Source organism: Juglans microcarpa x Juglans regia, chromosome 5D (assembly GCF_004785595.1).
Source record: "Juglans microcarpa x Juglans regia isolate MS1-56 chromosome 5D, Jm3101_v1.0, whole genome shotgun sequence".
NCBI classification, from domain to species: domain Eukaryota; kingdom Viridiplantae; phylum Streptophyta; class Magnoliopsida; order Fagales; family Juglandaceae; genus Juglans; species Juglans microcarpa x Juglans regia.
The window spans coordinates 28,016,567-28,088,655 of NC_054602.1; the positions used below are offsets into that span (position 1 = coordinate 28,016,567).

The 72,089-nt window shown below is 37.4% G+C and overlaps 1 protein-coding gene, 1 non-coding gene and 2 pseudogenes across 2 annotated transcripts; 3 read left to right on the forward strand and 1 right to left on the reverse strand.

Moving 5' to 3' along the window:
• Window positions 1-14,142: 14,142 nt before the first annotated feature.
• Window positions 14,143-18,884, forward strand: LOC121264825 (tRNA 2'-phosphotransferase 1). Its single transcript, XM_041168130.1, has 8 exons — window positions 14,143-14,418; window positions 14,707-14,814; window positions 14,992-15,139; window positions 15,981-16,070; window positions 17,126-17,180; window positions 17,275-17,397; window positions 18,466-18,522; window positions 18,652-18,884. The coding sequence occupies exons 1-8, from the start codon at window positions 14,234-14,236 to the stop codon at window positions 18,774-18,776; spliced, it is 891 nt and encodes a 296-aa protein (XP_041024064.1). The 5' UTR covers window positions 14,143-14,233; the 3' UTR covers window positions 18,777-18,884.
• A 1,623-nt stretch (window positions 18,885-20,507) lies between these two features.
• Window positions 20,508-29,247, forward strand: LOC121265864 (annotated as a pseudogene).
• Window positions 29,248-38,543: 9,296 nt separating this feature from the next.
• LOC121264330 lies at window positions 38,544-47,428 on the forward strand (annotated as a pseudogene).
• Window positions 47,429-52,674: 5,246 nt separating this feature from the next.
• LOC121266673 lies at window positions 52,675-52,793 on the reverse strand. Its single transcript, XR_005940894.1, has one exon. It is a non-coding gene; the product is annotated as a U5 spliceosomal RNA (small nuclear RNA).
• Between the last annotated feature and the right edge of the window lie 19,296 nt (window positions 52,794-72,089).

The following is a 72,089-nucleotide window of genomic DNA, read 5'->3' on the forward strand; positions in this document are numbered from 1 at the left end:
ACTACCCAATATATTTGCACCTGACTCTGTCCCTCACTTCTGGCACTCACTTCCTTCAAAATTTTCAACTTTCTCTCGACTCGAGCCTCGCGTTTGTTAGAGCGAGAGGGGGGCGCATGCGACTGCGAGCTTTCATCTGAAGTTGCAGCCACAGCTTGGTACGACTGAAGCTCGAGCGAAGCCCCTCTCTCTCTCTCGATCTCTCTTCTCCTCGGCTCCTCTCAGCGCCGTCAGTCGCCTTTACCGAGCCACCACCAAGCCCAGTCACCGGCGACCTTCCCCACGCCGATCTCCCCCACGTCGATCTCCTCCCCCACAGACCTCTCTCTCTCCCCCCGCAACAAGCCGAAGCCCGTAGGCTGTTCTTATTTTTTTTTTCTTTTTCTTTTTTTTTTTTTTTTTTTTTTGTTGTCATTTTTGTACATCTTATGTGGTGATTTTGTGATTTGTGTGGTTATTTTGTGGTGATTTTGTGGCTGCGATTTTGCTGGATTGTGTTGTGAGGAAGTAGAGGGAGAAGAAGAAAACGTAAAAAATAATAGCCTGTTCTTATTTTGTTGTCATTTTTGTACATATTTTGTCGTGATTTTGTGGCCATTTTGTGGCTACGAATTTGCTGGAATTTGCTGTGAAGAAGTAGAGGGAGAAGAAGAAAACGTAAAAAATAATAGCCTGTTCTTGTTTTGTTGTCATTTTTGTACATCTTGTGTCGTGATTTTGTGGTGATTTTATGGCTATTTTGTGGCTGCGAATTTGCTGTGAGGAAGTAGAAATGGACGTGCAAGGAGAAGAAGAAAACGTAAAACAAAATTTACTATTTATACTGTTCGTTAGCGATAGGCACGTTTTAAGGATCACGTTTGCCACATCTGCCAAATTGAAGAAAAAAAATAATGTGTAACTTCAAATATTAAAATAATCTAATGCATAAGAGTGAAATTATTATTTATTCATGTTCATCATTTATTATGAAATTTAAAATATATTAAAAATTCAAATTAATTAGATATTTTTTTTCTTTTAAAAATGTTTAGTAAAATTTTATCTTTTATTTAATGATGAAAAATTAATATTTTATAAATTAAAGTTAATTTTAAGTGTATGATATAATATTTATATTTTAATTATATATTTTATGTGAGTTTAAATTAATATTTAAATTTCTACTGTTAGATTAAATTTGAAGACTTAAGATGAAGGGTTGAGATTTAAAACCTAAAAATCAATATTTTTCTTCACTTTTCTTTTCTCCCTCTCTCTCCTTTCTCACACACTTTGCCTAATTTAGTTAATTAAGAATATTATCATATTTAAATTATGTTAAAATTCTAATTATTTATATGGTTTTAATTTTTTAAAAATATTTAGTAAAATTTCATCATTTATTTAATGATGGAAGATTAGTATTTTATAAATTAAATTTGATAGTTTATGTATGATATGTTATTTATATTTTAATTATTTTAATTTTAAATTAGTTTAAATTGGTGTTTTAATAAGAGAAATTATTTATATATAAATTTTAACAAGAAAAATTATTTATTATAGTGATAGATATTACAGTCTTATAATTGTATCTCTAAATTTTAACAAGAGAAATTATTTATATAATTTTAAAGTGCAAAAAATATGTACAATATCTTTAAAAAATTTTGGTATATTTGAGATCTACTTTAAAGAATCTACTTTTTCCATAATAGTGATAAATATTTTAATGATTTTATTTTATTTTTATATATAATAATGATAAATATTATAGTGATTTTATTTTTTATTTATATATAATAGTGATAAATATTATAGTACTTTTTTTCCTCACTTTCTTTCTCTCTCCTATGGCCCGATTCTTTCCCTACGCCCCATCCTCCTTCAGCCCAGCCCGGTGCTGCCATGCGCCGGCAAGTCTCACCGCCACTATCGGTGAGTCCCCCTCACGCCGGTGACCAACCCAATCACCGTCGATTTCCCACACGCGCAGCCCTCTCTCTTCCATGCGGTAACCCAACCGAAATGGATTTTTCTCATTTCTCTCTAGTTGTGCCGCCATACGCGACCACCCAGCCTCATCGCCACCGGCGAGTCCCCCTCACTTCGACAATCAACCCAACCACCACCCATCTCCTCCACGTGCCACAACTCTCTCCCCTACGGTAACTCATTTCTCACGGCATCTCTCTCTATTCAAACCAAAAATAAAGAATAAATGAAGAATGAATAAAAAGCTTAAGTGTAAAGATATATATATATATATATATATATATAAATATAATGATAAATTTGATCTTTCTTTAATGATAGCGTCGAACCAATTTCTGAAGGCATTTATCATAAATTGAAGTAATTCTAGTGTGTTTTTTTATTCATTTATCGAATCGTTTCTATGGTTGATTCAGATCGATTCAAGATATTGTTTATTTTTCGGATTGTATTTAAAAAATGAGTTTTTTTTTTTTTTTTCTTCTTGAACATATGATATAACTAAATAAATATTAATTTTTCTTATCTTTATAAAAAGAGTGGTGCTATCTGCTGGGGCCTATAAAGGAACCATACACGGATCAGACCAATTTCTTCCCTTTCGGCCCTTGCCCCGATCAATTCCCTTCAGACGTAGAATGTACAAATATTAAGTAATCTTTTTAAAAAAAGTGAGTTAATATAAGATTCATATTGAAAAAAAAAATTAATTTTTTAATAGTATGTTTCACTCTTTTTCAAAACGATTGTATGGCACTTACGCACTCCATGACTGTATGTAGCATTACTCTATGCAAAAGGTCTATGTGGCTGTACAAAAACTTGAAAATCTGACTATCCACCGTTGGAGCCGGAGCTCCAATAAAATGGAGTTGAAGTTGATTTTTTTTTTTTTTTTTTTGTTTTTCTAGTTAGTGTCAGAGTTGGAGCTGTGTTCTGACTGATTTCACTTTGATCCAACTTCGACTATGAATTATACATATGTTATAAAATATGTATTATTTATATATTGATCATATATACTCATATAAAAAGTTTAGAATTTATATAGTTAAATTCAACAATATAATAGCATTTGTTAATTATTATAAAATAATATACGTATACTATAATATAAATAGACTAATAGTTTAGAACATTTAAACATCATAGTATTACTACAGTTTACCATACACAATCAAGTATAGAAATAAGCAAAATAGTAGTACAATAACATGTAGTATATGTCTAAGATAAAAATAAGTTAAACACCAGTATAATAACATGTAATTAAAAAAAATATAGTATAAGTTTAAGTTAAAAATAAGTCTAGTATAACAAATTAATAACGCATAATACTGTAGTATAATTATGTAATCCTTAAAGTCAATACTAGAAATTAAATTTAATGTTGAAAATAATTATAAAAATTTAAAATAAAAAACATTATGGCTAAAATAAAGCTTAAGATTAAATTTGGGGTTTAAAAATAAGGTGGTTTAGGGTTTATGAAAAAAGCCTAAAAGAGGGTTTAGGGTAGGGGGAAAAAAAACAAAGGGTTTAGAAGCCAAAAGGGACAAAACGGCATTGTTTGATCAAAAATCTCAACACAACCAAAATTCAAGTAAAACAACGCAAATTTATAGGAAAAAATGGTGCCGTTAAGATTGGTTAGAACTAAGGGTTCCTACCCCTTGTCTCGGGCCCCGACGACCTCATTAGCCACTCACTATCAATCTCAGTCTCTCAGACCTGTGGGTGCAGAGAAAAATAAAGACCTGCGGGCCGTCACTTCTCTCTCTCTCTCTCTCTCTCTCTCTCTCTCTCTCTCTCTCTCTCTCTTTCTTCTCCTGCTGTCTGGCCTTCATTTTGTAAGAGTTCTTAGTTGTAAGGCGGGAAGAAGAAGAATGTAATAGAAATAACTGCTATTGGCACATCGAAACGGTGCGTGAAAGAGCTTTAATGAAATAGCGCATAGAAGCATGACACAGGAAACAATGATTTGCACTAAATACGGCATCGTATTGAATGTATTTTTGCAATAAAATGATGTGTTGTAATAAGAATTAGCCGTAGGTATAAAAGATACTAGTAGTGTATTATGAAGTTAGTTTTTGGATGTTAAGTGTGAATTGTTTTGGAGTTTGAGATATTACTCGAAAATCTTTTCCAAGAAATGATAATAGTTTCTTGGTTTTCATCTTAAGTTCTTGAAAGGGTTCTTGATTTGTTCTTGAGTTTTCTTAATTGTTCTTAATCATAATTCTGGTTACTTGGCTAGTGGAGAAGCAGATACATAACAATTGGTATCAGAGAGGACGATCCTCTCATGGTAGAAAACATGTGTGCAACAGTTCTGAAGGCACAATAACAACAACAAGAAGGTATCTTAAGGCAGCAAGAAAGAGTTATGAAGCAATTGGAAGAACATCATCATGCTATCAATGGCATTATGGGCAGGTTAAACCAACTTACCGATATGCTTCGAACTTTAATAGAACATCAACAAGTTAATTATCTTCCCAGTGGTTCTGGTGCGAGTAGAGAAGAGAATCATGAAGGGGTTGTCTGAAAAACATAAGCAGAGTTATTTTATGAGTGTGTTAAAAGATGAGATTTGATTGCCTGTTCGAATGATCAATCCCATTATTTGAATGCTGCCTTTTGCCTTGTTAAGACTCAGGCGGAATATTTGCTCGCTTCAAGGAAGTCTTGGAGGAACGATATAGTGTATATGAATAAAAATCATTCTGAAGTTAGAGAGGACAATACTAAGATACAGAGAAGTAATGTGCCTATAAAGAAGATTATTTCATCTCAAATGGATGAGAAAAGGAGGAAGAGTCTCTGTTATCATTGTGATGAGAAGTGGAGTCCAGCTCACTTGTGTAAAAGTCCTAAGTGTACTTATTGTAAGTTGAGCATGATGATCTGCAGCAGCTTGTATTAGAAGAGAGTGAGAGGCCGTCTAGTGTTGAAGAATTGCAGGAAGATGAGGCTAGGGGTTTAGAGGTTTCTATCAATGCAATTCTAGGTTGTTCTAATAATAATGCTATGAGATTGCATGGTAGAATTGGGACATGTGCTGTGGAAATTTTGGTAGACTCGAGGAGTACACACAATTGAATCCAAGGGTCCAAGTTTTTAGTGCCTTTTCATGTGTTAACTCTAGCGGGCTGTGATATAGTCCTTAGGGTTCAATGGCTTAAAACCTTGGGCTCTACCCAGTGGGATTTTACATATATGTCTATGAGTTTCATATTCGATGGGGAAGTGGTGAGATTGCAAGGGCCGAAGTCTAGCAGTGTCGATGTGTTGATAGGCACCAGAGGATTGAAGTCTGACTTTGTGAGGAAACAACGATGGTTTTTACAGTTGATGTCTATTGATGAGAAGTTAAATGATGAGAATCCTAAAGGTGTTATGACTAAATTACTCAGTGAATACAAAGATGTCTTTGCAGAACCTGTGGGCTTACCACCGAGAAGAGCCTTTGATCTCCCAATCAACCTCAAGGAGGGCACTACTCCTATATCAGTACGACCATACATGTACCCTCATTAGCAAAAATCTGAAATAGAAAAGATAGTCCATGATTTGTTGCCGTCTGGGGCGGTGAGACCCAGCTTGAGTCTATTTTCTTCGCTTGTTTTATTAGTGAAGAAAGCTGATGGGACTTGGCATATGTGCTTAGACTATCATGCACTTAATCAAGAAACCATCAAAGACAAGTTTCCAATACCTGTCACTGATGAGTTGCTTGATGAGTTTTTTGGAGCTAGGGTGTTTTCCAAGTTGGACTTGAGGGCTGGTTACTATCCGATTCGTTTTAGAGAAGAAGATATCCAAAGAACAGCCTTTAGAACTCATGAAAGCCATTATGAGTTATTGGTTATGTCATTTGGCCTCACAAATGCCCTTGTAACTTTCCAATGGTTGATGAATGACAGTTTTAAACCTTTTTTGAGAAAATTTGTGTTAGTTTTTTTTATGATATATTAGTGTATAGTCAGAATGTGGCTAACCATCTCTTGCATGTAAGAATTGTTTTGGAGTTGTTGAAATAGCATGCTTTATATGCTAAGATGTCAAAATGTATGTTTGGTGTTGAAGAAATATAATATCTGGGTCACATCATTTCTGGAAAAGGGGTGCAAACAGATTCTTCTAAAACAACAATTATGGTGTAGTGACCTATACCTAAAACCTTGAAGTCTCTGATAGGGTTTTTAGGTTTAACAGGCTACTATAGAAAATTCATAAGGGGCTATGGGTCTATAACAGCTCCATTAACAGAATTGTTGAAGAATAGTTCTTTTCATTGGGGTGAAGAAGTTGCTACAGCTTTTGAGATGTTGAAGAAGGCTGTTAGTAATCCTCCTGTTTTGAGGTTACCAAATTTTACTAAAGCATTCACTATTGAATGTGATACTTCTGGAGTGGAGCCTGGGGTAGTATTGATGCAAAAAGCTCAGCATATTGCCTTTTACAGCAAGGCTCTAAAAGGGAAGGCTTTACTTCTCTCAACATATGTGAAAGAGCTGCTAGCTCTAGTTTCTGTAGTTCAGAGATGGAGGCCTTATTTGTTAGGGCATCCTTTCAAGATTAAAACTAATTAACAAGCCTTGAAGTTTTTGGTAAAACGGAAGATTGGAATTGAATCTCAGCACAAGTGGATATCCAAACTGATTGGATATGATTTTATTGTTGATTACAAGAGAGGGAAGGAAAATCTGGTGGCTGATGCTCTTTGTAGAAGGAATGAGGAAGAGCCAGCAACTCTTGCACTCATCTCCTTTCTAACCCCCTTGTGGATTGAAGAACTGAAGGGCAGTTATTCTTTATGTCCTAAAATTTTTGAGACTGTTTTTAAACTACAGTAGGGACAAGAAGGGCCAAAGCATTTTTCTATGCAGCAAGGCTTGTTGCTAAGGAAGGGTAGATTGATGGTCATTCATTCTTCATCAATTCAAGCTAAGATTTTGCAGTACATTTACCATAACTTACAAACAGGCCATGTGGGTTATCATAAAACTCAACAAAAGGCAAAGAATGATTTTTATTGCGAAGGTATGCACAAAGACATTATAAAATTAGTCAAAGAATGTTAAGTATGTTAGACTAGCAAGTATGAAACTATCCATCCACCTGGGTTGTTGCAACTACTGCCAATTCCTAAGTCTCCATGGTTTGACATCTCCATGGACTTTGTTGAAGGGCTGCTACTTTCTAATGGATATTCTGTGGTTTTTTCTGTTGTAGACAGATTGACCAAGTTTGCACATTTTTCCCTCTTTCTCACCCTTATACAGCTAGTAAAGTGGCTCAAGTTTTCTTTGCTGGAGTTTTTAAACTTCATGGGTTGCTTAAGTTGATAGTATCATATAGGGACCCAATTTTTACTAGTTCTTTTTTGAAGCAGTTGTTTCAATTACAGGGAATCTCTTTGGACTTTAGTTCAGCATACTACCCTCAATCTAATGGCCAAACAAAAGCACTGAATAAATGCTTGGAGAGTTATTTGAGGAGCTATAGCAGTCAGAAACCTAAGGGGTGGAGTTCATGGTTGCCCATGGCTAAGTGATGTTATAACACAACACGTTCATCTATCATAATTACCCCTTTTGAGGCTCTTTATGGGTATCACCCTCTTAAATTGCTAGCACACATTCCAGGCACCTCCATTAATGATGTAGTTGATAGTCAATTAAGATCAAGAGAAGAGCTACTGTCTTTGTTGAAGGACAACATGCATAAAGCCCAACACATGATGAAATTTTATGTTGATAGAAACAGAACTGAGAGGAGCTTCCAGGTGGGAGATTGGGTTTTCCTAAGACTCCAATCTTATAGACAAAAGACTGTGGTAATGAGGCATAATATGGAGTTGGCTCCTAGGTTCTATGGACCTTTTCAGATCGTACAGAAAATTGTTTCAGTGGCATATAAGCTCAACTTGCCCATCTCTTCGAGGATACACTTAGTTTTTTATGTATCCTATTTAAAGAAGAAGATTGGCTAGAATTTCACTCCCTTGCCAACTTTACCTCCATCAGACTTACAAGAAAAAGTTCAACCAGAACCTCAAGAGGTTTTAGACAGAAGAATGAGGAAGAGGGGGGAATGGTGCAATGATAGAAGTTTCGATCAGGTGGGTGGGTGCTCCAGTGGAGGTTAGCTCATGGGAATGCTTATGGAAATTGAGGCAACTTTACCCACACCTTGTGGGCAAGGTTCTCTGAAGGGGGAGAAGAAACTGCTATTGGCACATTGAAACTGTGCGTGGAAGAGTTTTAATGAAACGATGTGTGTAAGAGCTTTAATGAAACGCTGCATGGAAGCTTGACATGGGCAACAATGGTTTTCACTAAATACGGTGTTGTATTGAATGTATTTTTGCAATAAAATGATGCGTTGTAATGAGAATTAGCCATAGGTATAAAAGATACTTGTAGAGTATTTTGAAGTCGGTTTTTGGATGTTAAGTGTGAATTGTTTTGGAGTTTGAGAGATTACTTGAAAACCTCTTCCAAAAAATGATAATGGTTTCTTGGTTTTCATCTTAAATTTTTGAAAGGGTTCTTGATTTGTTCTTGAGTTTTCTTAATTGTTCTTGATCACAATTTTGGTTACTTGGCTGGTGGAGAAGTAGATACATAACACATTTTTCTCTCTCTTTCTCCTCCCATTGTGCTGGCGTCATAGCCCCTGCCCTTGCCCCTTGTTGTCGGCCACCACTATCCCTCATTGTCGGTTCCTTCTCCTCCAGGCATCCCCGACGTCTCCCCTCTTGGTATTTTTTCAAAATATTATATATATTTTTTTAATTTCTTAGATCTATTATACTCCAGAGCCCAAGCCAAATATCATTTGCTGATCTTTTTTGTGTATTTCCTTCCTATGCATCATTGAGATAATGTTTGTACTTCGCACTGAATCAAAGTCGGAGTTCTGATTCGAACTCTAAAAAATTCAGAGTTTGGAGTGGACTTGGATTCTAGTGGTCGGAAAGGATACAAAAATTTAGAACATAAAACATGAAATTATTTACTCTATCTATTCGAATATAAGTTATATTTATACAAAATGTTATATTATTTATCTTCTTCATAGATCGGAATGTTTGAGACAAAAATGTTGATAATTGAGTTTAGATAAGTGAATTACATGTTTATTGAAACTATTTAGATTCATATCATATTCTTATCGAAACTAGTCAATGAGTTCATATTATAAAATCTTTTTTACATAATTTTAAATGCTTAAAATGTATTATGTATATTTTTTAATTTTTCTTATTAATATTTTAATAACCCATTAAAATCTGTCATGAATTTTCGGTTCAATGAATCGGTCATGATCCGATTTGGAAGCTGATTTCAATTTTTCGAACTTTTGATTTCAATATTATTAAATTTTAAATAGTTATACTTTTTCATTATAAATTTATAATTTCTAGATTAGCTCTCAGGGATTGTTACACTGTATTTCAATTGAAGTTTTATACAAATTATTTAAGTAAAATATCAAGTAAAAATAAAAAAGACTAGTACAAGAATTCGAATTTAAACTATCAAAATAATTATGAATATATTTTATGGATAGATTAAGAGTAGAGTATATTTTATGAATATATTCATTTATTGTTCATTCGGGTCGGGTTTTTTCTTGATCCGGTCCGGAACTTGGAAAGCCGGATTACAGTTCCGGGTTTTGGTCTGTAGAAGTGTAACCGGTTTGGTCCAATCCGGTTTTGGACAAAACTTAGGATTGAACCGGTATGTACGGGTTTTGTATTTTCCAAAATCGATTAGGTACTGGTTATCCTCTTAACCCGGTACCTCCAGTTTTATTGGTTTCCGGTATGGTCTGGTCCGATTTTCTTATTTTTTTAAAATATTTGAGTGATTTTCTTTCTATTTTGGTTCTTACTTCTTATGATAAAATGTTATTAATAATTTAATATATATTTTATGTTTAAAGCATATGATCAATTAAATTTTCATTTTTAATATTAAAATTTTATTTTATAAATTTTAATAATATTATCTTGTGTATAATTATATTAATAATATATGATCAAACAAATTACAAATGTTCATATTTAAAATTAACATTTTATGTTATAATTTATAAATTATAATATGAAATTATTTCATATATGATACATAATTATATATATTATATATAAGAATTTCATATATAATTATATATTATATATAAAACTTATATATATAAAATATTTTGTATAATATATAAAATTAATTTTTATATATATATTTTTTCTATCCGATCCGGTTCAGTTCCGAAAATTATAGAATCGAAACCTGACCGGATTCTATCGATTTTTATAATTTAAGAATCGGTCTTAGACCGGATCAGTTTAAAACCGGATCAATCGATCTAGTCTGATTTTTCGGTTTAAATTTACACCCCTTTCAGTTTGGATCAAATTCGGACCAAAACCTCAATTGACCAAAAAACATGGGTCTTTTTTTAAAAAAAATATAGTTATCAAAACGACGCGGTTTTAGGTTTTGCGTCTGATGGATAAAAACTCCCCCGCCCCCCGCCACCGACTCTCTCTCTCTCGCGCTCTCTCTCTCTCCCGTTACGCTGCGGCAGCAGAAACCGTCCCTAGCCGCCATCATCGTGACCCCGTGACCCCATCGCCGTCGCCGCATCTCCGTTGCTGTCGACCTTTGCCTCTAGGGCGTTGTTCGGGTGCTCTCTCTCTCTCTCTCTCTCTCCCTCTCCATGTAACTATGTTTCTGTGCGTGAGTACAAGGTCATTGAGTATGTGAACTATTTACCGTTGAGATGGATTGTACGGTGGTGGATGGATGCTTTGACCATTTGTTTGCTGGTGGCCGTGTGCTTTTTGGAATGTTTTACGTTTGAAATGTGTTGGGAAAAGAGTTGGCTACGACTTTTATTTGGAAACTTTTTTATTTATTTTTATTTTAATTTGATAATGGTTTGGGTTGTTTATTGATTCTGTAATCTGTATTGGGTATCGACTTGTTTATGGATTCGTTGATTCTCTATTTTGCCTTTTTTAATTAATCTCTTTGGTTGTTGGGAAAATGTTTAAGGAAAAAAGCCATAGTTGATTCATGTTATTTAATTCATGAATTATGCGATTTCTGAGGTTAAGCCAAAAAATAAGAAAAATTGGAAAAAAACACAAACTTTCCTCTTCAAATTTTGAATGTAAACCTACAAACTTTGCTAAAAGAAGAGATTACTTGCCTGTTTTATGTTGTGTTCAAACTCTTTCTTTGTAGAATTTAGTAATAAATCTCTTGATATATACTAGATAGTGCATGACTGTTGTTTCACATGCAAAATCTTGCACAGATTCATGTCAACCAGCTCTATATGTATGAAAAGAATGGTTAATTCTCTCCAACTTTGAGATAGAATCAGTTCACTCTTAATTGCAGTTCCAACCAAATTAGAATAGAAAAAGTGAAAACCAGCTAGAAAGAATATTTTGCCGCTGAAATATCCTCAAAGTCCAAAAAAAAAAAAAAAAAAAGGAAAAAACAAGAGACCTGCTTCTTTGGGGAGAAGTGGATTCTTTAAACTATTTAAGGTCCACATTTAATGACTGTACACCGTGCCCTTTAAAGCCGAGGAAAAAAAACCGTGCTTGTAGACCAAAATACAGAGGGGATCAGTTGGTCCCATTTTTAGCACTTTTTCTTTCACTCTATAGTCTGCTACCATAGAAACTTGTTCATAGTTATGCAAAATCTAGAGACAGCTGCTTGTGGTCTTAATAAAAATAAATACTCACAAAGAACTTTCTGTCTGTTGGAGTTTGATTGGTAGATCTTGACTGGTTCTGCATATTAATCTTGCAGGTTAAATGTATCTATCAAATCATATGTCATGGTTTGATGCATATCTACTAGTTCGTGATGATCATGTTAGGATACAAGATTCTTGTGAAAATTAGGATGTCTAGCGCCACATATCATAACTTAATAATAATATATATTGCCCTGGCACTTAAAATATATATATATATATATATATATATATATATATTGCCCTGGTCTGAAATCCACATGCATGATCACCATGATAAATTACTCTCATGCATACCATCATTTAAGGCTTGAATATTATATATATATATATATATAATATGGTTAAAAACTTAAAGCCAAAGCTTCATAATTTCTAGCTATGACTATATATCATTCATTGGATAACTTGATCAGCTAGAGGCCTATAGCTATAGCATGTGAAACTTCAAATTAGCAAAGTCTGATCACATTATTCTTTTTATCTATACTCTCTATTCTTTTGCTCTTGAGACATTATATATTAATGTCTTTTCCGGCCTCATCGGTGGACCTACATGATGCATGAGAAATAATTCTGTCTAAAGTTGATGAAATATTACTTGATAAGGTCTCGAACTTAACATGCCATTTTTACAACTTGTATCTTGAAATTACCAAATTAGAAACAACAATATTTGATTTTAAAGTTAGTAAGAGCAAAAGAACAGGGGGCTGCATGCTTTCGAATTTTTCATTACTCTTTAGTCTTTTTCATGTTTTCTTTCTTTAATAGGGTGATCTGTAAAACAGTTTGCCAATATCTCATTAATTACAAATAACTTAACTTGTTAATTAGTTTAGATATATATATACACACACATGATTAAATTTTCTTTAGATATATTCCGAGTCTTCTTTTTATATTCACACCTGGTGTGCTGTGTTTTATTTTTTATTTTACTGTGTTTCATTACTCAATAACTGATGGAAGAAGATTTTGGGAATTGTAATGTCGGTACAACCTAGGGGGTTGGAGGTGACTCCTCGTCTATTCCAGTGGATATGGAGGAGCATGGGAGTCTTCCAACCCCTTCATCCACATATACACAACAAAAAACTAGTACACTATATTTCAAAGAGAAATCTAGGGAGCCCGTTTTGGGCTCCCGTTTATGATGCCCGGGTGACGTGGAAGGCCACTTGGCTTTTTTTTTTTTTTCCCCTCTTCTCTAGCATTTCCCCTTGCCCCCTTGCCCCCGTGCTACCCCTCCCCTCCCCTCACCCAGCCCAGCTCTCTCTCATTTTATCTATAATGGTTCCTGCCCTTGGCAGTTTTGATGGGTTTGCAATTCATCAGCCATGGCTTTTGTATACGTAAAACTTTTGCCTCAATCTCATGTTGAGAGCACTGATGCAATGCATCAGAGTGTGTGCGGTCCGAAACTTCCTTGTCTTATATTTTGACTCCAAAAACATTAAGAATCTTTCACTTTCCATCTCCCCTTCGTCTCTAATGTTTTTTCATTTTTGTATTTAACGAAATCAATAAATGCCCAGTTTGGTCACGGAGAATCATTACAGATAAAATGAGATTGAAAAGGCAAATGTTTTTCTCCCGTATTTTATAAGAAACAAAGATGGGGTTTCTGGACAGTGAGAGAGGAAGAAAACCCCACCAGGCCACATTGGGCTAATCTCAGAGAAATGTTAGGAATCACGGTGGATATACAATCAGGCCGGTCTTTGTTGCCCTCCAGCTCCATGGATGACACAGTGGAAGCAGAGACTCCATTATTATTATCTTCCTCAACTTCTCTCTACCTCTTCACCGAAAAATGGAGGGGAGATGGAGACGAAGACACGGGGGAGATGGAGAATGAACTGGGGAGGGGAGGAACGGGTCTGAAGTGGCGCAAAGTGAGAGAGAGCTGGGTGAGGGAAGGGGAGGGGTAGCACGGGGGCAAAGGGAAATGCAAGAGAAGGGGGGGGGGGGGGGGGGGGGGGGGGGGGGGGGGAAGAAAGGCCACTAGGCCTTTCCACGTCACACGGGAAGCATAAATGGGAGCCCAAAACGGGCTCCCTAGCATTTCTCTATTTCAAATGAAGTTTTATACAAATTGTTTGAGTAAAATATCAATTAAAAATAAAAAAGACTGGTACAAGAATTAGAAATTAAACTATCAAAATAATTATGAATATATTTTATGGATAGATAAAGAGTAGAGTATATTTTATGAATATATTCATAATTTCATTTTACATAATTACCTTCGTTTGGACTATGTTTTATTTGAAATAGAATTGTAAATAGTGATTAAAGATTCGCAAGTTTAATTTATAATTTTTTTCTATTCAATATTCCCATGACTCTGTGATTACATTGTTGCACTGTGGCACAGCGTATAACTTGCACCACGACCGCCACCACTCTTTTCCTTGTTGCCCACACACAAACCTCCTCCAGCATCTTCCAAGGATTCATGTGGGCTTCTCTGACCACCGCCAGCAGCATCCGATTTCTACGCTGCTGCCGTATTTTCCTGCCACCTGTACCCGTAACTCCTTTCTCTCTGCACCCTCGGAGTCCTCCTCCTGCTCTAGGTTTCATGGAAAAGGCAAATGCCACCAGCTCTAATTTCGCTTCTTTTGCCCATTCCAGTAGAAGGTGATTGTTTCCCTCAATCCCCGCCTGTTTCGTTTCCGAGAAGACCTAGAGAAAGAGAAGGAAAAATGAATTCTAGAATGGAAAACTTATTAAACAAAGTCAAGATATATTACTATTTTTGCTCTTTATTTATTTTGTATTGCTTTTAAAATGATGGATAACTAATAATCAAGTGGAAAAACCTTTACCGGCAGCCAAACTGATAATCTCAGTGTTTATATGTGTGTAATTGGTTTGCTTACGGTTTTGCTGCTATGAATTTTATTTCTTCAACTAAAAATTGGGCAGCGGTGGAAGAGGAAAGGGTATGGAGACGAGAAATGATAGAGAGAAATCAAGAGGGCTTGGGGGTGGTGGCTCTGGCAAAGATAAGATTGATGCTCTTGGAAGGCTATTGTAAGCACTACTTCTTGACCCATTGCTTGTAATGCTTGTGTTCTCATCATGCTATCTTTAAAAGACGCAGCTTTATAATTTTTCTGTAAATTTGAGGATGAAACACCGAATGCTCGTCCAAAACTAGAACTAGTCCTCCTTTCAAGGGTTTCATTGCTTTTTTCTTCTTGTGTACAGGACACGTATTTTACGCCATATGGCCTCTGAGTTGAATTTGAATTTGCGGAGTGATGGTTACGTGAAGGTTCAAGATCTTTTAAAGCTGAATATTAAGACTTTCGCTAATATTCAGTTAAAATCACACACCATTGATGATATCAGGGAGGTCTGTTTCTGAATATCATTCTCATTTTCATATGTTTCTTTTTTTTTTTACTTCGTCCTGTTAAACTTTCTGCTTCACTGTTGGCCCGGAGTACCATGATACTGAGTACTAAAGCACTTTCACTGCCTGTTCAAAATGCTAATTTCTTTCTATAACTATTATGGAAGATACCAGAACTGTTCTCTGGCTGTACTGGTGAAATATGGCTTGCAACTTGTTAGGGGCTAATTGTATGTTGAAGTGCCTTTTTCATCTAAAACTATTTTCTACTTGAATTAATGTGTGATATGTTTGCGGAAAGATAATCTTTTTCAAAACCGTAGATTATGTACACCATGACTTGGCCCTTACAATCAATGTTGAAGTGGTTGGGGTTTAGGCACTTGTGGCTACCACGGATTAATCTCACTTGATTAAGTGTGAAGTTTCTATGATGTATAGTTGATCATGGAAACGTTATCGATGCAGATTTTTAAAGGTCTATTCTTCCTTGAAACCTCGGTCTATTGACTCTTTCTCAGACATTGCCTAAACCTCATGTAGTTACGTCGGTCTAGTGCTGTTAAGGTTGCTTTATTTCAAGACCAGAATCGAACCACAAAAAATAATCCCTGTTTTGCTTGCAAAGATTACCACTACACACTTACTTTAAAATGTTACGTCCTTGTAACATGTTCAATATATAGAACAAATGATGTTAACACTTTTTATTAATCATTTTAGCATATTTCCCGTGCATTGCATACATGGTACTGGATTCTGTCTTATATCTTTTCCTTAAAATGCTAGTGCTGAAAAGTCTTCAACAAACACTTATTTCTCTGAAGATTGCATTGTTTAGGCTGTCAGAAAGGATAATAAGCAGCGTTTCAGCCTCATGGAAGAAAATGGGGAACTTTGGATACGTGCAAACCAAGGCCACACAATAACAGTGAAGTATCAGTTTTTTTCTTCAATGAAGATGTGCCCATGTTCTAATTCTATTTACCATTCTGCGAGAATCATTGTATCCGGCTGAATATAACCTCTAAATGCTCCTTTTAGAGTTTAATAACTCACTGGGATTATGTTGTCTCGAATGTCTGCTTGTGTTCCTTCAGTATGTGGTCAAAATCGTTGAATAAATGTATCACCTTTGGGAATTCTCTCTGAATGATTGAGACCTTGTATGTAAACAGATGCTAACTCCAATAGAATTCTCTTTAAAGTATGGAGATCTGTGGTACAAATTGTTTGCCATTGCTCAACTGGCATATTATGTTACGAAGCTATGATTTATTGCAAGGTTTTGATTATTTGCATTTGCTAAAATTGTGAATGGTGTTTTTTTTTTTTTTTTGGAATATGTACGTAGGTTTCTTATACACACTTTCATGTCTCAAGGAACATAAATGCTTGAATTTTTATACTTTTTATTTTGAGGGATTGGATGAGGTATGGATAGAGGAGGAGGGAGGATCTGTATGTTATTGTATGCATGGAGAAGGGCAGATAACCCTCCCAGCCCATGGCCCACCAAAAGCCCAAAAATGGGAGGATTGGAGGAGGGAGATTTAGCTCCGCCGCAAAATTTTATGAAAGTTCCACTGTCTTGAGTGAAACCATAAATAAGTGCAGACGCTAAACTATGTGTTCACTCTCACTAATTTTCTTCCTACTGAAAAAGACGAGGGGGAGGTTAACTCTCATTACTTTTCAGCCTATCCCTTCTCTATTACTTCCACGGCACCAACCGTAGTATTAAGTTGCAGCTGTTTCCCTTAAGCGGATATGTTTCTCAAAGTTTGTCTAATCGTCTACTCTTAAATCAAAATCATTTTGACTCTCTTCATAGATTGTTCGCATCACTTTTCATTTTATTGTAGTACCAGCCTATAAGTGCCTCCTAATGTTCCTTTCCCATCATTTATGATTTTGCAATCAGTTGAGTGTCAACTGATCATGCATATATTTTTTAAAATATTTCTTTTTTGGTGTAATCGGCAGACAGTTGAGTCGGAAAGCTTGTTGAAACCAATCCTTTTAGCTGAAGAAGTTCCAGGTAAATATATGTGTGATTTTAAAACAAAAGTCATAACTTTTTGCTATTTTTGTTTGCTTCACTGCCTTTTTTTTTTTTTCCTGACAATATGCAGTGTGTGTACATGGAACCTATGCGAAGAATTTGGAATTGATTCTGGAGTCTGGTCTGAAACGCATGAAAAGATTGCATGTTCACTTTTCATGTGGCTTGCCAACAGATGGGGAAGTAATAAGTGGTAATGTGTCAGTTTTAGGGATTTTTTTTTTTTTTTTTTTTTTTTAATCTAGAATTTATGATGCATGACATTGTACCCTCCAAACCCCCCAAGCCCGCCTGCAAAAATCCTATGATAAAGACTTCAATATATCTTGTGCACTCCAAGACCTTCTCCCTTTAGGTCTGATAGATGGGTCATACAATAATTTGGCCCCGAGCACCAGTCGGGGGGAAGACGAAAGATTTTTTATTTTGATATGTGCATATGGTCAATGTGAAAGTCCTTGGACCTGAAAAGTTTCATTGCATTTCATACAACAATTTTTTTTTGGTAAGTGTATTTCATACAAGAGGAAATTTCTAGAAACTACACCCCCATCCTACTCCGATCCCACCATGTTGAGGTGGCATAGCCCATCAACCTTTGAATTTAAAAAAATTATATACAGGAAGATCCAATGGTGATGTGCCACATTTTACATAGTCGGATAAAAGTGGGATAGGAGTGTGCCTTGTAGCATTACTCTACAACAAATTGGCCATTGACTAAGCCAAAATAATGTCAAAGGTTCAGGTGTTTATTTAGGTACTCACCAATTATTGGATATGCTTATCAAATGTAATTTAGGCTTGTTTTAGCAACATCATTTGTGTTCTGGATTTTTCATGCTCTTTGAGATGTGTTGCGAGCGTCTGCCAAAATAAAAGGTTGCTCTCGAATCACCGGACAGTTGTGGCCATTATGGAGCCTTATGCATCTTTTGCGGCATATGTATGTACTTGTCCACCATGTGAACTTCTCATCATCAAAGGTCTATGGCAGTGCTGCCCATTATTTATGCCACGCCCATGCATCTAATTTGCCATTCTTTTAGGACCCTTTTGGCATTAATGCCTTGTTCTACCAGGCTTCAACATTGTTGGAGCACTAATTTCGAGCAAGACCCGAGATAACTGTTTTAGGGGGTTGTGTTGGCTGTCATCTAGAACTACAGTATTTCATGATCATACAGTATCCAACAATTCATTCATCTGATTCCAATATTATGCTGACTTTGATAATTTTCCTGATTCTTAATTTTTCCAGGTATGAGACGGGATGTTAATGTGTTGATCTTCCTTGATGTCAGAAAAGCTTTGGAAGGCAAGTTTGGCAAATTTTTTTCCCCTTCCAGAAAGTGTCTTGAATTTTGTTCATCGTCATCCAAGCACCTATGATATATATATTTTCTACTCTTGTTTCTAATGTGGTGCTTTACAACTTTTATTACAGAGGGAATGAAGCTTTACATTTCAGACAACAATGTTATTTTAACTGAAGGTTTCGATGGGGTTGTGCCGGTCAAGTACTTTGAAAAGATAGAATCATGGCCAGACAGGAAACCCATCCTCTTTTGAACCTGTATCAGATTAGGAGTCTATTTTCCTTCACTCGTGTTCATTCAATGAGATATGTAGTAGTTTTCATTTGGTCAATTACTTTATCAATAAAAATCTTTGTTTGTCTAAAGGATGAGTGCAGGTTGTTGTTGGGGTATCTCTTTGTTGCTGCTTATGTTGCGTTTAAAATTGCTTGGTTATATTGGTGTGACAACGATTCAAGGATAGGACGTGGGAATCTCAACATGTTGATGCAAGAACTAATGTTGAGCAGGCTCAGTTTGATCGAATCAGGTTTAAACCAACACAAGAGTTTGGTCGAACATTCCTTTCCTGAAAGGCTCAAACTAAATATCGCTGGCTGATACATTCAAGACAAAAATCGAATGAAGGATTTAAGGTGACCCTTGTCATTTCTGCTTAAGCCAGGGTCCACCCTCTTGTGCAGTCCTTTTCTTCTTGGGGAAAGCAAAACAAACCAAATCTTTTTAAGATGATGGTTTGATAAGAGTATAAAAAAGTGGTGGGACTGATTATAACAATATGCTTGATTGTGAGGAATTTTTAGATAGAATTTAAAAAAAAAAATGATTTAATAAATAATTTTAAAATTTAGCTTACTTTTTTGTGTTGAAGAAAGACAAGCTTGTACAGCCGCCTTCTGGTGGGGCCACCACCGTGTGCCAAGGAGTGGCTAGCTTGGCCACTAGAAAAGCTTACCTGCCAGGCTGCCACACGGCGGGCCGAGCTGGCCACCTAGGGACGGTTGCTGTGTAAAATATGTTTTTTTTTTTTTTTTTTTTTTTTTTTTTTTTTTTTTTTTTGAGTTTGGAATCTTCGAGAGAATTTTGAAAAGTTTTAATATTTGGGAATGGAGTAATTTCTTACTTGAAAAATCTCAACTTTAGAGACAATTTGGGTGCTAAGCAAGGCCTACGACTGTTTAGTCAGCTCATATAGTATCAAATTTGTGTTGAGCCATAAGCTTAGGCCTTGTTTGGATAGTGAAAGTATTTCATCTCATCATTACAATTTTATCAAATTTTTACACAATTTAATTTTTTTAAATTTCAAAACAATAATAATATTAAAAAAAATAATATTCTAACAAAACTTTATTCAACTTTCATTTAAAATCATCTGATCTCATCTCACCATCTAAACGATACCTAAAAGATAAGTTCTCAGAAGATACTAAAGGCTCGTTTGTTTTCAGAGATGAGATGAGATGAGTTGAGATTAAAATTAAAAAGTTGAATAAAATATTATTAGAATATATTTTTTAATATTATTTTTGTTTTGAGATTTGAAAAAGTTGAATTATTTATTTTATTTTGTGTGGAGATTTGAGAAAGTTGTAATGATGAGGTGAGATAAGATGAGATGAGATGAGATGTTTTCTGAAAACAAACGAAGATAACTTTCTAGATCAAACTATTAAGTGAGTGATTAGATCTTAGGTTATCACAAGATGATTTGATCTACTCGCCCTACAGCGGTGGCGTGAAAGTGTAAACTTTTCTTGATCATTTTTTTTTGAAAGATTGGGTTTTTGAATTCTTATAAAAAATTAAAATGTTAACATTTTAAAATTAATTTTATCTCTATATTAAATAAATAAAGGAAAAATCTGAATGCAATCGATTTGGGGGACGAACTGGGGCACAATCCACCTGGCTCGTTAAATTAAACGGTTCGTTTTGCCTTATTTCAGCTATGAGTGAGTTTTGGGCGGGAAAAAGGATAAAAATGAAATTGGATCATGTACATGGAATCAGATAGAATTGTAGTAGTTAGTTTCTAAAGTCGGTGGTTTTCCAATATAGAAAATTTGTTTTTTTTTTTTTTAAACAAAAATTGTTCTGTGGTTCCCTTGTTATTTGTAGATACAAGGCATTTCATGAAGTTGATGGAATAGAAGTTGCTTGGAACCAGGTGAACATTGATGATGTATTGTAGTCACTAGAATAGCTGGAAAGATTATATTTAGAGGTTCATCTACTGAAATCTTTGAAACACGAAAATATTATCAAGTTCTATAATTCTTGGGTTGATGATAAGAGCAAGACATCAACCTAATAACAGAGTTATTCACTTTTGTGAGTTTGAGAAAGTGAGTTTTTTTTTTTTTTTTTGTACTGTTAGCCATATTTTCTTTCACTTTTTTTTTTTTTTTTAGATTTGTTAAGGATGTGTTTCACACTATCAATCACATGGATGACACTTGCAGCAATGAAGAGACGGCACTGGTCGCCCTGTGTAAACTCTGATGCTTAAGTCAGTAACAATATGAGAATAAGTATATAAAAATAAAAGATGAAGATGATGTTACCTTTACCGAGTTAATTATAGAAGGACATGGCGTGATGGTGATTAACTCTAATCACCAGTCTTGTGTGCTTATCTTTCGCGATCCCTTATTTAATTGGAGAAGATGTCTCCTGTTTTGTAGGAGTTATCTCACTCAGGATATTTATATTTAGTCCTGGCCTCATCCCTAATTCTTCGGGGTTATCTCATTCGTAGTTACGGTTACGAGTCCTCTATCTGTAAGGCTCTTAGCCTTAAGCCATAAACAAGTATTCCTGGTCTTATGGATGTGCTTGGCCTTAAAGATGGGCTTGAAGCCCAGAGGTCTAAACGTCCCCTCCAGGGTTCAATGATAATTTATAGCATACATGATTTCATTGTGTTCTAGATATCAAAAGAAGCATAAGAATGTTGATATGAAGGTCATCAATAATTGGGCTAGGCTGGTTCGTCAAGGTTTAAGCTATTTGCATGGCCACAATCCTCCAATTATCCACAGATATCGAAAATGTGACAACATATTTGTTAATGGTAACAATGGAAAAGTTAAAATTGGAGATCTTGGATTGACAATGGCAACTGTCTTGTAGCAGCCTACTGCCCGAAGTGTTATTGGTATGGACATCCCTTTCTCTAAAAGTGTTATGACTTTGGCCTAATTGTGTAAATTGTGGTTTGTTATCCATTTTTTCTTTTTTGCATAGGCACTCCCGAATTTATGGCTCCCAAGCTTTATGAAGAGGAACACAATGATCTTGTGGACATATATTCTTTTGGCATGTGCATCCTAGAAATGGTTACTTGTGAATATCCATATAGTGAATGCAAAAATCCAGCTCAAATATACAAGAAGGTCACCTCTGTAAGTTGGCAACTACCTGTAGTATGTCTCATTCTTGCTTTTCTTAAAAATGGTTGTTGTGATTTTTTTCCTTTTTGATATTCCTTTCCTATAGGGCATTAGGCCTGCTTCTCTCACTAAAGTGAATGACCCTCAAGTCAAGCATATTAACATGTGGGATATGTTTAGCATATTAATATATAATGGACGTAGTGTTTGTGTTGGAATCTTTTTGTTTTGTAAGATCCATTTGTATTCCTATCAATTTCCTATTGAAGGGGATAAAATATCCCAAGCCCATATGAATAGGCTCAGCCCACCAAAGGGCCCTCATTAGAGGACAAAAGTAGAGAGAGGGATAGGGGACAAGGGAGAGAAGGTGATAGGATGAAAGGACGGGAAGGTAAATGAGAAAGTAGAGAAAAGAGAAATCGTCAGACACGCAAGGGAAATGATATCAATCTTCACGACTCCCTAGGGGCATGCAAAAAGAGGGGATAGATAAAAGGAAACGACCAGACGACTCCCAAGGGACTTCGACTTCTTTTGAAATCTTGACTTTGCCATCTTGAAGGGGAGGAGATGAACTCTGGCGACGATCTCTCCATCAAAAGATAAACCTCCGATATCCATTGTATAATGAGAATGAGAGAGTATGAGAGACTGTAAATAAGCTTATTATAGTAGATATTCCCACACCATAGACGTAGGCTTTATGTCGAATCACCTAAATCTATGTGTCTTCCTCTTTTTACATTCTCAATATTTATTTTTCATTTACCGCCATGGACGTTCGTACAACCACACTGGTCCACACTAGGGGCTCCAGACCACACTAATCGAGGCCCAGATTGTCACAGCGGACCGGGAATAACTCTTTCTCTTATTCCAGCCTGTTGTGTAATTTTTGGGATCAACAAAATTAATTTTATTTCTAATTTTCTATATTAAATAAATAAAATTTCTACATGACAATCTAAGATGAAGACGAAAAACTAATGAACTAATGTTAACTCTTGATTTATTTATGCTAAAAAAACAGAACTTGGATTAAAGACATTGATATCCCCCGTGTCAGAGGCACTTCATTTCTGAATCTTCAGTGTATATTGATATGTAGGGTCAGTGTATATTTATACACTTTACAAAGGAATCAAAGTAGTAACAGGGAATCAAATAACAAAATGTAAAACTATTCTAGAGTATTCCGAGACTTAGATAAATCAGATGGTATTGTGCTAATACACCCCCTCGAGTCCAGTGGAGTATCTACAACAATGAGACTCGTTCTAAGACTAACAAATCTATCTGAAACAAGTGGTTTAGTAAATACATCAACTAACTGATCCTTGGATGAACAAAAAGAGACTTTCAGAGTATTTGCAACTAATCTATCACGTACAAAATGATAGTCGATATCCATGTGTTTGGTTCGAGAGTGATAGATTGGATTTGCTGAAAGGTACGTTGCCCCAATGTTGTCACACCACAGATTCGGGGGCTGTGATAAAAATATGCCAAGTTCTTGAAGCATAGTCAGGAGCCAAATCAACTCAACAGCTATAGAGGCAAGAGATTTGTATTCTGCTTCAGTGCTGGATCGTGCAACTGTCTTTTGTTTCTTAGAGCTCCATTGGAACAGCCTGCCCAATCAACATCTGTATAGGCTTGAAGAGTGAACTTAGATGATGATTTTAAAAAACAGTCCATAGTTTAGTGTAGACTTGAGGTACCGAATGATCCTTTTAACAGCAGACCAATGAGGTTCTTTAGGACAGTGCATAAACTGACATACTTTGTTTACAACAAAGGCTATGTCAGGTCTAGTCATGGACAAGTATTGTAATCCTCCTACAATACTTCTGAATAATGTAGGATCATTGAATTCAGAGGCATCAAATTTTGACAGCTTAAGAGAAGTTGCCATGGGAGATGACATAGGTTTGGCATGAAGCATATTGCTTCGAAGCAGTACATCAATAATATATTTTCTTTGGGATAAGAAAATACCAGAAGCAGAGTAATTTATTTCAATCCCAAGAAAATTAGACAACCTTCCAAGATCTTTGACAAGAAAAGCATTAGAAAGTTTAGATATAAGGGAGTCAATGGCTTCAGGTTTGGATGCTATAATAACCATATCATCAACATAGATCAGCAGAAAAATATGTAAGTCACCATTATTCAAAATGAACAAAGAGGGTTCTGCTCCAGAGGTAGAGAAGCCATACCCAATAAGCCATGTACTTAATTGTGCAAACCAGGCTCGGGGAGCATGTTTAAGACCATATATGGCCTTATTGAGTTTGCATACATATTGTGGAAACTTCGAATCTATGAAGCATTGTGGCTGCTGCATGAAAACTGTGTCAGTCAAAGAACCGTGTAAGAATGCATTTTGAATATTGATTTGGCACAACGACCAGCCTCGTGTAATAGCAATAGACTAAATTAAATGAATAGTAGTTGATTTAATGACTGGACTAAACGTTTCACCATAGTCTAAACTAGACTGTTGATGGTAGCCCTTGGCTACTAATCGAGCTTTCCGTCTAGCAAAAGACCCATCAGAGTCAACTTTATTTTATATACCCAACGATAGCCAACAACATTATAGAAGAGATGAGGGGGTACCAGAGTCCATGTATTCGTGTGGATTAAAGCATTAAACTCATGAGACATAGCATCATACCAATCAAGGAATTTCGAGGCAACAGAGAAGCTGGAGGGTTCATCTAGAACCATCACTATGGAGTTGAGACAGTAGCGCCGCGGGTAAGGAATCGTGCCATCGGTGCTGTGATGAGGTCGTAGAGAGTTGATGTTACTCCGAGTAATGATAGGTGATCGAGGAGGAATCAGAGAGGTGGAGAGAGGTCTGTTGGGTGTGAGATTTGGTTGAGACGAAGAAGACACAGGCAGAGACGTTGTTGGAGTTCTAGGGTTTTCTAAGAGGGGAGAGGTAGGGTTTTCTGGGGAGGCAGAGGGAGAAGTCGGCCTAGGCCAAGGATGGATGAATTGAAAAGGGGAAGAGAGACGTGGGTGGGGGCCTGGACCGTGGGAGTGTTAGTGGGCTTCAAATCTATAGAGGAATAGGGAAAAGATGTCTCATCAAAGAGAACATCCCGATAAATATAGACCCGTTTGGAAATAGGCTCAAGACATCTGTACCTTTTATGAGTTGGACTATAACCCAAAAACACAAGAAATGGATCGAAAATTTAATTTGTGTTTATTATAGAGACGAAAATTGGGCCAACATTGACACCCAAAGACTTTCAAAAAGGAGTAGTCCGGATCTTTACTATAAACCTTAAAATGTAGAGATTTGTTGTTTAGAATTTTTGAAGGGAGCAAATTAAAAAGATGAGCACATGTTTCAAAAGCTTCAACTCAGAATGAGAGAGGAAGAGAGGAATGGGCTAGTAGAGCAAGCCTAGTTTCGACAATATGTCGATGCTTACGTTCTACTAGCCCATTTTATTGATGAGCATATGGACATGAGAAACGATTATTAATGCCAAGTTTAACAAATTGTGAGGTAATGGGCTTGAATTCAGCCCCATCATCAGTTTGAAGAGTAAGCAATTTGGCATTGAAAATGCGTTCAATAAATGGTATAAAAGTAGTGAAAATATGTTAAACATTTGATTTTAATTTTAAAGGGAAGAACCACGTATAACGAGTAAAATGATCTATAAAGGAGATATAATATCGATAGCCATTGTTTGAAATTATAGGAGACGGGCCCCATAAATCAACACAAACTATCTCTAAAGGCAGAGTAGAGCTAGGCCCATGTGATACATATGGAAGCTGGTGGCTCTTCACAAAAGGGCAAGATGAGCATTTGGAAACAGTGTTTGTGAAAAATTGGCAAACAATTAGTGTTCGCGACTTTGGAAAATTTTCTAAGATGGGTGGCCAAGACATTGATGCCAGGTGGAAAGAGAAGTGTGTTCGCCCAAGTGAGTGGATGCAGAGGAAGATGACAGCAAGTTTATTGCAGGAGGAAACACGTAAAGGCCGTTACAGGTGGGTTTGGTGAGGAGGCACTTCAATGTCCGAGTTTCCTTCACACAAAAGTAGGTTCCATGAAACTCAAAGAAACAAAAATTTTGAACACAAAATTGAAGAACAGAGATAAAGTTTTTATAGATATAAGGTACATGAAGGAGATTTTGTAATTTAAAAGAAGATGAGTTAGAGATAAGAGAGGAGTCACCAGTATTCCGTCTGGGAAGGCACGATCCATCACCTACGCGCGCTATGTCAGTACTAGAGTAAGGTTCACTTGTGAGGTTGAGGTTTTGAAGATCATGGGTGAGATGGTGTGTGGCACCAGAGTCAGGATACCACGTTGGGTTAGAGTATGAGCTAGGTGTAGCAAAATTGGCAGATAAAGATTGAGGTGGTTCAAATTGGTAGGAGTGATTGAAGCGGTGACGACATTGGAGGGCGACATGGCCTTGTTTTTGGCAGACTTGGCATTTTGGGCGTTGAGTACCAGGTGTTTGAGAAAAGGTCCCAGAAGAAAGGTGACCACTTTGACCAGAAAATCTTCCTCTACTTAGACCCTGTCGTCCACCACGAGAGGATCCACGACCTCTCTGATCATTACCACCATAAGAGCTGTAGTGACCAGAGATTTCAGAAGGTGGTTTGGGTGAATGAGAGAATCGGCTTTCATGAATCAAGAGAAGTTGATAAAGTTCATTTAAGGAGATGGGATCTACTCTAGCTGTGACTGAAGTGATAAAGGGTTTGTAGGTTGGTCCAAGGCCATTGAGTAAATAAGAGACAAATTCCTTGTCTGGAAGAAGGTTTCTAGTAGCTGCAAGAGTATCAACAAGGTGATGAACCTAGCCAAAATAGTTTGTGATGGATTGGTCTCCTTTGGATAGATTGGTGAGCTGAAAGCGTACTTGGAATTCCTTTGCTTGAGACTGTGAGGCAAAAAGGGTTTGGAGGGAATTCTAGAGGGCTCGAGCAGTAGTTGCTGTGAGAACATGACCAACAATGGAATCAGAAAGGGAGGAGAAGAGGACACTGAGAACAAGCTAGTCAATCTTGTCTAGATAAGAAATTCTGGATTAGTTTTGAGTGGAGTCTCTGCAGTAGAGGGTAGGAACTGATTTGGGCAAGGGATTGTTCCATCTACAAATCCATAGAGATCTTGTCCTCTAAGGTATGCAGAAATCTGAACTTTCTAAAGGAGAAAATTCTCAGCTGTGAGTATAATGCTTACTACATGAGAGAAGGATTAGGCGTAGCCATGGATCAAGGAGACTGCTAGTCGAGGAACTCTGATACCATGCCAGAGGCACTTCATTTCTGAATATTCAGTGTATATTGATATGTAGGGTTAGTGTATATTACTACACTTTACAAAAGAATCAAAGTCGAGGCTTAGGTAAATCAGAGAGTATTGTGCTAATACCCTGCTTGCCCATGACGAAGGATGATAGATTGGACCCCAACAAAATATAATAAAAAAGATGAAAATCAATATTCTACCGACTCTTCCTTGGTACATCTGCAGGATACGAGAATTTCTTCTCTCTCTGTCTTTCTTGGTATGTTGTTATCTATCCCCTTCAGATCTTAGACAAAAAATGCATACACAAATATAGAGAGTTGCATCAATAACTGTTTGGATCTCACACTACACACTACACACTTTTTATTTTTTATTTCTTTTAAATGTCAGACCCTCATCAACGTCTCTCTCTCATCATCTCTCTCATTCTACGTCTCACTCATCAAGCTCTCTCACTCCTCAGGTCTCTCTCATCATCTCTCTCTCCTAATGCTCTCTCTCATCAAACCCCTTTCTCTCTCCTCAAGGGTTCTCTTTCATCAAGCTCTCACTCTTACCTCTCTCTCTCTCTCTCTCTCCTCAAGCGCTCTCTCACTCACTTCAAACTGTCGGTTGATTCAACGAGGAGGGAAAAACTCAAACTGTAAAATCGATTGAGACATAAGATGTGGGGTGTGGGATTTGATACAGTGGCTGATGAGAATATTTTCTACACCCAGAAGCTGGTTCTTAACGATATGCTCAAGAAAACTTCTAGGAAGAAAGAAATGCTTTTCTTCACTTGAATATTAAAAACCCGAGCCAAAAAAAAAAGAATATTAAAAACCCAATGTGCATGTCTCAATGTATTGTAATCTCATCTTAATGTGCTACATTAGAGTCATCTTCTTCGTTTGCTAAGAAATCGAGGAGAGGCTGGTTAATATTTAGGCTTTATTAGTTGGCGATATCCATTAACTTGATCTGATGCTCCATGAGTCAGCTTTGGCTTCTTTGAGCAGAGGCTTTCGTTTGATTTGGAACAAACTTTTTGCTTATGGGTTAATGTAGAGCTCATAGCCTCATACACATGGTTGCATTATGGGATTATCTGAAAAAAGATAGAAGTTGCAGTTTATGGAGGGGGATTCTGTTAAACTTACAACCTGGCAATTTGCTCATACCACTTTTTGTTTTTGTTTTTTTAGATAATTTGCTCATAGAATGTTACGGGTTGAGAATTATGGAAGATGGATGAGATTATAGATTGAGGCCAACATGAGTAAGAATTGAAGTTTGAAATGAAGTTTGCATGAATAAGAACTGAAGTCTTCGAATAAGTAGAATAGAAAGATCAAAACGCACTGTTTGGTTTAAGTGGAGCTATTTTGTATATAACTGTTTGTAGTTGTGTCGTTTAGTTGTAAGTGGAAATAAATAGGACGGTGCCGTTTCGTGGCTGTCATTTAAGTCATCAAATGGCTAAACATGAAATAAATCTGTGTAGTTTTCATAACTAATTCATGTAAATTGATTCATTCGTCTATAAAAGGTAGCCGTAAGTTGGGAAGGAGGCCAACTTCGGTATTTAGTGTGAATCAACTCTATCTCTCTATCTCTCTCTATTTCACACTATCTCTCTCTCTCTCTCTCTTTCTCTCTCTCTTTCTCTCTTTAATTCTTGGAGAATTCTTCCTATTCATCAAGGGGTCCATTACAATTGGTATCAGTTGTCAGTGATGGCGGAGGGAACAAGATCATATGCATAGATCCTTGATTCCGTGAATCAATTGCGACAATAGCAAGAACGGCAACAAAAGCAGATCGAGGATGCTATTGCGGTCCTGACTCAGCAGCAAGAAACAACAAGGTTGGAAAGGGAATCTCAAGATAGGAAGTTTGCTGAATTACTGCAGCATCTTTCGAAGCCTCATAATCTTCATTTGGAAGGTAATACACAGAATACAAGAAATGGACAAGGTTTTCATCAATCAAGAGATGGTGAAACAAATGATGGTACATGGGAGGTTTATTGCTGAAACATGGGTGACAGATCTAATATGAGGCCAATTAAGCTGGATTTTCCAAGATTTGGTGGAAAAGATCATACAGCTTGGATTTATCGAGCAAATCAGTATTTTCTGTATCATCAAGTGCCTCCTGGTCAGAGGATTTTTCTAGCTTCATTCCACATGGATGATGATGCCTTGGTGTGGTTTCAGGATGCAAGTGAGTCTGGAATCTTTCGTTCTTGGGAGGAATTCATTCAGACAGTGCAGGTTCAATTTGGTTCATCTGCCTATGATGATCCTATGGAGGCATTGACACGTTTAAAACAGGTTCATTCTATTACTTCTTATAAGACTGAATTTGAATTAGTTTCCAATCGTATTAAAGGCATTTCTGAAAGGAACAAATTAAACTGTTTTTTAAGTGGCTTAAAAGATGAAGTTAGACTGCCTGTTAGAATGTTAAATCCTTCTTCCTTGATTGATGCCTTTGGATTAGCAAAAATCCAAGAGCAATATGTTTGGAGTACAAAGTAGCCATGGAGTGGTAATTCTAATGATTCTTAGCAGTCGAATGTGGGGGCTTCTGTTTTGGGAAACCCTAAGGTACCTACTATTAAGTTGCCTTACCAGAAAATAAATGAGTCTCAGATGCAAGAGAGAAGAAAGAAAGGTTTATGCCATAAGTGCACTAAACCAAGAGTCTATGTGTTGGATGGAATGGATATGGGTGAAAGTAGTGTCAATGCAACTGAGAAAGAATTAATTGTGGAGGAGATAAATGAGGAACCTGAAGTTGCAGACCTAGCTTCCATTTCTTTCCAAGCTATGGTTGGGTCTCCAAGTACTAAAACCATGCGAGTGGTTGGACATATTAATAAAAGGAAGGTTGTGATATTAATTGACTCCGGCAGTACCCACAATTTTGTGGATACTGCACTCATGAGCAGGTGTGGGTTGGAGGTACATCAAAGGGTAGGCTAGGCAGGTCAGGGTGGCTAATGGTGAGATTTTGAATAGTAGTGCTAGAGCTATTGGGGTTGGCATTTAAATACAAGGAATCAGATTTTTTGCTGATTTTTTTTCATTGGCTCTCGGGAGGTGTGATGTAGTATTGGGAGTTAGTTGGCTTTCATCTCTTGGGCCAATACTTTGGAATTTTACAGATCTGAAAATGAAGTTTGATTATCATGGAAGGAAAGTTTGCCTTAAAGGGCTCACATCTTCTGCTATTAGTTTAGTAGATGATAAAGAAATTTCCATGATTTCTAAGGTGGGTTCTAAGGGAGTGTGGTTGCAGCTTATGCCTGTGGAAGTCATGAAGAATCAGAATGATTCTTGTCCCCAAATACAACAATTGTTAAAGAAGTTTGAAAAGGTTTTTGATGAACCTACTACCTTACCTCCTCATAGGGCTCGAGATCATCAGATTAATCTTAAGAAGGAGGCTGTTCATGTGGGTGTCAGACCATACAGATATCCTTACTTTCAAAAAACAGAAATAGAGAAGATTGTGTCTGAATTGCTCAAGTTTGGTGTGATTAGACCCAATCAATCCCCATTTTCATCTCCTGTATTATTAGTGATGAAATCTGATGGCTCTTGGAGAATGTGCATCAATTATAGGGTGCTTAATGAGGCTACTGTTAAAGATAAGTATCCAATACTAGTTGTTGATGAGTTATTGGATGAACTCTTTGGCTCAACAGTTTTTTCTAAATTAGATTTGAGATCTGGTTATCACCAGATTAGAATGAGGGATGAGGATGTACCAAAAACTGCATTCCGGACTCATGAGGGACATTATGAGTTCCTTGTCATGCCTTTTGGCCTTACAAATGCTCCTTCAACATTTCAAGCATTAATGAATGAGATTTTTAAGCCTTTTCTTAGGCAGTTTGTAATCGTGTTTTTTTATGACATTCTTGTCTATAGTAAGGATATGGCATCCCATCTAATTCATTTGACCACTGTTTTGAAGACACTTAAGGCTAATCAATTGTTTGCAAAGAGATCAAAATGTCACTTTGCTTGTTCAGAAATTGAGTACCTTGGCCATTTAATCTCAAAAGATGGTGTAAAAGCTGATCCAAGGAAGCTGGATTCAATGGTGTCCTGGCCAATTCCAAAAACTCTTAAAGCATTGAGGGGTTTCTTGGGATTAATAGGATATTACAGGAAGTTTATTTGGGGATATGGCCAAATAGCAGCACCTTTAACTCTTTTGTTGAAAAAAGATGCCTTTGAATGGTCTGAGGCAGCAAATGATGCCTTTGAGGAATTGAAGAAGGCAGTCACGAGTCCTTCTGTTTTATGCTTACCTGACTTTAATAAGCAGTTTGTGGTGGAGTGTGATGCATATGGAGTGGGAGTAGGAGCTGTCTTGATGCAAGATCAAAGGTCATTGGCTTTTCTGAGTCAAGCTCTCAAGGGTAAGAATTTGAGGCTTTCCACCTATGAGAAATAGTTGTTGGCACTTGTTATGGCTGTAAAAAAATGGAGGCCTTATCTGTTGGGGGCAGCTTTTGTTGTTAGGACTGATCACCACAGTTTAAAGTACCTCTTAGAACAGAAAGTGGGTACAGATGCTCAACAAAGGTGGATTTCTAAGCTGTTAGGTTATGAATTCACAATTGAGTACAAGAAGGAAGTTGAAAACAAAGCAGCAGATGCTTTGTCAAGGAAGGAAGGCTTAAATGACACTACATTAATGACTGTTATTTCATTTCCTACTCCAATCTGGTTGGAGGAATTGAAGCAAGCTTATGTTTCAGATCAGAAGGTACAGGAACAATTGGCAGTGTAACAAGGAGGTTATCCTCCTTCCTCTTCTGCATTTTTTGTTAAGCATGTGTTGTTATTTAAAAAAGGTAGAATTTATATGCCTGATAACCCTGAGTTGAAACCAACAATTTTGCATTTTATACATGCTAGCCCATCTGCTGGACATTCTGGTTTCCATAAATCCCTACATCGAGCTAGGCACGATTTTTATTGGCCTGGCCTTAAACGTGAAGTGAAACAGTATATAAGGAAATGTGATTTGTGTCAAAGGAATAAGGTGGAGCTTGTATACCTTGTTGGAATTTTACAGCCTCTTCCTATACCTGCAAATACATGGACAAACTTGTCCATGGATTTCATTGAAGGCTTGCCAATCTCGAGAGGGTTTTCTGTCATCATGGTTGTTGTTGACAGATTATCTAAATATGCACACTTTATGGCCTTGAAGCACCCATTCACAGCATCTAAAGTGGCAGCATTATTTTTTGACAATGTGTTTAAGTTGCATGGCATGCCTCAGAATATTGTTTTTGATAGAGGAGCAACTTTTACTAGTTCCTTTTGGAAGGAACTCTTTAAGCTACAAGGAGTGACACTTTCCTTCTCATCTGCCTACCATCCTCAGAGTGATGGTCAAACTGAGGCAATCAATAAGTGCATTGAGCATTTTTTGAGAAGTTTTTCTAGGGATAGGCCTAGGTTATGGTTTGATTGGTTGACCTTGGCTGAATGGTGGTATAATTCCACTCCTCACACTTCAACAAAGTTGACTCCTTTTGAGGTGGTGTATGGTAGACCTCTAACAAAATTGCAATCTTATATACCTGGTTTAACTGCTAATCAAACAGTTGATGAGGTTTTGAAGACTCGAGATCAGATTCTTTCTACTTTTAAGAGTAACTTGGCTACTGCTCAAGAGAGGATGAAGTTTCAAGCTGACAAGAAAAGAACTGAAAGGGAGTTTGCTGTAGGGAATTGGGTTTATTTGAGATTGCAGCCTTATAGGCAACAATCTTTGGTGGCTAGAAGAAATTTCAAGCTTTCTCCTCATTTCTTTGGACCTTTTCAAATTGTTCAAAGAGTGGGACAGGTTGCTTATAAGCTGGAATTACCACCAACCAGCTCTATTCACTCAGTTTTTCATATTTCTTGTCTTAAGAAAAGTTGGGTCAACATCACTTTCCACTGTCTTCCTTGCCCCCAGTGGATTTGCAAGGTGAATAACTCCTGAGCCTGAGGTTATTCTGCAGCGTAGAATGAGGCAAGTTCATAACAGAGCAGTAATTGATGTGTTAGTTCAATGGAAGGGGGCTAGTTTTGATGATGCAACCTGGGAGCCATATTGTTCAACGCGTGATAAATTTCCTCACCTTGTGGGCAAGGTGCTTTAATGAGGGAGAGTATGTTACGGGTTGAGAATTATGGAAGATGAACGAGATTATAGATCGAGGCCAACATGAGTAAGAATTGAAGTTTGAATTGAAGTCTACATGAATAAGAACTGAAGTCTTCGAATAAGTAAAATAGAAAGATCAAAACACACCGTTTGGTTTAAGTGGAGCTGTTTTGTATATAACTGTTTGTAGTTGTGTCGTTTATTTGTAAGTGAAAATAAATAGGATGGTGTCGTTTCGTGGCTGTCGTTTAAGTCATCAAATGGCTAAACATGAAATAAATCTATGTAGTTTTCATAACTAATTCATGTAAATTGATTCATTCGTCTATAAAACTTGTTCCACTTCATTCATAACTAATAAATCTGTGTAGTTTTCTTGGAGAATTCTTCATATTCATCAAGGGGTCCATAACATAGAACTTGTTCCACTTCACCTTTATTGGTGCAACAGAAATGCCAGCTAAGGAAATAATGAACGCTACGGAAACTACAAAGGAAGCTACAGAAACAACGGAACTTACAGAAACGGTAGCTACCATCAATTATCCCAAATCAAACCCAAGATAACCGGATGCATAAATTCTGGGATTTACATTTTGTATTTCAAATTTGAATTTCTAATTGTACTATATATAGAAACTCCTGTACGGATATCAAGGTCAATGAAAACAGAGGAAACTTTTATACCTTCCTTTTCTTAGTTTCTACATGGTATCGAGCCAATAGACCAACGTCATCTTTCTACAATTTTTTTTTCTTTCCTCTCCTCATCATGCCTGCTACTCAGTCTACTTAACTTCCTCTCTTCAATCCTACTTCATCTCTCAATATTACTAAACTCAGTTGTGCCAATTATCCCACCTGGAAGGTCACCATGCTTCCCTATCTGAAAGGCCAAAACGTTTTTGGCTACCTTGATGGTTCTCTCAAACAACCATCAAAGAAATTGTTGACGACAATGGCACCAAGACCCCGAATCCTCTCTTTGACATTTGGAAAACTCAAGATAATTTAATTCTTAGTTGTCTCAATGCTTCTCTCACTGATGAAGTTCTTGCGCAGGTTGCTCATTGCACAACTTCTCGTGAAGTGTGGCTTGCTCTCACATCCTCTTTTGCTTCTCAGTCCAGGGCTCAAATCATCCAAGTGCGGACTCAACTCTCAACAACCCGCAAAAATAACCAGACGGCAAGTGAATTTTTCTTGCATATCAAACGTCTTGCGGACACCCTTGCTATTGCTGGACAGCCCTTGAACATGGATGACATAATCACTTACTTGCTTGCTGGTTTGGGACCCGAATACGACTCTCTCGTTACTACCATCTCTGCTCGTGATGAGTCAATCACAATGGAAGAGGTCTATTCTTTGCTTCTTACTTGTGAAGCCCGAATTATACATCATTCCCAGTCCACCCCAACCACGAACATATTAGCCAATGTAGCTACACGCCAGTAGCATTCTTTCTGAAATCGTGGCCGTGGCAACTTCAGTAGAGGACGTGGCAATGGAGGCTCAAATCGTGGCCTTGGTAGAGGTAATTCTTCACCCCAAAACTCTGACTTATGGTGCCAATTATGTGACAAATTTGGCCATACTGCCTCTCGGTGTTATAAGCACTATGATCCTCACTTTCTACCTCTACCACCACGCCGGAATGCACAAGCCAACCTATGCACCAACCAACCTCAGCAGACGACTGAACAAGAGTGGCATGTTGACTCTGGAGCAACGCATCATTTGACAAACAATCTCAATAATCTCAATGTCCGTGGAGAAGAATATGTTGGCACTGATCAAATCCAAGTCGGTTATGGTTTAGGTTTGTCTATAACCCACACTGGCACCACTTATTTATCCACACCTTCAAAATCTTTTATTCTTGATAAAATTCTGGTTGTTCCCCAAAACAAAAAATCTAATCTCTGTTCAAAAATTTACTCGAGATAACAATGTTTATTTTGAGTTTCATAACAATTTTTTTCTCATCAAGGACTACTCGGGGAACGTCCTTCATAAAGGCAATAACAAAGATGGTTTGTACTGCCTTTCTCCACCACTTCAACAAGTTGTCTCTTCTGCCTTTGTTGGTGTCTGTGTCTCTATCTCTGATTGGCATCATAGACTAGGCCATGCTTCTTTTCGAACTGTTAATCATGTGTTAAATTCAAATAAAATTTCTGTTGAAGTCAATAAAAGGCACTCTGTTTGTCCTGATTGTGAGATGGCTAAAAGCCTCAATTTGCCCTTTACAAATTCTATTAATCATGCGACTCAACCTTTAGAACTCATTTTTTCTGATGTGTGGGGACCAAGTGCTGTTACCTCGACCTATAACTCTCGTTACTATGTTTGTTTCTTGGATGACTGTACGAAATTCATTTGGCTTTTCCCTCTCAAAAATAAATATGAAGTTGAACATATTTTTTTCCAATTTCAAACATATGTTGAACGGCACTTTGATGCAAAAGTTAAAGCGGTTCAAACCGATTGGGGAGGTGAATTTCGTCGACTTAATACCCATTTCAAAAATTGTGGTATTGAACATCGTATTGCTTGTCCTTATACTCATGAACAAATGGGTTCGGTTGAAAGGCGCCATTGCCAAATTGTTGAAATGGGACTTGCTTTATTAGCTCATTCAAAACTTTCTCAATCATATTGGGAAGATGCTTTTCAAATGGCTACCTACATTATTAATCGTTTGTCCACCAAAATCTTGGATAATCATTCTCAGTTTGAAAAGGCATACCACAAAAAGCCAAACTACAATTTTATGCGTGTCTTTGGTTGTGCTTGTTGGCCCAACCTACGACCCTACAATCGTCACAAAATTGATTTTCGTTCCAAAACTTGCATTTTTGTGGGCTATAGTCTCTCACATCAGGGGTACAAATGCCTTGACTTATCAACTGGAAAAATCTATGTTTCTCGGCATGTGGTCTTTGATGAATCTCTCTTTCCATATCAAAAATCAGATACTCCATCCTTCGGTTTTTCTCCGTCCGGAACAGCCTCTCTCCCACTTCACTTAAATCCCACACGTCCACACACCTTAACTCTGCCTGCAGGTGCTGAAGACTCACGACCTCACCCATTACCACCTATGTTTGATCAGCTGCCACATGCTACCCCAACGACATTACAACATTCAGATGCTGCCAATGTTCTAGACCAACATGCTGTCTCGCATTCGGTTCCTGCTGCGCTCCCACAACCAGAAATCTTGCCCAGCCAAGTGCAAGCATCTGCTCCAACTCACCGCATGATCACACGGTCTCAAACAAATAGCCTCAAGTCCAAAGTGATGTATGTTTGATACATTAAATATCCTCTTCCACAAGCACTTTTTGCCAAGGTAAATGACTCTTACATTGAGCCCAACTGTTTTACCAAAGCAAATAAACACTCACACTGAAAAAATGCCATGTTGTCTGAATTTAATGCCTTAATTCAAAATGAGACTTGGGATCTAGTTCCACCTCGACAAGAATACAATCTTGTAGAGAACAAATGGGTCTATCGTGTTAAAAAGAAGGCGGACGGTAGTATTGAATGATTCAAAGCCCGCCTTGTTGCAAAAGGCTTTCATCAACAAGAAGGTGTTGATTTTACTGAGACTTTCAGCCAGGTGGTTAAACCAACCACAATTTGCCTAGTCATCTCTCTTGCAGTCTCTAATAATTAGCCACTACGCCAATTGGATATCCAAAATGCCTTTCTTCATGCCTTTCTTCAAGAGGATGTTTATATGCAACAACCGCAAGGATTTATTCATCTGGATTATCCTCATTATGTTTGCAAATTAGAAAAGATTCTCTATGGTCTTCGGCAAGCCCCAAGAGCATGGTTCTCTCGCCTCACGGATCAATTGCAAACACTTGGCTTTAAGAGCTCAAAGGCAGATACCTCTCTCTACACCTTTCACCAAGGCAACGTTCAATTAATTATTCTCATATATGTGGATGATATAATTGTTACAGGTTCGGACACAAAGGCTATTGATCAATTAATTGGCACCTTATTAAATATTTTTCCCGTGAAAGATCTTGGGCAACTCTCCTTCTTCCTTGGTGTTGAAACCTTGAGTATTGGTGAAAGTTTATTCTTAACCCAGCACAAATACATTGGCGACTTACTACGGAAAGTAAAAATGGACCAAGTTAAACCATGTGCAAATCCCATGGCAACCAACAGAAACTAAGAAAAAGGAAGGTATAAAAGTTTCCTTTGTTTTCATTGACCTTGATATGCGTACAGGAGTTTTTATATATAGTACAATTAGAAATTCAAATTTGAAATACAAAATGTAAATCCTAGAATTTATGCATCCGGTTATCTTGGGTTTGATTTGGGATAATTGATGGTAACCACCGTTTTTGTAAGTTCCATTGTTTCCGTAGCTTCCTCTGCAGTTTCTGTAGCTTGCGTTATTTCCTTAGCTGACATTTCCGTTGCACCAATATCTCGCCGCAATCGAAAGGGCAAATCTTGCAATTGAAGATTGGCACGTAACATAATGAAGCGAGGAGAATTTAACGCTTTGGTGAGCAAGTCAGCTATCTGGTCTTTTGAGGATAGAAATGAAACTTGGAGCTTCTTTGGTAGGACTTGATCACGTACATAATGAAAATCAATTTCAATATGCTTGGTGGGCGTGAAACACCGGATTGGATGAAAGATATGTAGCACCAATATTGTCACACCACAACTTTGGACAATTGGGAAGAGAAATATGTAAGTCATGTAGAACCGATTGAATCCATTGAAGTTCCGCGGCGGTGTTGGAAAGAGATTTATACTCGGATTTGGTGCTACTTCTTGCAACGGATTGCTGTTGTTTACAACTCCATGAAATTAAATTCTTGCCATGAAAAATACATTACGCACCAACACTTCTACGATCATCGCTATCCCTTGCCCAATTGGCATTACTAAAGCCATGAAGAGCTTGATCAATGTTTCTGGAAAAGTGAAGGCCGAATGACAAAGTTCCCTTAAGATACCGAAGGATCCTCTTTACCGCCTGCCAGTGGGGTTCTTTTGGTTGATGCATGAACTTGCTTACACGATGAACATTGTAAGCAATATCGGGACATGTAAAACCAAGGTAATGCATGGCTTGTAAGGGGTTGGGAGATTCTTGAAATGGGAACACCCAAAGGGTCGAGGGGAGAGTGAGACTCTAGGCTATTCTTGAGAGCAGAGGAGAATCCTACCTTTTATCTAACCTATGCGCTATCATTTGGTTATTTTCAATCTTGAACTCATGACCTATGGGCCTTGTAATGTCGTTATTTTTTAGTTGTTTGTTTTTTGCATGGGATAAAATTTAGTAATCTATATAGAGAGCATCTACTTCCGTGTAAAAATTGGTCAAAATATACTATTTCTAACCATTAGAAAATGTTGCTTTCAATTCCTTTATGAAGGTAATTTCTCTACTGTAAATGTCTTATATGTTGCGTACATGGTGTATGTTACAGGCATTAAAGCTCTGAACAAGACCCACTTTTCAACCTCCCATCTATCTGGAGGCAGAGAAACTATTGCCTTTGTCACTGTTTTTGCCATTTATAATCCTCCCCTGAACAGTCTTGCTGATGATAGATCATCAAACTTGATTACTGTTGGGAATGCTTCATATATTAAGGTGGAGAGGTCTATGTCCACGTTGAACATCTTCATTAACTTCATTCAGGTAATTTCTGGTAAAACCTTAGCTATTTGTTTGATATGCACATATTGTAGACACTACCAAGAAACTTTACAAAATTTTCGTTCAAGCCTTGGTATTTAAATTTGTTTTTAATTCTTCTAACTATGTGTTGTATCTTCAGGTGACAATGCCCCAAAGCAACATTGTTATTCTTACCAACCTAGCATCTGACCTTCGCATGCGCAGAAATAGGGTCACCGTTCATCCAATTCAAGGTGAATATGTGCGAGACAAGTTGATGCTTCAAAGAATCAGGTCTTACATTGTAAGAACACATTGCATTTACAAGAGGTTGAAGAATTCTGCTGTTGGTCAATGGCTATGCTTCTTGAGCAATGTTCCAATATAGTTTAAAAAAATCCTGAACTTTCAACGTTTATTACCCTGTGATTGAGTGATCTATATGCTCTATGTCTCTACATCCATATTTATCGTCATTTTGTGACACCAATGAGTTTTTGCTTTCTGTCCCAATTTTATTGTAAGTTTCGTAAATTTTTCCCTCTCATTTCCACAAGGGTAGGGAGTGCTTGAGACCCAATTAAGGAAGTCCGTGTTTATATGAAACAATGCCAAATTAAAAGAGATTAATGTTTACTGTACCCAAGGTTTTAGTTATACATTCTTTTTATTCAGGCTTTTGTAGAAACAAGGCTTGAGGAGCTTTCTCATACGGAGCATGTCACTCATTACATCTTCACCGACTCAGATATAGTAGTGGTTGATGATCTAGGACAGATATTTCAGGATTATTCAAGTTTTCATCTGGCTCTCACCTTCCGGAACAACGAAGCACAACCTTTAAATTCAGGATTCATAGCAGTGAGGGGTACCGCTGATGGGATTGTGAGGTACACTAAGGAATTTTCTTTGCTTTCTTTCTTTTTTTTCCTTGTATGATGAATTTGACTGCAACTAAACAGCGAAAAATGTATAGATAGGAAGCTGAAATCTGGACCTTGATAAACAGCATGAGTCAGTTGCATAAATGATCATATCAATTAATCTGGGAAATTCTGGGGTAGGAAGGGTTCAAACAAATTTTTCTGTCAAGTGAACGAATTTCTACCTAAGATTTGGAGAGGATTTGGAGAGGATTAATGACACATCTGTTTATTATTGTGCAGCTAGTGCTCTTCATACGAGAGGACTACCTTTTGCATTTCGTGTATAGCAGCTGCAACATTACTTTGGAGATCATAGCCAGTACCACCTTCATCGTTACCATTGATGGAAATTGTTATTATTTTTTCATTTAATTGGTTTTTACCCTTCAGTGAACAACTGATTTCCTCTTTTGTTTTATTTCTCTTCATTCTTCTTCTATCGTTCTCCTTAGCTTTCTTGGAAACAGAAGGAGAAAATAAGATGTGAGGTTGGATGCAGGGCAAAGCTTTTTGTACAGGAAGTACTAGAGTTTTCAGTTCAAAGTACATGAGTGCCTCTCGAATGCTCGGAGATCAGTTAGCACTTGCATGGCTTGTAAAGTCTGACCTGATAGGAACCAAGGTGGGCCTACTCTTAAAGATCCTTTGCAAGTTCCAGATGGGCCAATTACAAGATCAAGGGCCAAGAAGATCAAGGAAGCAATGCAAGGATTGGTGCAATCTACTTAGGATGAAGCCAGCAAGAGCTCAACACTGAAGATGGGTTTGAAAGAAGAAGAACCAGCTTTGATCCACTTTATTCAAGCTGTGGAAGACATGACTTAGAGATACGGCCTATTGTTATTGGAGGCTTCTAATTTGGTTAAATGATTTATTTTATTAGTTTAGAATAAGTGGGCTTGAAGATGCTTGGCTCACATGTCTTATTTCTTATTAACTATGTTTTTGGGAAGGCCTTGTATTTTGGCCAAGGGCTTATTTAGAAAGTTACATTTTAGGAACTAGGGTTTCATCAATTTATTGTAGGGGTTACTGTAGCCGCGGGTACTGTAGCCGGTACTGTTCATCAAGGGTAATTTTGGGTAAAAGGGACTTTATTTTGGCTAGGGTTTTGATTAGGTTTGGGTTTAAAAACTCTTTATAGCCTCATTTGAGAGATCAGACAATATTGAATTTTATTTGTGAGTTGAGTTTTCTCCTCTTGTTCTTGATTGAACTCTTGAACTTATCAAAGGTAAATCACAACCTTTGTGGCATTCCTCCTTTGTAATCTGGGTTCTTGAGACGGGTTTTTCAACGGGTCTAGATTTTAATATAATTTAGGTTCTTGAAACGGGTTCTCATCGGGTCTAGATTCTCCATCCTTGACTTGATTTTTGGCTTTCTTAGGAGTTTTTAAATTGATTGTGGGTTCAAGGGAATTCATTCCCACGGGTCCATATCATTTGGTATCAGAGCCAGGTTTCCAATCAGGTCTTATTCTATCTTTTATTTCTTGCATATTTAATTCTATGGCTTCATTGTTCTAGGATTGATTACAAAAAAAAAAAAAAAAAAAATAGTGGTGGTTAGCAGATTTCTTCACTATTGTTAGGGTTGCTGAAATTCATTGTTCTAGGGTTTGTGTTGGCTAAAATCTCTTGTTCTAGGGGCTGCCGTATATCACTTGCTCAAGGGTTTTTGAGTTATTGTTAGGGTTTTCTCAACTGCTTATTCTTGATTGTGATCAAATCAGTTGGTGAAAGGAAAAGAAAAGAAAAGAAAAGAAAGGAAAAAAAAAAAAATTCCGAGATTTTTTTTCTTGGGCCTTATTATCAAAGAGGGTGATTCTAGTTGGTATCTTGTCTTATTGTTAACTATTTCATTCGTATAATTTCCTTGATTCACGTGCTATTTTTTTTTCATTCCTTTCATGTTTCTCTTGTTCTTGTTTCTTGGACCTAATTACTAGTTGTGATAAAACAAGGTTGCTTTGTCTTGATTGAGTCAATTAGTTCTTAAAGAACTGGAGTGGGAAAACTCTTGAGGTAAAAGGAAAGAGAGTGTGAGACTATTATCGAAAAAAGCCAATTAAGAGTGAAACACGAGTGGAGTGTCATTATTCGAGTGTAAACACGTGAGGGAGTGTGTGAGGTTTACTTTCTTTTTTTTGCCACTAACATTTTTTTGTGTAGCGCCTGATAATGTCTCATCGGAGTAGCGCATCACCAAGGGGGAGAGCAGATGACTCATCCTTTGTGTTGCAAGCCATGCAACAACAGTTTGAGCGGTTAAACTTGGTGTTGGGTAAAGTGAGGGATAGGATGGATCATCAAGAAGCAGCGATTAGAAATCTACAAGGTGGGAGGGACAGGAGGCGACGTGAGCATAGAGTTGAAAATCAGTATGAGAATGAAGGAGATGGTGAGGATGAGGAAGACTTAGCATCTGACGTTGGGTCGGGTAGAAATAGAAGAGTTAGGCATGAAAGAGGATTTGAGGGGAATCTAAGGGGTCGAGATGGTGTAGATAGAGACCTTGGTAGTATCAAAATGAAAATACCACATTTCCAAGGTAGAACTGACCCTGAGGTTTATCTAGAGTGGAAGAAAAAAATAGAGTTGGTGTTTGATTGCCATAATTACTCTGAGGAGAAGAAAGTGAAGTTGGCGGTAATTGAATTCACTGATTATGCTATTATTTGGTGGGATCAATTAGTGACCAATAGGAGGAGGAATTATGAGAGGCCTATAGAGACATGGGGAGAGTTGAAAGCTCTCATGAGGCGGAGATTTTTTCCTAGCCATTACTATAGAGACCTTTACCAGAAATTACAAAATCTTACACAGGGGTCTAGGAGTGTGGAGGATTACCATAAGGAGATGGAGGTGGTGATGGTTCGGGCTAATGTAGAGGAGGACCGAGAGGCCACCATGGCTAGATTTTTGAGTGGGTTAAATAGGGACATAGCCAATGTAATTGAATTGCAGCATTATGTGGAGATAGAGGACATGGTGCACATGGCTATGAAGGTGGAGAGACAGTTAAAGAGAAAAGGGACAGCAAGGTACACTTCGGTTTCTAGCACTACTTGGAAATCAAAATGGGATAGGAATGATTCAGCTGAAGCAAAGAGAAAGACCGAACCACCTAAGGGAAAAGATGAGGGAACTAGCAACAAACCCAAGGAGTTTGAGGATGTATTCCCGGAGGAAATGCCAAATGAGTTGCCACCCATTAGAGGCATTGAGCACCAGATTGATTTTGTGCCCGGGGCTGCTATTCCAAACCGACCAGCCTATAGGAGTAATCCAGAGGAGACAAAGGAGCTTCAGAGGCAAGTTGAAGATTTGATGAGCAAGGGGTACGTGAGGGAGAGCATGAGCCCTTGTGCACTACCAGTGCTACTAGTGCCAAAGAAGGATGGGACGTGGAGGATGTGCATTGATTGCAGGGCGGTCAACAATATCACGGTAAAGTATCGCCATCTCATTCCTAGATTGGATGATATGCTTGATGAATTGCATGGCTCATGTATTTTCAGTAAAATTGATCTTAAAAGTGGGTACCATCAAATTAGAATGAAAGAGGGTGATGAATGGAAAACTGCTTTTAAGACTAAGTATGAGCTTTATGAATGGTTGGTTATGCCATTTGGACTTACAAATGCGCCCAGTACTTTCATGAGATTAATGAAGCATGTCCTACGTGCATTCATAGGCAAGTTTGTGGTTGTGTACTTTGATGATATCTTAGTGTACAGCAAGAACTTAAATGAACATATTGAGCATTTAAGATATGTGTTTGATGTGTTGAGATGTGAAAAGTTGTATGCTAATTTCAAGAAATGTGCCTTTTGCATGGAAAAAGTTATTTTTCCTGGTTATGTTGTTAGTACAAAGGGTATTGAGGTGGATGAAGAGAAAGTCAAGGCTATCAAGGAGTGGCCAACGCCAAAAAGCATCACTGAGGTAAGAAGCTTTCATGGCTTAGCAAGCTTTTATCGGCGTTTTGTTAAAGACTTCAGCACCATTACTGCACCACTCACTGAGGTAATTAAAAAGAATGTTGGGTTTCATTGGGGGGCTAATCAAGAGAATGCTTTTGCCACTATTAAAGAGAGGTTGTGCTCTGCACCTGTGTTAGCATTACCTGATTTTAACAAAGCTTTTGATGAATGTGATGCTTCAGGAATAGGGATTGGAGCCGTTTTGATGCAGGATAGGCGTCCCATAGCCTTCTTCAGTGAAAAGTTAAGTGGGGCATCCCTGAAGTACCCTACTTATGACAAAGAGCTTTACGCTCTTGTTCGTGCATTAGAGACTTGGCAGCACTACCTATGGCCAAGGGAATTTGTGATCCATACCGATCATGAATCATTGAATCATCTCAAGGGTCAAGGTAAGTTGAATAAAAGGCATGCTAGATGGATGGAATACATTAAGACCTTTCCCTATGTCATCCGTTACAAGCAAGGTAAGGAGAACATTGTTGCTGATGCTCTATCCCGGAGGTATGTACTTCTTACTTCTATGAGTGCTAAAATGCTTGGGTTTGAATATGTGAAAGACATGTATGCCGATGACGTTGATTTTTCTAATGTGTATGTGGCATGTGATAAGGCGGCATTTGGTAAGTTTTACAAGCATGATGGTTATTTGTTTAAAGAAATCAAACTTTGTATGCCAAATTGTTCTATGCGTGAGTTATTGGTGCGTGAGGCACATGGTGGGGGATTAATGAGACACTTTGGTGTCAAGAAAACTTTAGACATTTTGCATGAACATTTCTTTTGGCCTAAGATGAAGAGAGATGTTAACTGTATTTGTGGAAGGTGCATTACATGTAAAAAGGCCAAATCTAAGGTTTTGCCACATGGGTTGTATACACCCTTACCCATTCCTAGTGAGCCATGGGTAGATATATCTATGGACTTTGTTTTGGGACTGCCTAGGACCAAAAGGGGTAGAGATTCTATTTTTGTGGTTGTGGATAGATTCAGTAAGATGGCACATTTCATTCCATGCCATAAAACAGATGATGCAACAAACATAGCTGACTTGTTTTTCCGGGAGATAGTGCGACTCCATGGTGTACCTAGGAGTATTGTTTCTGATAGGGATGTTAAATTCCTTAGCTACTTTTGGAAGGTGTTGTGGGGGAAATTGGGTACTAAGCTCTTATTTTCCACTACTTGTCATCCGCAAACTGATGGTCAGACTGAAGTAGTTAATAGGACTTTAACTCAGCTTTTACGCACTGTTGTTCATAAGAATTTAAAAACTTGGGAGGATTGTTTGCCATTTATAGAGTTTGCATATAATAGGACGATGCATACTACTACTTCATACTCTCCTTTTGAAATTGTTTATGGATTTAATCCACTTACTCCTTTGGATTTGATGCCTTTACCTGTTGATGACAGGAGTAGTTTGGATGGACAAAAGAAGGCGGAGTTGGTGAAGTCACTTCATGAGAGGGTATAGCTTCAAATTGTCCAAAAGAATGAAATGGTTGCTTCCCAAGCCAATAAAGGACGAAGACGTGTCATCTTTGAACCAGGAGATTGGGTTTGGGTTCACATGCTCAAAGAAAGATTCCCAGCCCATAGAAGGACTAAGTTGCATCCTCAAGGAGATGGACCTTTCCAAATTCTTGAGAAAATTAATGACAATGCATATAAAGTGGATCTTCCAGGTGAGTATAAAGTTTCTGCAACTTTCAATGTTTCTGATCTTTCTCCTTTTGATGTAGGTGAAGATTCGAGGTCGAATCCTTTTGAAGAGAGGGGGAATGATAGGAACCAAGGTGGGCCTACTCTTAAAGATCTTTTGCAAGTTCCAGATGGGCCAATTACAAGATCAAGGGCCAAGAAGATCAAGAAAGTAATGCAAGGATTGGTGCAATCCACTTGGGATGAAGCCAGCAAGAGCTCAACACTAAAGATGGGTCTGAAAGAAGAAGAACCAGCTTTAATCCACTTTATTCAAGCTGTGGAAGACATGACTTAGAGATACGGCCTATTGTTATTGGAGGCTTCTAATTTGGTTAAATGATTTATTTTATTAGTTTAGAATAAGTGGGCTTGAAGATGCTTGGCTCACATGTCTTATTTCTTATTAACTATGTTTTTGGGAAGGCCTTGTATTTTGGCCAAGGGCTTATTTAGAAAGTTACATTTTAGGAACTAGGGTTTCATCAATTTATTGTAGGGGTTACTGTAGCCGCGGGTACTGTAGCCGGTACTGTTCATCAAGGGTAATTTTGGGTAAAAGGGACTTTATTTTGGCTAGGGTTTTGATTAGGTTTGGGTTTAAAAACTCTTTATAGCCTCATTTGAGAGATCAGACAATATTGAATTTTATTTGTGAGTTGAGTTTTCTCCTCTTGTTCTTGATTGAACTCTTGAACTTATCAAAGGTAAATCACAACCTTTGTGGCATTCCTCCTTTGTAATCTGGGTTCTTGAGACGGGTTTTTCAACGGGTCTAGATTTTAATATAATCTAGGTTCTTGAAACGGGTTCTCATCGGGTCTAGATTCTCCATCCTTGACTTGATTTTTGGCTTTCTTGGGAGTTTTCAAATTGATTGTGGGTTCAAGGGAATTCATTCCCACGGGTCCATATCATGACCCTTCCTTTGACACAAGAAAATTTACCAAACAACAAGTTTTTCTAGAGAAAATTGGTGGTGTGTCTCAGTACTATTTTTACCATGTGCTATATACAATTGGACGCCACCAGAAGGTGCAGGTCAATTTCACGGCATGCCCTTGGATGTTAAGGTATATATTGTAATATAACTACCTTTGACCAAGATCACCAGCAAAATATTCATAGTTCTTAGGTTTCAGTTCCGTAACAAGAGAAGTTAAACATGATTTTATCATCTTATATCTGTCTTTTATGTCCTGGATTTAGGTTGTTCATTTTAAAGGATCAAGGAAACGCCTAATGTTCGAGTCTTGGAACTTCTTCCTTTCGTCCGCTAACTTATCAGATATGTTATGCCTCATCTTAAGTAGTGGGAGAACAAAGTATGATTTTTGAGTTAGTTTATATGATTTTTATTAGTGGAATAACCAATTTCACTCGAGTAAGAAACTGGGCTGGTGCTAGCTCTGCCATCTAGCCTTCGTCATCCATTCCTTGGCATAGATTCAGTTTTTTAGGCGGCATATGGAACTTTAAAGATATCGGAGTTCCACTATGGTTTTTGATTCGTTGGAAACAACATAGGAACCTATGCTTCTCTTCGCTTCTTCTCTTGTAATAACCTTTTTAAGTGTCTTTTCTCTAGTTTTTTTAGAGGGAGAGTGGGGTGGTGAAGGAATGTGAAGATACTATTGATTTTAGGAACACGACCTTTCTTAAATGTTATAATGTGTTCTTTATCGTAGCAGTGCCATCTGGTGCATGATTTAACTTTATTTTTTTCTTTTTGCTTAAGTTGTAGGAACTCGTTGAGTGGTATGGGTAAGGGTCTTGGTCTTCTTGACCTTCGAGTGCAAACAATTTTAGGCACCATTCATCATTTTGAGAAACTGATCATTTATCTAATTCATGTGATGTTGTAATGAACCCGGTTGTGGTTGCTATTTGTATCAAGGGAAAAACGGTGGAAATGGTGGTAGACTTGAAAGTAGACTGCTGCGTTGGAAATGCAGAATGCATGCAAGGTGCTTGACAAAAGGTGACAATAGAATAGAGAAGATGAACAGAAGAGATGGAGATGAAAGCGATGTCACGCTGGGCTAGTTCGAGGCAGCCCTTCCTCCAAATAGTTTCCAAATACAAGATAATTCCAGATTCCTCCCTTCTATCCCTTTATATGAAATTAGAAGCAAAATAACAAACTCTCTAACAGACTCCACTACTTCTATACAGCCAGACTACTTGACACGTGGGTAAGGCTGCTCCTCTCTGCATACTACAATTGTTAAACGCACACTTCACTAACATTAATACCAAACGACACCGTGCAGATCTCCAGGAATGACGTCGTCTCAATTGGGTTCATAATAATTCCCTCCTCTTAAAAAAAAGCCTTGTCCTCAAGATTTGTTCTCTCTCTCCACTTTCAACAGTAAACTTTGTGTGGTGTTCTTGACATATTATTGCAACAACTTTTATTTCGGCCATGACTTGCAAATACAACACCCACTACCTTCTCTATTGTCCAGATTGCACTAACAAGCTCCCATAAGAACAAGAGCAATAGGAAGGAATAGGATTGCTTCCCAATGTTGCTAAGAGCAATATTTGCTAATCCCACTTTTATTGTAGCAGACCCATTGAAGGGAGAGAAAACTCACATTGCAATGTCAGTAAAAGTAGCACCAAAAGCAGTCTTCACGTGAACATAAAGTTTTGCACTTTCCAAGTTTCCATGTTTGACCCTCTCTCTCCGATCATCACAAGGCAAGTCCATCCAAAACTCCCCATTATTCACTTCCTCACCTGGTAAATTTGAGCCATTATCATCCATAGCCTCACCATCCGAAATCCCGTTTCTAAACAACAGTGCTCCATTTTTGAAAAACCTGAAACAGAAGATGACAAGAAGATTTCTTCTGGATGAAAAAAAAAATGCGGTGAGTCCATAGTGGGGAATTGGCGCCTGAATCTGCTCAGGTGTTCCCGTAGTTGGAAGTTCTGCAGGAAGCGCAGCAGCAGTGCTGGTAAAGGCATTTAGAACCAGAAATGCTAGTATGGGAGAAAAATCAAGAGTTCCTCCAAGTGGTGGGATAATTCCACGGAATATGTTCAAGTAAGGTTCACATAAAGTGCTGAGGGGACTAATAATGGCAGGAGGAGTGTTTGGAAATCAAGTCAAAACAAGCCTGACAATCAAAGGCATGTTATAAATGTTCAAGAAATTTAGGATATCATTAGCCACCACAATTTTGGCCACTGAATCTTCAGGTAAAACGGCAGCAAAATTGTGATTGTACAGAGAATTCACATTCTTGTAGTTCCTGCATAAAAATGTACCTACAAGAACTCTTCTCCCCCTCAAAAGAACCTTGTCCTCAAGGTTAATAGCAATGGCGCAACTGTCACCCACACTCCAAGATAAGAATATTGAAAGGTATAGAAGTACAAGAGTATAATTTTGAACATACTGCAGCGTGCATAGATCGTATATTTCATATTCATTCAGATTGGCACCAAATCCTTCCAGTCCATGTTTGAGTTCTTCAAAAGTAATTTGACCACTATTGTCAGCGTCTATCACCTTAAACATTTCGTTTAACCCAGCAATTTCTTCTTCAGAGAGGTGCTGTGCAATAACTCTAAGAGCCGTCTTCTTAAGCTTGTTGATTGCAGAAAACTGTTTTAACCGACTCAAGACTGCAGAATCAAGATGCTTGCCTGGAGCCACCCCATCAACTTGAATCCAAGGGTGGCACAAAACTTCATGCGCAGTTATCCTCTTTCTTGGGTCTCTGACGAGCTTCTTTCTAACTAAATCTTCAGCACTCTCGGAGATATTAGGCCAGGGATCTGATGAGAAGTTAAGATCACCATGCAAAACTTCTTCAAATATTCCTTTCTTCGTTTCGGCCCAAAAAGGAGGCACGCCACTTACAAGAATGTAAAGGATCACTCCAGTACTCCAAACATCTGCTTTTGGACCGTAATGATTGCACAAAATTTCAGGAGCAACGTAATATGGACTTCCAACGACATCACTGAAAACCTCCGCTGGATTCATATAGATCGAATTAAGAGAGGTAGAGTCACCGCCCCTAAGCATCAGTTGAGCACTGAGCTCTGAATCGGTCTCCAGAAGAGAATGAGAAGGAGCTTCCTCCGTCATTATTTTTTTCCTTCCTCTATCAAAAGGCCTAAAAATAATTTTAAGGGGCAAAACATCAAACCGAAAGTGAGCCAGAAATTTCTCACCTCTCAGGTTTGTCTCCTTGTCAAAGTCGAACACCATGCCATTCAGTGTATGCATAGCCACACTTACAGAATGCTGATTTGAGAAAATGACGAAAGTGAATGGCTGAGACAGGTGGTGGTGATGTGGCGGTGGCGCCTTCGCCGTATGGGAATGTATCAGTGGCTGATTGTGCTCGAAATTTTTTTGAGCAATTGACCCTATTAGTTTCTCCACTTCGTCAACTGTCTCTTTTCCTTCCTCTACAAATTCATCCCATCTGTTGATTCATTTTCCATCTGCAGGACTAAGTTTTGTATTTCTTTGGTTGAATCCGTAGCTCCCTTTTCAACTCCCTCCTCCGCAGCTTGGTCTTCCCAGACCAAGAAGGATTCCTCGACTTGTTGCTTGAAAACCTTGTAATTTGCGTGCATTCGATCAAGTAACTCTGTGATGTGCATCATTTTTTGAAGAGCTTTTTCCATCAGTGGCAACAAATTTACTTGCTAATTGTTGAAGGTTATTTCGTCCATGGAAGAATCGGTGGCTCTAGATACCACTTGTAATGAACCCAGTTGTGGTTGCTGTTTGTATCAAGGGAAAAGCGGTGGAAATGGTGGTAGACTTGAAAGTAGACTGTTGCGTTGGAAATGCAGAATGCATGCAAGGTGCTTGACAAAAGGTGACAATAGAATAGAGAAGATGAACAGAAAAGATGGAGATGAAAGCGATGTCACGCTGGGCTAGTTCGAGGCAGCCCTTCCTCCAAATAATTTCCAAATACAAGATAATTCCAGATTCCTCCCTTCCATCCCTTCTCTTCCCTTTATATGAAATTAGAAGCAAAATAACAAACTCTCTAATAGACTCCACTACTTCTATACAGCCAGACTACTTGACACGTGGGTAAGGCTGCTCCTCTCTACATACTACAATTGTTAAACGCACACTTCACTAACATTAATACCAAACGACACCATGCAGATCTCCAGGAATGATGTCGTCTCAATTGGGTTCATAACAGATGTAGATACACTAAACGAATTCAGGGTTTAATCGGATGAAAGACATGTTGTGTTTATACAGTTTTTGAGATTTCTCATCACCAAAGATGTTGTAGGAACTAGAAATATATTAACAAAGTAGCATTATGAACTTGGAAGGCATATACTTGGATGAACAGTTTGCATCGTTTGAACACCTTGCTATATGTATATGCCTTACTAGGCTTGCATTGTGAACGGAGTCTACTAGGCTAGACTGGTACTAAATCCGCTCAGTTTGGATACCAAAACTATCTCAATTCATCAATACAATTTTCACAAATTTCCACATAAAATATAATAAATAGTTCAATTTTTTCAAATCTCAAAACAATAATAATATTAAAAAAAATATTCTAATAATATTTTATTTAACTTTCATCTAAAACCATCCCATCTCATCTCACTATTCAAATCCCACCTAAGTATTCTCTACTTGCCTGTAATGTACCCTTGGGATTACCGATTACTCTTGTATAAAGAGGTTTAGTTTCTGTTATGGGTTTAATTGGTTAACTCTATTTCCAACATCTGCGTTTATAGGAAGCCTTATCAGAGTTAGTTTCGAAGGATTTTGGCCTATTTACCTGTACATAAAACTCAGTTAGCCGCATGAAATATCCTTTAGGAAATGTAACAAAGTGCAATGGTTTTCTTTGAGATTCTGAGCACCACCTCCAACAGTGGAATTGGTTTTCTTACCTATTTCTCTCCCCCCATCTTTTAATTCAAATACGAACGATTAATATTAAGGGTGAAAAAAAAGGGTGACCAGATCGGATCGGACCGAATTGGTAGATTTGGTTTGGTACAGAGTTCGGTCTAGTCCGGTACCGATTTCATTTTTCTCAAAACCTGTTGAAATCTGTCTGGTTCTGGTTTTCTTTTTTTTAACACCGGACCGGACCAGTTTATATATATATATATATTAGTTTTTATTTTGTATAAAATATTTTTTCTATAATTTTTTATATGATATAGATTTTTATATATAATTATATATAAAATAATTTTGTATTATATGATAAATTATTAAAATATAATATTAAATTTTAAAATCATGTATTATTAACTATATATTATCACTATATATATATTATAATATACTATAATATATCACTATAGTCTATAATACAATTATAATATACTACAATATATCATCACTATATTATTATATACTATATAATATACCTAAAAAACTGGATCAGAACTGATAAAATCGGAAGTATCGGTTTAAAGATGTAACTAGCATGGTATCGGTTCTTTAAATTTTAAAATCGATATATACTGATTCGGTTCTAAAATGGCCACTGGGAGCCACCACTGCGAGCTTCTATTGGCACCTCCCGCTAGTGTATTTTGCATTTTTTTTTTACTTTTTTTTACAAGAATTTTTTTAACACTTTTAAATATTTTTTAAAAAATAAAAAAATTTACAATAATATTAAAAAACACTTTCATAATCACTAACTTTAAAAAAATATATATATAAAAAAAAAAATCCCCAAGTAGCATTTTCCTTATAAAATATTTCCAGAACCGGGTTACTCCCCAAACTAATATCATGAAACAGGGCCGTCACACACACCTGCACAGAACAACCAAGCCGAAAGAAGAATCTGGGACTCGAACGATTCAACTGACACTCATCAACATTCAAGAAAATTAAGAAAATGTTCCAGTCTGTCACCATGTCAAGATTGCTTATAGGACTCTGTTGCAACACTAGAAACAACAAAAGTTTGGGACTGAGATTAAAGGGGCTCTTCCATAGGGAAGAACAACCTCCAAAAATTGGCGTTTGCCGCTATCTGCGGAGAGCACACGGTATTCTTTAGTAAAAGGCGAAAGAATAGTTCGCTTTGTGCTCACCGCGCGGCTGCGTGGTTTGTGGAGGAGAGTTGGTTCCATTTTATGGTAATCTGCTTGCGGGGATTCCACTGCATCTCTCCAGTGTGGGACTCGGTGATGAAACAAGACAGCACTTTGCAGTTTGCACGTGTATATAGAAACCATAATCCAACGGCTGCAGTTGTGTGAATGATATCAGTCATAAATATTCTGACGTTCACATATAGAATCGTGAGAAAATTAATATCTGACATATCTGTAATCAATCTGTAAAGCGACACCATCAACTATCCCACTATATATAGATAGTATTGTTATTAGATATATGTGTATAAATTAACACAATCCCCTCCCCATTTGTGTTCTGATCATATAAAGATTACATATTGTATCATTTAGCTAAATTTATGCATTAATATTATTCAAGAAATAGTTTTTTTTTCGAAGTTTGAATATTATTCTGAAAATAGACAAGGTGGGTTTGCCGGCTCTAAGGTGTTAAGGGAATTGGTTTTAATAATGGTGGTCTGATTTAGTTTGATTTACACAGCTTACATGTTTATGTAATTAGTTTATAGTTTATGTGCTTTTGGTCGCTATTTTGTTAACAAAATTTTCTTCCGTCAAAAGTGAGATTTTTATCAATAAAGGTTCGAGGTGCAGACCTCGTTATATACATATATATATATATATATATATCAGCGAGAAGAAGGAAAGGGCGGAGCCTGACTGAAGAAGAAGAGAAGGAAGGGGAGGAAGATCAGAAGAAGATCAGAGAAAGAAAGAAGGATGGAAGATATATTGCACAATAATTAAATTATGCAAGCACAAAATAAACAGGCGGTTAAACCGACCATATGCATGTATGCGTATGCAAAGATAATTGTAATAAACATATAAGCTTTATTAAAATTAACAAGCTTAAAGTAATTACAAGCAGTAGGTAGTGCAGATTTGCACTTACAAATATTGGGTAAATAAGGAGAGTCAAGAACAAGGTGGAGAGGATTAGAGGTTCTCTCGAGTGAGTTCTGGAATGAGCTCTGCCTTAGCACAATAACAAGGTTCTCCTTTTATAGAATAAGGAGTTCCTGTTTACAATTATTAAAGTAACAACCCGTGAGTGCACAGTGGGAACTGTTTAAGCACGGGGCACAGGGTGTCATCATTATGTCCTCCAGCTGTCTCTTGTGGGCGGCTGCTTTGGGCAAAAGACGACAAATTAGGATTCGGTCCACTCTGTGACGTCCAGCTGTCTCTGTGGGCGGCTGATTTTGGCGCAGAGTGTCAATTAACTCAAAGAGGACTGTCGGTCTTCTTTGAACTCAAGAAGTAGTCAATCATCTTCTGGTTTTGGAATACCTTCCGAATCATGACCAAACAAATTGCTGTATGAAGCCTCGGAGGATGCTTCTGAATTTTCTTCAGAGTTATCACTCGTAGACTTGGACAGTTGTTGTTCCAACAATTTTAATAAATCTTTTTTACCGAGTCTGCTGAGGATGTTATCTTTGACAGACTTGGAAGATTTCTTAGAGGAGGAGCTGGTGGCTTTTCCTCTTGATGAAGCTGTTGGTGAATCAGGGGCCTGAATAACCAGGGGGTATTCAGGTATTGCTGAACCAGACTTGATTGCAGGGAATTCCTTCTTGTCATCTAAATCAGGAGCGACTTGAGGGAAATCCTTAATCATTTGGCTGATCACTTTTTCAGTATAACCGTACCTATCCCACCATTTTGTGAAATAAGCTCGGTCCAGTATATTTGCATTTCTCTCATAAGTCCATTTGAAGATCCATGGAAGTTTGTAGGTCTTACAGAAATGGAGCTCATAAGGGAACATTTGAGAATGCCGATTCAATTTTGTATTGGCAAACTGTTGATAGAAAGTAAAAGCTCTGGCGAGCTGCTCAGGGAGATTCTGGGGAATTAAACCAAATAGGTCCCACCATTGTAGAAACCAGTAAGGGAAAGTTCCTTTGAATTTTTTAACAAAATTGAAGAACCATGAATGGCTCATATCAGGTACCTGAAAGAACATGAAACGTCTCCAGGCAGTTATGTAATCAAAGTAATTATAACTCAGTGCAGAGTCGTGGAGTCTTTTAAGAGTGGATGGGTTGGTGCCCCATTCATCTTCTGTGATGACTCGAAGAATATAAGCACTGTGATAAATTAATTTGGTGGAGTCATTCTTATCATAAATGGGTTTGATGATAAGAGAGTTGGTGAGAATCAGGATACTGGAATAAAATTGAAGATTTTTGGAGGAATCTTCAGGTATCCAGTGGAAATTAGGGGGGAAATAGGAAGAGGCTATTTTGAACGGATCTGTAGAACTAGAACGGCAAGGTTCTATGTGGAACAGATGGGTCAGAAATGGCTTCTTCATATACATAGAATTTCCTTTTGGGAGGAAAAACTGAGAGGTAATCAAAGTAGGTCCTTTTGATGCAATTGCTTTCGCATAAAGATCAAAAGGGGTAGAAACCGTAGACGCGAAGGTCGATGGTTGCGCAATTTTACCAAGAGGTGTGAACCTATTGGCAATATCCAGTGCTGTGGAAGGAGCACTGGGCACAATGGAGGATCCAGACTCATTCTTGATGAGTTTTATACTGGGTATTGGAGGTGGTGGATTCACTCTTTGTTTTTCTTTTCCTTTCTTTTTGCTGACGCTCATGATTGGGTGTCTGCAAAAATTCTCTGGTAAGAAAATCAGGGATAGAATTGTCAGTGCCTTTGATGTATTCAATATCAAAATCAAAGACACTTAAAATACTTTGCCATCGTGCAAAAATATGTTTTGATGCAATGTTTTGAACATCTTGTTCTAAAACAAATTTAGCACTCATGCAATCAATGCGAAGTAAAAACTTCTTGTTTAACAGATCAGATTGAAATTTAGAAATACATAGTACTATAGATAATATTTCTTGTTTAATAGTACTATATTTTTCTTGTGCAGGGTTCCAGGTTCCGGAATGGAATCGAACAATCTGTTCAGAAGAACCTGGTGAAACAGATTGTTTCAGAATGCCACCATAACCGATGTTTGAGGCATCTGTTTCCACTATTTTGAATGAATCAGAAGTGGGGATACCAAGGCACGGCAAAGTTTTGACATGTGCTTTGATTTTCCTCACTATTTTAGTATGTATTTTTGTCCAAGGAGGAGGATTGGAAAGAAGTCTTTTGAACAAAGGACGACATTGTTTCCTCATATCCTTGTAGAAATCAGCAACATAGTTAAGAGATCCTAAGAATCTCTGTAACTGGTTTTTGTCAAGAATGACATCAGGGAATTTGTCGGCAAAATCAATGGCTCTTTGGATGGGCCTGATTTTCCCTTCAGAAATGTCATAACCAAGGAATCTGATTTTGGTTTGGAATAATTTGATCTTTTTCGCAGAAACAACAAGACCATTGAGTCTAATGATGTCTAGAAACGAATTTAAATGTTTCCAGTGCTCATCAATAGATTTTGAAAAAACAAGAACATCATCTATGTAGACGATGGTGAAAGCAGTGAACGAATTGAAAATGTCGTTCATGATGTGTTGGAACTCACTGGGGGCATTTTTGAGACCGAATGGCATCACATTCCATTCGTAATGACCAAAGGGAGTAACAAAGGCTGTTTTGTATCTATCTGACTCGGCTATCTGGATTTGCCAAAACCCGGATTTGAGGTCAAATTTGGAAAACACTACAGCATCAGTCAACCTATGAATTAAGTCATTTTTGTTGGGAATAGGGTACCTAATCCACTGCAAGACTTTGTTCAAAGGTTTGTAATTAATGACTAGTCGAGGGGTACCTCTTTCTAGTTCGGCCTTTTTTTGGACATAAAAAGCTGGGCAAGACCAGGGGGACTTACTCTCTCTAATTATGCCTTTTTTCATTAAATCTTTAATCTCCTGTTTGCAGAATTCTAAAGTCTGACTATTCATTTGAATTGGTCTGGCCTTAGTGGAGATTGTGCGTTCATCAAAATTTTTGATATAGGGTAAAGAAACGATGTGTTTCTTCCTATGCCAAAAAGCATTTGGTAAATCAGAACAAACATCAAAAAGAAGACGCTTGTTAAAATTATCAATTTTTGAAATTAAAATTGGAGAAGATAAATGTTCTGAAATCTTTTTGTATCTTATTTCCTGTTTAAGGAAATTCAGATGTTTTTGTTTTGCAAAAAGTAAAGATTTCAAGCTTTTATCTTGATCAATCTCTTGGCGAGATGCAAATTTGAATTTGACTTTTTGACCAAAAGGGTCGGTAGTAATACCATCTTTTTCAGTCAAAAAAGGGTATAAAGCAGAAATGAAAGGAATGCCTAAAATCACCTTGTCAGACATATTTTTGACCAAAACAGAGGGGATTTTAAAACAAACATTATTCTGGCAAACATGAGCGTTGTTAAGCTCAAAAGTAATTTTCATCTGAGATCCATTTGCAGAAAACAATCTCTCAGAAGATTTTTCAAAATATTTGCTAGGAATGAGTCCTTCCTGAATGCAATTCAGGTCTGATCCGGAGTCAATCATAGCAACAACAGAAAATTGAAAATCATGAGCAACAACAATAGTAACTCTTGAAAACCATTTCGGAGGAATGGTATGATGAATTAAACAGATCTGGTTATCAGCAGCTAACTCATGTTGGCTAGAACCAGAATCGTTTGTTTGCTCATTATCAGAAGGGATGTCCTGATCAAGTTGTTTATCAATTTTGAACACTAAAAATTCTTGTTTTAAAATTTCGTTTTCAGATTTAAGGTTATTAACCTCTGATCTGAGTTCAACAATTTCTTTTTTAACAAGATTTATTTCGTGTTGCAAATCATTTGTAGAAATATCCTTGGGTTTTTTCTTTTGAAATCTTTCCAAGGTTTCTTGAAAACTAATCCTGTGTTTTGAAGGTTCTGGTTCTTGGCGACCCAGAAGCTTTTTTAGCTTAAGAAGATATTCTTCTTTGAGCTCAGGATTTGTAATTTGAGAAATCAAGGTTAGCAATAGATTTTCCTGTTCTTCAGACTTAGATAAAACATGGACTGTTTTTCTTTTAGTCTGGCAACAAGTATCATTACAATTGCAACCTAGCTTTGGACCAGCAGAATCTGGAGATTCAGTTTCGGAGTGATATTCTGAATCACTTGAACTGAACTCAAGGATATCAGATGATGAAGATGAAGCTATTTCTAGGAGTCGAAATAGTTCTTCTTTATCATTGTTATCAATATTCAGCTGATTAAGCTTCTTTTTAAACTTTTTATCTTTTTTGGCTTTCTGGGGACATTTATCAGCAAAATGCCCTGGATTGCCACAGATAAAACATTTTCCTTGAGAAGAATCTTTAGACTTCTTTTTCTTAGAAAATGGTTTAGAAAATGGTTTTTTATAAGTTTTCTTATAAAAATCATCACGGGGTTTTCTCCTGATACCACCATGAGGTTTAGAAAACTTGTGTCTCCTTTTAGAGGGAGCTATAGCAGGAAGTCCAAATTGTTCACAGAATGTTCCCATTTCGTATTTGGCTTTCTTGCTATTTCTCATCTGCTCTCGGAGCATTCTTTGATCATTACACATACTGATACCAAGTTTCTTTATTACTGCGCATATATCACCATAGGTGTAAGCATCGTAATTAAGAGACCCAGTAACAGTAAGTTCATCCTTCACTTTATAAGCAAATAAGCGAGGTAAACCATCAATAAATTTCTCCTTCCAGTAAGGCTTCTGACTATCATCACGAAGCATTACTTTAGAAATAAAAACATCTTGGTACCATCTATAATCAGACATCTGATGACATCTAAGATTATTTAACTGGTCGCTGATACGACTAGTTATATCAGATGGTGTGCCAATAAAATGCTTTAAAATCGTGTAAATCAAAGTATTAACTCCATCAGGTTGAGCAGCACCAATGGATTCATCAAAAATAGGGAACCCTTCATCATTACGCTTGACAGCGTTCTGAATGGTTTCTTTGGCATCTCTGGTTAGGTGTTTATCCCACCAGTTTTTTAAAACACCGGAAAAACCTTGTGTTAAAATCTTAACAATATCAGGTTGTCTGATATTGTTATTCACATAAGCATTTGCAACAAGGGACATCTTACTCATGGTATTCATGATCTCTTGTTCAGAGAAACCATCAATATTCCACTCATAAACTTTGTCCGCAGAGTAAGAAGATTGGCTTTGAAAAACTTTTTCTTCAAACTGTAAATCAGGGGGAGTAGGCCTGGAATACCAATTCTTCGTCAGACTCATTGGTTTGGGTCCTTTTGAAGAGAATGTGGCGATTTCAGGTTTTAAAATAATATTTTGAAAATTGTTTTTAAGTAAATCAAGATCCTTTTCTTCAGAGGAGTGATCGCTAGAGGACTCATCTGTGGATTCCATGAGAACTTCTTCTTCTATTTCTTTGTTAGACAAAGCACTAGTAGAAGGCAGTTCTTTCTTCAGATCTTTTAGCATTTGATCAATTTTATCTAAAGTCTGTGCCTGAGGTATTTTAAATTCAATTTTGGCTCGACTTTCAGGTAAAATAATCAAAGGTTTTTCAGTAATTTTCTTTGGTTGATCTGTATTTGAAACCAAAGGAATAGGATCAGGTTTTTCAACCTTTTCTTCAATCCGATCAAGCTGTTGTCCGATCGTATGAAGAACAAGATTCACAAAGTTATTTTGAGAAATAACCTTTTTTGTTTCTTTGAGAATCTTGTCCTTCTCAGGATCTCTGGAAACAGTTTCCGAGATTTTGAAAGGTGAAGCAGATATCTCAACTCCCTTGTGGGTGATGAGAACAGTCTCCAAAGGTGGATGGCTTGACTGAACTACCATCTTACCTTCTTCCTGGACAAAATCAGTTTTAACAACATTTAAAGTGTTGTTTGAAACATAAATATTTTCAACAAAATCAAAGAAAAGAATATGCTGCTGCTGCTTATTCATTTCTTGTTTCCATTTCCGTTTGACACGTTGTTTTTCTTTTTCAGAATACTTTGAGTGATAAGCTTTTCGCCTAGCACTATTTTTTGAAAGCTTGTATTCTTCAAAAAGATAAACAAGATCAAATGTAAATGGTTTATTCAACACAGTTAGACTGTGATGAACCTGAGGGGCAACAGGAGCCACCATTTCTGAAGCTGTGGGTGATTCAGAAGATTCCTCTTCTTTATCGGCCTCATTATGGATGGACTGGTCTTTAGAAGAACCAGCAGCCTGAGCAGAATAAAAAGCAGAGGTAACTTGAGAGGACGTAGAGAGTCCTTTCAGTTTTAAAGCAGGTTTAATAGGTTGGGCTGTTTTAACAGAATCTTCCAGAAATTGTTTGAGATTTTGGTCTCTTCTTACTGGAATTTCTGACCCTTCAAAAGAAGAACTAGATCCAGCATAAGAATTTCTTCTTAGCCCTGGAGATCTATTCTGATCAAAAGAGATTTTAATGGTTCCATCCAAATACTATTGAATGTTACTAGGATAACTATCAACAGGGTTTCTGGGAATGGAAATAGGAGGAACTTCTTCTTCCAAGATCCATTCTGTGGGAAGTTTAATATCTTTCCAGAAAATCATTTTTGGGGTGGAAACCTCCGCATCTGGGGTAGAACTCTGGATCAGTAGAGTTTTTCCCTGGATGGGTTTTGCAATGGCACGAGGATTCAAATTCGTTTTTAAAAGACGATAATAAATCCTGTAAATCAAAGTGAGAGGTTTACTCCCTGCAAGCATATCATAACCGGAGGTCAAAATATTTAAAGTTAAACATTTTGAAATATGGTCATCATCAATAGCAAGAGTTAAATCAGGGAAACAATTGAAATGGACTGGTCCGTTCGTTAAAGACGATTGGATCATTCCGAGAATACTTGTTTCAAATTGATTGAATCTGGCATCCCTTAGACAGAAAAGAACGGATGCATCGATGCCTCTCCTAGTTAAAGGTTTGGCAGCGATCTGGACAGATCCAATATGTATATATCTAAATCCTTTTTCTAAAAACTTTGTCATCTGTTCTTTAGGGAACAGGTAACATTTTTCTTGGGATTTAGATATAGCATAAGTTTGTTCAACAGTACACACGCAATTTTGTGTGTGCAAGGTTCTTTCAAACCAATTAGTGTGGTAGAGTTTATTAACCTCAAGACTGGGAATCTTCCACGATCCCAGTCCAGAAGACTCAACTGCTTCAAAAGCACAGTCTTCCTCATTCACTATGTCAGGCGGCATAGCCGACCTGGAACTAATTGTTGAATTGGATCTACCTATCCAACTCATTTTGTCCTAGGACAACACCGACCGTAGCATCTCAGGGGTCTGCGAACTTACCACTCTCGGCCCTCGGGTTTGTACCAAAACTGCCCTAAACGCCAACCTCGGCTTAACACGGGACTTACCCAGGTACCTCACCTACTTGTCGAAAGATGATCCTGAACCAACCTACTTCTTCTCGCTGTCTTGGTATCAGAGCCAATCTGGTATCTAATTGTTGTGAATTATTTCTCCCCTGTTGAACTTATTTTGTTTTCAGACAACCCCCACCCGGAGTTTCTACTTTGGTTGGTTCAGGATCATCTTTCGACAAGTAGGTGAGGTACCTGGGTAAGTCCCGTGTTAAGCCGAGGTTGGCGTTTAGGGCAGTTTTGGTACAAACCCGAGGGCCGAGAGTGGTAAGTTCGCAGACCCCTGAGATGCTACGGTCGGTGTTGTCCTGGGACAAAATGAGTTGGATAGGTAGATCCAATTCAACAATTAGTTCCAGGTCGGCTATGCCGCCTGACATAGTGAATGAGGAAGACTGTGCTTTTGAAGCAGTTGAGTCTTCTGGACTGGGATCGTGGAAGATTCCCAGTCTTGAGGTTAATAAACTCTACCACACTAATTGGTTTGAAAGAACCTTGCACACACAAAATTGCGTGCGTACTGTTGAACAAACTTATGCTATATCTAAATCCCAAGAAAAATGTTACCTGTTCCCTAAAGAACAGATGACAAAGTTTTTAGAAAAAGGATTTAGATATATACATATTGGATCTGTCCAGATCGCTGCCAAACCTTTAACTAGGAGAGGCATCGATGCATCCGTTCTTTTCTGTCTAAGGGATGCCAGATTCAATCAATTTGAAACAAGTATTCTCGGAATGATCCAATCGTCTTTAACGAACGGACCAGTCCATTTCAATTGTTTCCCTGATTTAACTCTTGCTATTGATGATGACCATATTTCAAAATGTTTAACTTTAAATATTTTGACCTCCGGTTATGATATGCTTGCAGGGAGTAAACCTCTCACTTTGATTTACAGGATTTATTATCGTCTTTTAAAAACGAATTTGAATCCTCGTGCCATTGCAAAATCCATCCAGGGAAAAACTCTACTGATCCAGAGTTCTACCCCAGATGCGGAGGTTTCCACCCCAAAAATGATTTTCTGGAAAGATATTAAACTTCCCACAGAATGGATCTTGGAAGAAGAAGTTCCTCCTATTTCCATTCCCAGAAACCCTGTTGATAGTTATCCTAGTAACATTCAACAGTATTTGGATGGAACCATTAAAATCTCTTTTGATCAGAATAGATCTCCAGGGCTAAGAAGAAATTCTTATGCTGGATCTAGTTCTTCTTTTGAAGGGTCAGAAATTCCAGTAAGAAGAGACCAAAATCTCAAACAATTTCTGGAAGATTCTGTTAAAACAGCCCAACCTATTAAACCTGCTTTAAAACTGAAAGGACTCTCTACGTCCTCTCAAGTTACCTCTGCTTTTTATTCTGCTCAGGCTGCTGGTTCTTCTAAAGACCAGTCCATCCATAATGAGGCCGATAAAGAAGAGGAATCTTCTGAATCACCCACAGCTTCAGAAATGGTGGCTCCTGTTGCCCCTCAGGTTCATCACAGTCTAACTGTGTTGAATAAACCATTTACATTTGATCTTGTTTATCTTTTTGAAGAATACAAGCTTTCAAAAAATAGTGCTAGGCGAAAAGCTTATCACTCAAAGTATTCTGAAAAAGAAAAACAACGTGTCAAACGGAAATGGAAACAAGAAATGAATAAGCAGCAGCAGCATATTCTTTTCTTTGATTTTGTTGAAAATATTTATGTTTCAAACAACACTTTAAATGTTGTTAAAACTGATTTTGTCCAGGAAGAAGGTAAGATGGTAGTTCAGTCAAGCCATCCACCTTTGGAGACTGTTCTCATCACCCACAAGGGAGTTGAGATATCTGCTTCACCTTTCAAAATCTCGGAAACTGTTTCCAAAGATCCTGAGAAGGACAAGATTCTCAAAGAAACAAAAAAGGTTATTTCTCAAAATAACTTTGTGAATCTTGCTCTTCATACGATCGGACAACAGCTTGATCGGATTGAAGAAAAGGTTGAAAAACCTGATCCTATTCCTTTGGTTTCAAATACAGATCAACCAAAGAAAATTACTGAAAAACCTTTGATTATTTTACCTGAAAGTCGAGCCAAAATTGAATTTAAAATACCTCAGGCACAGACTTTAGATAAAATTGATCAAATGCTAAAAGATCTGAAGAAAGAACTGCCTTCTACTAGTGCTTTGTCTAACAAAGAAATAGAAGAAGAAGTTCTCATGGAATCCACAGATGAGTCCTCTAGCGATCACTCCTCTGAAGAAAAGGATCTTGATTTACTTAAAAACAATTTTCAAAATATTATTTTAAAACCTGAAATCGCCACATTCTCTTCAAAAGGACCCAAACCAATGAGTCTGACGAAGAATTGGTATTCCAGGCCTACTCCCCCTGATTTACAGTTTGAAGAAAAAGTTTTTCAAAGCCAATCTTCTTACTCTGCGGACAAAGTTTATGAGTGGAATATTGATGGTTTCTCTGAACAAGAGATCATGAATACCATGAGTAAGATGTCCCTTGTTGCAAATGCTTATGTGAATAACAATATCAGACAACCTGATATTGTTAAGATTTTAACACAAGGTTTTTCCGGTGTTTTAAGAAACTGGTGGGATAAACACCTAACCAGAGATGCCAAAAAAACCATTCAGAACGCTGTCAAGCGTAATGATGAAGGGTTCCCTATTTTTGATGAATCCATTGGTGCTGCTCAACCTGATGGAGTTAATACTTTGATTTACACGATTTTAAAGCATTTTATTGGCACACCATCTGATATAACTAGTCGTATCAGCGACCAGTTAAATAATCTTAGATGTCATCAGATGTCTGATTATAGATGGTACCAAGATGTTTTTATTTCTAAAGTAATGCTTCGTGATGATAGTCAGAAGCCTTACTGGAAGGAGAAATTTATTGATGGTTTACCTCGCTTATTTGCTTATAAAGTGAAGGATGAACTTACTGTTGCTGGGTCTCTTAATTACGATGCTTACACCTATGGTGATATATGCGCAGTAATAAAGAAACTTGGTATCAGTATGTGTAATGATCAAAGAATGCTCCGAGAGCAGATGAGAAATAGCAAGAAAGCCAAATACGAAATGGGAACATTCTGTGAACAATTTGGACTTCCTGCTATAGCTCCCTCTAAAAGGAGACACAAGTTTTCTAAACCTCATGGTAGTATCAGGAGAAAACCCCGTGATGATTTTTATAAGAAAACTTATAAAAAACCATTTTCTAAACCATTTTCTAAGAAAAAGAAGTCTAAAGATTCTTCTCAAGGAAAATGTTTTATCTGTGGCAATCCAGGGCATTTTGCTGATAAATGTCCCCAGAGAGCCAAAAAAGATAAAAAGTTTAAAAAGAAGCTTAATCAGCTGAATATTGATAACAATGATAAAGAAGAACTATTTCGACTCCTAGAAATAGCTTCATCTTCATCATCTGATATCCTTGAGTTCAGTTCAAGTGATTCAGAATATCACTCCGAAACTGAATCTCCAGATTCTGCTGGTCCAAAGCTAGGTTGCAATTGTAATGATACTTGTTGCCAGACTAAAAGAAAAACAGTCCATGTTTTATCTAAGTCTGAAGAACAGGAAAATCTATTGCTAACCTTGATTTCTCAAATTACAAATCCTGAGCTCAAAGAAGAATATCTTCTTAAGCTAAAAAAGCTTCTGGGTCGCCAAGAACCAGAACCTTCAAAACACAGGATTAGTTTTCAAGAAACCTTGGAAAGATTTCAAAAGAAAAAACCCAAGGATATTTCTACAAATGATTTGCAACACGAAATAAATCTTGTTAAAAAAGAAATTGTTGAACTCAGATCAGAGGTTAATAACCTTAAATCTGAAAACGAAATTTTAAAACAAGAATTTTTAGTGTTCAAAATTGATAAACAACTTGATCAGGACATCCCTTCTGATAATGAGCAAACAAACGATTCTGGTTCTAGCCAACATGAGTTAGCTGCTGATAACCAGATCTGTTTAATCCATCATACCATTCCTCCGAAATGGTTTTCAAGAGTTACTATTGTTGTTGCTCATGATTTTCAATTTTCTGTTGTTGCTATGATTGACTCCGGATCAGACCTGAATTGCATTCAGGAAGGACTCATTCCTAGCAAATATTTTGAAAAATCTTCTGAGAGATTGTTTTCTGCAAATGGATCTCAGATGAAAATTACTTTTGAGCTTAACAACGCTCATGTTTGCCAGAATAATGTTTGTTTTAAAATCCCCTCTGTTTTGGTCAAAAATATGTCTGACAAGGTGATTTTAGGCATTCCTTTCATTTCTGCTTTATACCCTTTTTTGACTGAAAAAGATGGTATTACTACCGACCCTTTTGGTCAAAAAGTCAAATTCAAATTTGCATCTCGCCAAGAGATTGATCAAGATAAAAGCTTGAAATCTTTACTTTTTGCAAAACAAAAACATCTGAATTTCCTTAAACAGGAAATAAGATACAAAAAGATTTCAGAACATTTATCTTCTCCAATTTTAATTTCAAAAATTGATAATTTTAACAAGCGTCTTCTTTTTGATGTTTGTTCTGATTTACCAAATGCTTTTTGGCATAGGAAGAAACACATCGTTTCTTTACCCTATATCAAAAATTTTGATGAACGCACAATCTCCACTAAGGCCAGACCAATTCAAATGAATAGTCAGACTTTAGAATTCTGCAAACAGGAGATTAAAGATTTAATGAAAAAAGGCATAATTAGAGAGAGTAAGTCCCCCTGGTCTTGCCCAGCTTTTTATGTCCAAAAAAAAGGCCGAACTAGAAAGAGGTACCCCTCGACTAGTCATTAATTACAAACCTTTGAACAAAGTCTTGCAGTGGATTAGGTACCCTATTCCCAACAAAAATGACTTAATTCATAGGTTGACTGATGCTGTAGTGTTTTCCAAATTTGACCTCAAATCCGGGTTTTGGCAAATCCAGATAGCCGAGTCAGATAGATACAAAACAGCCTTTGTTACTCCCTTTGGTCATTACGAATGGAATGTGATGCCATTCGGTCTCAAAAATGCCCCCAGTGAGTTCCAACACATCATGAACGACATTTTCAATTCGTTCACTGCTTTCACCATCGTCTACATAGATGATGTTCTTGTTTTTTCAAAATCTATTGATGAGCACTGGAAACATTTAAATTCGTTTCTAGACATCATTAGACTCAATGGTCTTGTCGTTTCTGCGAAAAAGATCAAATTATTCCAAACCAAAATCAGATTCCTTGGTTATGACATTTCTGAAGGGAAAATCAGGCCCATCCAAAGAGCCATTGATTTTGCCGACAAATTCCCTGATGTCATTCTTGACAAAAACCAGTTACAGAGATTCTTAGGATCTCTTAACTATGTTGCTGATTTCTACAAGGATATGAGGAAACAATGTCGTCCTTTGTTCAAAAGACTTCTTTCCAATCCTCCTCCTTGGACAGAAATACATACTAAAATAGTGAGGAAAATCAAAGCACATGTCAAAACTTTGCCGTGCCTTGGTATCCCCACTTCTGATTCATTCAAAATAGTGGAAACAGATGCCTCAAACATCGGTTATGGTGGCATTCTGAAACAATCTGTTTCACCAGGTTCTTCTGAACAGATTGTTCGATTCCATTCCGGAACCTGGAACCCTGCACAAGAAAAATATAGTACTATTAAACAAGAAATATTATCTATAGTACTATGTATTTCTAAATTTCAATCTGATCTGTTAAACAAGAAGTTTTTACTTCGCATTGATTGCATGAGTGCTAAATTTGTTTTAGAACAAGATGTTCAAAACATTGCATCAAAACATATTTTTGCACGATGGCAAAGTATTTTAAGTGTCTTTGATTTTGATATTGAATACATCAAAGGCACTGACAATTCTATCCCTGATTTTCTTACCAGAGAATTTTTGCAGACACCCAATCATGAGCGTCAGCAAAAAGAAAGGAAAAGAAAAACAAAGAGTGAATCCACCACCTCCAATACCCAGTATAAAACTCATCAAGAATGAGTCTGGATCCTCCATTGTGCCCAGTGCTCCTTCCACAGCACTGGATATTGCCAATAAGTTCACACCTCTTGGTAAAATTGCGCAACCGTCGACCTTCGCGTCTACGGTTTCTACCCCTTTTGATCTTTATGCGAAAGCAATTGCATCAAAAGGACCTACTTTGATTACCCCTCAGTTTTTCCTCCCAAAAGGAAATTCTATGTATATGAAGAAGCCATTTCTGACCCATCTGTTCCACATAGAACCTTGCCGTTCTAGTTCTACAGATCCGTTCAAAATAGCCTCTTCCTATTTCCCCCCTAATTTCCACTGGATACCTGAAGATTCCTCCAAAAATCTTCAATTTTATTCCAGTATCCTGATTCTCACCAACTCTCTTATCATCAAACCCATTTATGATAAGAATGACTCCACCAAATTAATTTATCACAGTGCTTATATTCTTCGAGTCATCACAGAAGATGAATGGGGCACCAACCCATCCACTCTTAAAAGACTCCACGACTCTGCACTGAGTTATAATTACTTTGATTACATAACTGCCTGGAGACGTTTCATGTTCTTTCAGGTACCTGATATGAGCCATTCATGGTTCTTCAATTTTGATAAAAGATTCAAAGGAACTTTCCCTTACTGGTTTCTACAATGGTGGGACCTATTTGGTTTAATTCCCCAGAATCTCCCTGAGCAGCTCGCCAGAGCTTTTACTTTCTATCAACAGTTTGCCAATACAAAATTGAATCGGCATTCTCAAATGTTCCCTTATGAGCTCCATTTCTGTAAGACCTACAAACTTCCATGGATCTTCAAATGGACTTATGAGAGAAATGCAAATATACTGGACCGAGCTTATTTCACAAAATGGTGGGATAGGTACGGTTATACTGAAAAAGTGATCAGCCAAATAATTAAGGATTTCCCTCAAGTCGCTCCTGATTTAGATGACAAGAAGGAATTCCCTGCAATCAAGTCTGGTTCAGCAATACCTGAATACCCCCTGGTTATTCAGGCCCCTGATTCACCAACAGCTTCATCAAGAGGAAAAGCCACCAGCTCCTCCTCTAAGAAATCTTCCAAGTCTGTCAAAGATAACATCCTCAGCAGACTCAGTAAAAAAGATTTATTAAAATTGTTGGAACAACAACTGTCCAAGTCTACGAGTGATAACTCTGAAGAAAATTCAGAAGCATCCTCCGAGGCTTCATACAGCAATTTGTTTGGTCATGATTCGGAAGGTATTCCAAAACCAGAAGATGATTGACTACTTCTTGAGTTCAAAGAAGACCGACAGTCCTCTTTGAGTTAATTGACACTCTGCGCCAAAATCAGCCGCCCACAGAGACAGCTGGACGTCACAGAGTGGACCGAATCCTAATTTGTCGTCTTTTGCCCAAAGCAGCCGCCCACAAGAGACAGCTGGAGGACATAATGATGACACCCTGTGCCCCGTGCTTAAACAGTTCCCACTGTGCACTCACGGGTTGTTACTTTAATAATTGTAAACAGGAACTCCTTATTCTATAAAAGGAGAACCTTGTTATTGTGCTAAGGCAGAGCTCATTCCAGAACTCACTCGAGAGAACCTCTAATCCTCTCCACCTTGTTCTTGACTCTCCTTATTTACCCAATATTTGTAAGTGCAAATCTGCACTACCTACTGCTTGTAATTACTTTAAGCTTGTTAATTTTAATAAAGCTTATATGTTTATTACAATTATCTTTGCATACGCATACATGCATATGGTCGGTTTAACCGCCTGTTTATTTTGTGCTTGCATAATTTAATTATTGTGCAATATATATATATATATATATATATAAGAGACATGACATATTATGTGTATGTTTAGGATTGCGGTATAAAATATAACTTATAGTTTTAGGGCTTCTAACTTATAATTTAAGTAAAAAAAAACAGTTATTTACTGTTTAATAACCATATGCTTAAAGCACTTTTAAACATATTACATTTATTTGGAAACAAATTAAGAAAGCTTTCTCCAAGGTAGAAATGATAATCATTTAGTTTTTTAAAAATTATGACCAAACCTTTGAAAGTTTGAAAATTATAAATGTATTTTTGCCCATTGACAGTCTCTTTAAAATTTGAATTACATTTCAGATTATTTGAAAAAGTACATTTTGAGGAAAATCATCAAAACAATGTGTTAACATTGGGTTTCGCACGTCTTTGGACCAGGCTTTGACAATTCAGGTCTTCAAGAATGGGTATGCTAAAGACAAAGAAAGAGGCAACTAAGAGTGGACAACCTTGGGGCTGGAAAGTCTCTGATGCTAAAGTTAGTAAATTCCCTTAGAGGTTTGTAAATAAATGAAAGAATGTAGGGATCAGAGAGAGTTTCTCCTACATGAGGCTTGCTATTTATACCATGGGTCTAGGGAGGAGCAGATCGTGCTTGTCTCTACGAAGTTCGTGCCCCTCGTACTATTCCTGTTGTCAGATTTCTTTAATGCAGCGTGGTTCTGTGACGGCACCATCAATGTGGCGTCTCAGTAGTGGCACCATTAATGCGGCGTGATTTGCTGGCCTTACTTTTATCCTTTGTGACCCGTAGATGTTCCCATATCAGCAGATCAAGGGTTCTTTGTATTTCCTGCTACGTTTTATACAAGTTCCTAGGTTCAGAACGTGGCTTAACGATGTTAGGTTGATCTGTCCTGTCAGTCACTTGATCTTTTTCCCTAGTTGACCCATTGTTTCAGGCGTGGTCCTGGTGACCCTTAGGTCGGGTATTGGGCTGAGGCCCAGTGGATTTTGTGAAGTGGGGAAAATACATACTTTTTTTTTAGCTTATTTGAGATTAAAAAGTGTTTTAATATGTAACACATAAATAATCTAATTCTTTCATTAAAGAGTTTTTAAGGTTATTTAAGCACTTTTAAAAACTCTTAACACAATCCCAAACTGACCCTATCTGTCCATACCCGGCATGCCACATCAAATTTTCATTGACTTTTTTTTTTTAGAAATATTAGGTAGGGTCTCAATTGACAACAGTTATAAATCAAAATGACAAACCTCAAGAGTGACTTTACAAAACTCAAGAGTGGTGAGCTAATGGTGGACATTCTCTAGCAGGCAGTTACTACCAAGCGCTCCTAGGCGCCTTTATTAACGAGTGCTTCCAAGCAAACATTAGTTGGCGGAAATTTTGACCGAATTGGATCAGATCGGTGTGTGTATATATATATCTATATCTATATATATATCTATATTGTATAAAATATTTTTTCTATAATTTTTTATATGATTTATGATTTTTATATATAATTATATATAAAATAATTTGTGTTATATCATAAATTACTAATTTATATAATATTAAAATTTAAAATCCTATATAAATAACTATATATTATCACTATAGCCTATTGTATTAGTAGTTATATTAATACTATATCACTATATATTATAATATACTATAATATATAACTATATGATATATTATAATATATCACTATAGTCTATAATACAATTATAATATATATTATAATATATTACAATATATTATCACTATATTATTATATACTATAATATATATACTATATAACATACCGAAAAAATTGGATTGGAACTAGTAAAATCGGATGTTAACGCCTAAAAACGGCACAACCCAGAATGAGAGAAAGATCTATTCCCGGATGCGTTGAGGTAAGTTGTTGGGCCTTTATCGGTGAGGTGTGGAGCCCTTGACGGTGATCCGGTGCGGCTGTACTGTGTCTGTGCGTACATCCATGGCGGTGAATAGTATTTAAATGCAGAGACTATAAAAAGAGATGGACACAAAAATTTACATGGTTCGGCACTAGGCCTACGTCTACGGGGGTTTCAGCAGGGAAGATTCCACTATAATATGCTTGTTTGTAGTCTCTCATAGCCTCTCACTTCTCACTGTATATTGGGAGCTAAAGATCTACTTGCTAGAGAAGATGTTCTTTTTGGATCTCTCTATCTAGAGGTTGAAGAAGCAGTCGAAGAAGAAGCATCGCTAAAAATCCCTCCAAGCGTTTGAAAAAAGAGTCCCCGAAATTGTAGGTACCCTGTCCCTTTTATCTGACCATCTTCTTGCATGCACCTCACTAGTGGTGAGGGATGTCTGCTTTGCGTGTCTGATTGTCTTTCCCTTTCCTACTTTCTCCTAACACCTCTCTGCCTCTTGACACCCTCACTTCCTTATTCCTTCTTTGTCCCATTTCCCTCTATCTTCCTTTGTCTTCTAATGATGTCCCATTAATGGGCTGGGCCTTGAGAACCATTTTGGGACTGGTGTATTTTATCCATTCACAGTTGCCTGCGATTCTTAAAGGGCGATTTGTTCCAAATTAGACCTGGAGGATCTTCAAAGGTAAAATATGCAATCAACTTGATCCGCCCCTGTCCGTACGGAAATAAATTCCGAGAGCTCGCCCTGGTCATCTGCTCCTCTCGTGTTAAGCAAAAAAGATTTATTCGCGTGGGATCTGGCGGAAGATTTTCTCGACCGCGTGGAGTACGAGCGTGAAGTCCGTCTTGGCGAGGTAAGCCGGAGGTAGGCTCGACCGCATGGAGGGCGAGCATGAAACCTGTCCTGGCGAGGTAAGCAGGAGGTAGGCTCGACCTCATGGAGTGCGAGTGCGAAGCCCATCCTGGCAAGATAATTGAGAGGTGGGCTCGACCGCGTAAGATATGTAGGGTGTGAGCACATATCTTGACTATGGCGGGAGATGGGCGACTGCGTAAGATGCGTATGAAAGTTGGCAGGGAAGTCAAATGATTTGCCTGCCTATTCAGACACTTGGGAGGTCGAGCGGTCCTTGAGCTTTCCAGCCCATTCGGGCACCTGGGGGGTAGGGCCGTCCCTGAGCTTTCCCAGCCATTCAGACACTTGGGCGATTAGTCAGTCTCTAA

Coding starts and splice junctions, on each gene's coding strand:
- LOC121264825 (XM_041168130.1), top strand. CDS start 14,234: ATGTGGGCTTCTCTGACCACCGCCAGCAGCATCCGATTTCTACGCTGC. Junction 17,181..17,274: donor TTTAGCTGAAGAAGTTCCAG/GTAAATATATGT, acceptor GACAATATGCAG/TGTGTGTACATGGAACCTAT. Junction 18,523..18,651: donor TGTCAGAAAAGCTTTGGAAG/GCAAGTTTGGCA, acceptor CTTTTATTACAG/AGGGAATGAAGCTTTACATT.